The 72,089-nt window shown below is 46.4% G+C and overlaps 1 protein-coding gene across 1 annotated transcript; it reads right to left on the bottom strand.

Annotated features, from left to right (window-relative positions):
* Positions 1-13,863: 13,863 nt before the first annotated feature.
* LOC146782713 (extracellular calcium-sensing receptor-like) lies at positions 13,864-58,788 on the bottom strand. Its single transcript, XM_085637201.1, has 6 exons — positions 58,588-58,788; positions 44,808-45,107; positions 34,371-35,198; positions 15,416-15,643; positions 14,894-15,017; positions 13,864-14,789 (listed from the first exon to the last, which is right to left on the bottom strand). Exons 1-6 carry the CDS (start codon positions 58,786-58,788, stop codon positions 13,864-13,866), a joined length of 2,607 nt encoding a protein of 868 aa, XP_085493327.1.
* Positions 58,789-72,089: the final 13,301 nt, after the last annotated feature.

Raw genomic sequence — 72,089 nt, forward strand, 5'->3', positions numbered from 1 at the left:
ATTCTCCTATGCCTTCATGTTCTTTGTTGGACAGCCAGGTCCACAAGCTCCACCTTGAAAGAATTTCGATTTCCCACAACAGTTATCCATAGCAGCTGGCTATTTGCCATCTGCTTTGAAACATCAGTGATAACCACAAAACAAGACCTTTTACTCAAGATTGCCAACCCACTCTCCAAAATACATGTATCAGGGTTACATGAACCGTTCAGAACTCAAAAGCCCAAGTAGCAATTCTAAAAAGATGATATGGATGTTTGCAAATGATTCCTTAAATATAAACAGCCAATCCGTTACCAGGCCTTTAGTACTCCCACAAATGGAGGATTCATTAAGGAGACAAGAAAATACCTATTCAAGGATGCAGCCACATTACCAAATATCCTTTGTATCTGCATATGTGGCAGGATCTCTGGTTTCTCTTCAGTTCATCCATGTGCAGGCATGGCTCCAATTTGATGTCACAAAAAAGGAATGTGCTTCTTGTCCTCAAGCACAAAATCAAAACTCTTCCCACATGGACCACACAAAAAGGCCATGCTACACCAACAAATGAAAGGGGAAGCCTTCTACCTATCAATGGAGAATAAATTCAAGCCTCCCCTGACGATTCAAGCAGATTTGCAAATGCTTCTACATAACAAAGTACAACTGTTCCGGCTCAGGCTTTGAAAGAAGATTGCAAAACATTTCCTAGGAAGAATCTCATGGTGTTGCTTACATGAAAATATGACAAATCTAATCAAAAGTATTCCCCACTTTCACAACCAAAGTCTACACATATAGAGACTGTACTCAAGCTCTGACAGTGGATTTTGCAAGCAACATGCTGAGAGACTAGCTCCAACGAACCACGGGGCAGATTTACAATAACTGGCGCATCCCTGCATATCAGCAGGGATGCGCCAGTCATTGTGCGTCACGGCTCCGCCACCATAGATGCGCCGCATTTAGAATGCAGCGTACTATGGGGTAAAAGCGGACAGATGCGTGACGCATCTGTGCTGTAAAGGCGGCGCATTGCTGGAGTTGCGTCGCAAGCGTGACGCAGCTCCAGCAAGGCTCTGGGGTGCCCTATCATTTCAATGCTGCGTCAATCCTTACGCCTGATTCAAGCAGGCGCAGGGTTTTGACGCAGCATGGGCTCAAAAGTGACTGAGTGAAATCTTGTAGATTTCACTCAGCCACTTTTAGGTGGCGTTCCTGCGACGGAACTCCCCCCCCCCTGCACAGGAATGCCTAATTCTGGCGCAGGGCTTTACAACGTGACGCATCTCCCAGATGTGTCACGTTGTAAATACCCCGCAGCATGGCGCTGGTTTTGCGCCGCCACTGCGTCACAGAAGTGACGCAACGGCGGCGTAAAAGAGGCGCAAGGGGCTTGTAAATCTGCCCCATGTAAGTGCAGAAGTTGAAACATTTGAAGCAAAATTAGCCTATGGAAATGCAGAAATGTGCCTTTATATTAACACACAAAATGCATGCTAATGTAGAGGTTTGGAAATTGTGATTTTATTAAATGTACAAGAAATGAAAATGCTGCTTAATTTTTTAATTTAGTAGACTCCCATTACAAGCATTCTCCTACCACTAGGCCTCAATTTTATTTTAGTCCTTGTCGCATTAATAAAATAAATGTTTTTAGTAAAATGGTGATTTGATGTTGGAATTGAGCTGCAGAATTTGAACTTCAGACAAAAGTGTTGTTTGCTGTAAAATGTACTTCTTCTTTCCTCACACCTTATGACTTCATTTTATTTAGACAGTCTCCACTGCAACATGAATATAATGAACTGGTATATTAGTGAAAGAAAACTTTTGCCATCCTCATGTTTTAACCATCTACGCTTTTTGAGAAGTTCAACTTTTTATAGGTTGAGCTATTGCTCCAAGTTTCTCTAACTCTTTTCCAAAGGAACTCTTCACGGGTGTTCACTAGGTTAGATCATTTTAGTTAGAATACACACTATTTGCTCCATGGAACATGCTGTTATTTTTATGTATGCGGTTCCTAACCGATATTTTACTTGATATTTCTGTAAACAGTTATATCTGACTAACCTGATAAAAGACCAGAAATATTGACTAATCTCTCAATAAGGAAAATGAAATTTTTAAAATTACATAAAACCTCTCATCATTGACTGAACATTAAATGCTAACAGTTGACGATTTATTTGAAAATGTGCTTGAGTTGTGCTCCATTCAGTGGCATGGATTCTTCCTTGAGAAGAAATTTGGCAAATAAACTAGAAATCTCTTTAGTAATAATGTACACAGGGATGAGTATAAATGTTCCTGGGATTTCCGCTTTGCTTGTTTTGGTATACAAATGCTTTACTGACGTCAAGCAATTGGAGAAAGACATTGCTTGAAGTCCAAATATACATATTAATTAAGAACCTTTACCAATTCTCTAATTCCAACTGACAACATTATGATTTTCAGGCCATATTATCATCTCCTGTATTGGAGTTGTCATTATATACCACCTCTCAAAGACCGATGACGAGGTGCTGAATCACTTTGTAGGATGGTTAGAATGCTACACAGTAGTATTTTGTTAGTAGAATTATTCCTGATTATGACTATTAGATTTCTCTTAACCCTCGGGTAATGCAGGTAGAGCAATGTACTAGCTTGAGTTGGGAAAAGAGAAAGGTTATGACTGACAAATCTCTCTCAAACTTACCTGGACAGAATGTGTTAGGCAAGTAACAAACTTGACAGTGAATATGCAGGTATTTTACTTATCTGTTGAATTTTATTTGTACCATCTCCCCCAAAATAAACACACACAGAAACCCACACTTTTATTTTTAAGGCTTTTATGAAGACAAGTTTATTGTAGAGTAGACATAGAACTATTACAGCAGAGATGAAAATATTATTAACAATTATACATGAACACAATGAAAACAGTATAAAAGCAGGCAACATATTACATTGCGAAAACTATCTTTGTATCTACTCCTAGCTCATAAAATTATTAACAAAAGAAGTTTTGTATTCTCTGTGGGGTTTAGTATTTATATATTTATTGTGGCCTACCTAAACTTCATTTCTATTTTTGGGATCCAAACCATGTCAGCAGGACAAGGCAGGATTATGTCTATACAACCACATCTACTTATCGACAGAGGTGTTGGTGCACGTACATTGAGAACTACTCTGTTGCCCTTATCTTAAATTATTACTCTGCAAATTTGTGATAAAGGTATCCACTTGATGCCTGATATAAGTTGATAAGAAAGGCTTCAGAATACACTTGCAGATTCACTTTAAACCCACTATCTGTTTCTTTAATATTACCCTTTACATAAAAGAAATTACAAAGAATTTCAAAATAGATAATACATTACATATATAAAACATAATTTTTTGTATGATCATAACGATAAATCCACGTGAACTAATCAGCAATCACAAAGTAATAGTAACCTTTAAGTCCTCCAAGAGTCATGATGAGCTGGTAAAGAAAATGATGGGTACCTATGCTAATAAGACATACATAGAAAACCACATTTCAGTAGCTTGTGCTCTGTTGGAAGAATGTTGGGGTTTGGTGTGGCTCATGTGTCAAATGTTTTGATGTCATGCATGGTGTCTAGAGTGGTACTCTTATCCTTTTATCTGTCAATGCACTTATGTGTGTAATGGGATGAGGCGCAGTGATGGATAGAATGCTTGAACTTTATATGATTGTTCAGTCAGGTTTTAAGGTGGTGAGCTGTAAGTGTGGGTTATGTGTGAAATGTTTTGGTATTGCATATGATGAATAGCTCATTCATTTTCTTGTTTCATTGTTCTTATGCCTGAAATTAAAAAATAAGTGGTGAAAAAATAATAGTGCATGTGGTACAGAATTGGTTCTGGCTCTTGGGATGGCATCAACTTGAATCATCTCATGTACATATTCTACTTTTTTGGAGGTCGTTCAAATACTGCACTATTTTATGGGAACAGCCATTTCTTAATCCTCCTGACTCTTATGGCGCTGATTAGAAGTTCGATGGTGCAGTGACAAAACCGCCCCGGCACCGCACCGCCAAACCTGTATGACAAACGCCCACCGTATAATTAACTTTTTTGTCATTGGCGGGCGATTCCTTTGGCTTTCCCACAGCAACCCCTATAAAATAGGCCCTGCAATGAGAACGTCAAAAACAGTACCCAGTACCGCATTGTCACAAAAAGCCATGCTGCGCTGGAACATCTGTGCATGCACACAGTGGGGCAGATGTGGTGCCTCCCTGTTTGAATTCACAGGGTGTGAGGCACAAGGGGCCTCTGTAGGGCCCCCTTTGTTTCCTCTCCACAAAGTTTTCATGGAGGAAGGACCACCATGAAAACCCTGGCAGAAAGGAACCTCATGAAATGCTTGGCAGGACTACAGCGATCCCACCAAGCATATGGAATCCCCTGGACCGCTGTGCGACCGCTAGGTAATGGTGGTTCCCGCTAAGTTCATAATGTTGCCTTCGTAAGACAGCCAGTGCAGCTCCACCATGAGTCTGGCGGTAAGAGGGCCACTAGACTCGGAATTAGACCCTAAGTATCTTGAATAATTCTTTGCCAAAAATTAATTCAATCATGTTGTTGCTTGCCTGGTGCATGTCTGCCTGGATTAGAACAAATCAACTGACGTGTCAGTTTTGGGCAGAGGGTTCTGTAAGTATTTTTGGAACTTTACATGGATGAATCATCAGGTCTTGCAATGGGTAACTCTTTGAGAAATACAATGTGCCTTGAAGGGAGTGTGTAGGCAATTGGGTAACTGGTTGAGGGGGCTAAAACCCTACACAAAGAGCAACTGTAATTCTTGTCAAGGTGCAATACCAGTAAACTCCAATTTAACATGTGCTTAAACTTCTGGTAGCTTGGCATAAAAGCAGTCAGGCTTAACTTAGAGGCAATATGTAAATAATTTATGCAGCAAACAAACAGTAATAACACAAAAAGAGCCCTACTCCACTTTAGAAAAAATATAGCAAAATTAATTACTTATTTGACAGCAAAACAAGAAAAATCCAACCAATAGAACCAGAGATATGCATTTTTAAATGTTTTGTGAAAATCAAGAACTAAGAAGCAAAAAAGGGACAACCGCAGTTATCTGCCCATGGTAGACCAGGTCCAACTCACATCTTCAGGGTGACCGCTTTCAAACATGGAGCGGATACTTTGTGGGCCTCGCATCAAGATGTGAATTCTTTACATTGAGATGCACAGACTGGCATCAAGGAGCCATGGACCAGGAGCTGTGATGGGAAGTCCAGCATTGAGCAGCATTGCACAGCAGTACAGTCAATGACCATCACAAGGATCTGGGATGTGCGGTCCTGTTTCGTTATCAAGGAAGCCCGTGGGCCTTGAGGAGGCTAGGGTTGTGATGTGTTTACAAGGGGCAAGGTGTGTCCTGCTAAGCCAGTTTCAATGTCAGGATACATCAGCATCAAAGCAGTCACCAGTACTTGCAAGGACTTGCTCTAAGATGCATCCGCATTGGGAACGCGCTGAGTAGCGCTGGGCCGACATAGATGGCAGGCTGCATCATGCTACTTTGCGCTGCATCAAGATGCGTGGAGCTGTGCAGATGTCAAAGAAGCCTGTTTTGCACTGCAGCTTTAAACAGGGAGCCAGCCAATTGACCCTTGAAGATTTAATGGATGTTAGCGTCCAATCAGGCAGGTTGGATTCAACAGGGCAGTTCACAGCAGAAGAGGAGTCCTGAAGCAGCAACAATAGGCCTAGGGCAGCAAAGAAATGCTTGGTCAGCAAGCTGTTCAGCAAGCAGATGTCACAGATTGCAATGCTTCTTCCTGGCAGGGTCCACAGGCCCAGAAGCAAGCTGAAGAGTTGGGTTTGAGGGTCAACTATTTATGCCTTCTTGAGTCCTCCTCTACAGAGGTGTCTAGAATTTTCTGCCTTCCTGTCCTTGTCCCTGCTTGTCCTGGGGCACAAATGACGACTGTGAAACCCGTTGTGAGTGTGTTGAGGTAGAGTCTTTGTGATGTGCAAGTATGACAGATGAGAGATCCACACCCCAATCAAGTCAGAGATGTCTTATTCTGCCAACACATATTCACACTTTGTCTCACTGCCTGGGAGCAATACAAAAAGACCAACTGCCAGCACCCGCAATGTGGCCAAGAATACAGACTGCAAGAATTCAATGGGTAGGACAAACAAATGCCCATTATATGAAAGTGGCATTTTCGGTATTGTGACTAAAGATCCACGCCACACATTATGACTATTTTCTGCTGCAGCACTATCTCGGTCCTCTTCCCGGAGCCTGGGTGCATTTTACTCCTATTTGGAGGGTTGGAGCTTGATAACCTTATCACTGGTGAACTGATTAATAGGTGCCTATGTGCCCTACCTCCACTACAGTTTTATTATGTGGTATCAGTGAATACCACACAATATGAAATCCCCCCACATAACCCTGACTAAGGGTAGGGATTGTCATTTTCTATGGTCCTGATGAAATGCCATTGATCCCTCCTGGACCACTGAGGCGTGAAACATGTCAACCCATATACACTGGTGGATTCCCTTTCTCCATTAAGAAAACACATAATCTACATACAAGTTTTCCCCTACCATGGGGACATCAGACAAAATGCAACATTGTGTTACTCTCACGTAGTATTGATTCACTTTTTCACCTATTTTCCCACACATCCGCACTCACCATCATGGCTTTTTAAAAAAAGATCTCTGCTAAAGAAGCCTCTTGTGGGGCCCGTGGGGTACTGCAGCACCGACCCCACGAGGATCTAAGCCCGCTGATGAAGCATGACACCTTCACGGGTGTGTGAGGGCACCACTTCCTAATAAGGAAGAATCCCCCTTACCACATACCCAACCTGAGACTAAGCACTACAGGAACAGTTACCCCCTATTACTATCTTAAATTCTGACATAACCATTAAAGAACATTTTAAAATATGATTCTTTTGGTACCAAACCCGCTATTTCTACCTGCTCCCAATTGAACATTATCAGTAGTTTTTTATAAATAATTTTTATTGATTTCAGATGCAACAGATAACAGAACCAAGGGAACCAAACACATGCTTAGCAGGCAAATGAAATAAGAGCATAATTAGTGACAGAGCAAAACCAATAATAGCATTAATTAAAAGGAAACCTGATTAGCTCAGCAGAATATTTTTCCGCAAACATTGAAACAAAAAACAGACAAACACAAACAAATCCATGTAATAAATAATAGTAGAAATGTGGAGGAGAGCACCGTGGGGTGGAACCTAAAAAAATAAAGATAATGCAACTAGGTGGTCAGGTCCTTTGTCGCAGCCACTTCGGCCAAACAGCCCCAGATAGGGTGCCATATCTGACCCAGCTTTCTCCACTGAGGATAAGTCTCGATTGGAACAATTTTCAGTCTACTTGGATCCATGGATCCAGAAACTCACCAGTGCTTAATTTGATCCAGGGTTTTCCGGGGCTATGCACAGGCACTTAATTGGTTTCCGGTGATCTTCACCGGCACCTAATTGTCAACACCATACCTAGAACAGTCTACCACATGGTGGTTCTGCTAATCTAATTTAGAGATGATCAGAACAACAGTTGTTTGGGAATACAATATACATTAAAATTACAAATACCTGCCTCCCCAGCCATTCCTTTAGCTTTGAGGACCTGGAGTAATCTGAATTGTCGGATTAGTAGTTATTTTGATAGCAATGACAAGGGAGAGGGGTGGGGCATGCAGCAGTGGCCTCCTGGTCAGAGCCCTGTGACTTAATATTTTATAAATTAAGCACTGAGACTCTCTAGAAAGCCAGAATCATGCCAGAACCACTTTCCTAGCTAAATGGAACAAAAGTATATGCCCGATAGATAGGGAGGAATAACTGGTGTATGTCCCAACACAGTCAACGTTCGGTCAACCCCGACCTCTAAGTTTGAGATAACATAGAGCTTTCCAAAGACAAATTGTCAACACAAATGCAGTGCAGAACAAGAGGCAAAAACATGAGCCGGAATAGCTCCCACCAAACCACAGCAGAGACAGTGGTCCTCCAGTCGTCACTTCATAACAAAAAGAGGATGCAAGTGTAATACCAATTGTTGAAACATTTCATATTATGTACCTTAGTACAAGACACATTTAGGGTTGATTGAAACAGCAAGTTACTGCGCCGGAGGTCTACGAGCGGTTACTATGGTGTTGAGCAAAGAAGTTCACTTATCTGCCCTTAACTGGATTGGATGAATCACGTTGTCATCGTCTGACAGATAAATTGCCTTATAGACCAGCCTGCAGTTTTCACAATGTTCAGACTAGGCCTGGGTGGAGCTCATGGAGCTTCACTCCATGGAAATTCACGGAGTTGCAGGAAACCCCTGCAGAATTCCCCGGAGTACCACGTGTGGGCAGAGTATGCAATGTTCAGCCATCTGAGTCTTCTTAGCCTCTTTCTTTTCAATGATGCTCTCTCTAGAAATGGCCTTTTTCCATCTACAATCTGTTGGAGATGGTTTACTCTACAGTCAATCTGGCCTGGTTCTGAAACAAGCAGCAGGACGACCCCCGGCTTGAACAAGTGCTTTCCTTTGAGTTGCATATTGTGTCATGTGATGCATTACATCAGATGCATATTTTGATCTCTGCCTCTGGCTCTCAAAAGGGACACGGCAGCACACCAACTTACCATAAGTCTCCTTTGAAAACTGCTCCTGCGAGCCCTTAGTCCCATACCAAATTCCAGATATCAGCCACAGCGGAAATATAGGTGCTTGACGAGGAATGCAACAAAGGATGGCAGGCAGACCACTGACAACGCTGTTTACGCCTTTCTCCTTGCAGCGGTCTATGTTCTAACTGATGTCACCAGGTTCATCCATGTCACTTCCTGTACAATTCATATCTCTCAATTAGGACAATATGCAGCGGGTGTGGGAAGAGGACATGCACCCTGGTGTTGTGATTCAATAGGGCTGAGGAGCAAGCGATCTGTGTGAAATAATTAATTTATGGACATGAGAGAGACTAAGAGGTGTGTCATGGGGATCAGCCTCTCCCAGCTAAAGCATGTAAGTATTTTTGTTTTCTAAAAATGGCCACTAGAGGACAGCAGAACATTTTTTTTGCAAGTAGAATGAAGTAGAGCCACAAGCAAATTCATTGGGTGAGAGAACGTTTTTGAAAAGATGTATCTCTATTTACTTAGTAGTTAGCACTGTCTCATATGATAAACAATAACACTTGGCTGTGAATAGGAAATAGAAATGTATAAAGGGTACACATTGGTTCCTCTTATCCCTTGATGTAACCAGGCTCCAAGTCCAGGGGTCCTGCCAATGAACACCTAGCGTGTTGTATCTGGCAGAAGTGGAATCCAGCTGATAATGGTTTAAAACAAATACAAGCCTTCACTAATTGCCCCTACAAACATCATGATCACAGGACCTCTGCAGTAGAAGATTCTTGAAAAAGAGTCCCAAAAGTCAACAAAAACGGGTTCAGTAAACAGGAGGGTGAAGGCAAAAAGTTTGGGTATGACTCTGCAGAAAGGGCCCAGTCCAACAAAGTGCATCTGGCCCTAGAAGACCACTGAAGCAATAGGAGTACAGAAATGATTTGCATCCATTTAAAAGTTGTAGGGTTTGTCTTGCTGCAAAGTTTGGTCCACATTTCGCACATTACAGTCCACGCTTAGCAGCTACATCTGGAACAATGGGAGGCAGCGGGTGGTGCTACGAAAACTACAGTTATCAGCAGATAGAGGGGCACTAGGAGTCCTGAACTTTGAGCACTATTACCTAGCAACACAGCTGCAGTGGTCTGCATGTTGGTTAGCTGGATGAATTCCTGAGTAACTGGGACTCCCCACTGCCACACAAGCACTGAGTATAGGTCACAAGACCTTTATCACTCATGCAAAGCCCCCATGTGACTTTAATATGTTAACGAAGATGGCTTATGCCACTTCCAACGCAGTCTGTGGCTAATGCTGCAGATCCCCTTAAATCATCATGAAATACCCATAAGTTCCATTACCTACTACATGAACATGATAGGGAGAGAAGGAATGGTGGCGTGGGAGGCCGCAGGTATGGATAGCTTAGGTACCCTATTTCAGGACGGGGCACTCACACCCATTGATACGCTGCAAAATAGGAATGGGTTGCTAGTGGATCAATTTCTGGCCCATGGCCGACTGGTGGCTGAGCTACACTGTTTATGGCACATTACAGACATGGAACCTGATCAACATCCATTAGTACATGCACTCCACGTTATGGGTGGAGGTCGCAGACTCAACACATGATTCGTCTGAGCCCTTACATTTACTACATGGGACCCATTAGCTGCAACTCTCAGGAGCTGGGATGATGATATAAGAAGAGAGCTCACACATAAGGAATGGGACAGAGCGCTTTTATACAATAGCAAGCTTTCACAGAACACTAATTTCCAATGCATACAGCACAACATCTTGTACAGAGCCAATCACACCCAAAGAACTTCACCAGATGTTTGAATCATCTACCAATTGTCCACTCTGCTGCCAAGTTGGGCCAGAAATGACACACATATTTTGGAGTTGCCCCGCAGCTTCTACATTATGGGACGATTTCTCTAAGGCACTGATGGCGGTAACTGGCCGTACAGATGATTATACGATGGAGGTCTCATTGATAGAACTGTTGAAGTGCTCACCAACTGTAAAAGCAGCACACCACTTCATTGATCTGGCACTACCAAAGGTCCGTAGGCTCATTTCCATACACTGGAAAGCTCAGACATTACCCACTGGTGTGTAGCAAGTGCAGAGGCAGTAGAACTGAAGTGTGAGGAGGTCCACGGATTGTGCAAGGTCCCCATAGTAGCATATAGGGAGACCACTACAGGACCTTAAGATGTGCAAAAAAGACCTCAAGCACTGAGCCCTAATTTCAGCCGGTACCTAACCCAGTTCTCTAAAACACCTTGGATGGTGACCCTGTCTCTTCTTCCTATTTTATGGTGATTGCATGCCTCCCCGTAAGAGCGCGCAATGCCTTTTCCCAATATGTACATCATCTAGTACATCATAAATTGCCTCCACATCAAGTGGCTCCACTATTCAAGTGGACACAACACTCAGAATTAAATGGACATGTACACTCTTCAAGTATGTTTTGTAATGATACTGCTATGATACCTTTGTATCTGTCACTGTGTGAAAGTTAATAAAATTGGTTTAGAAAAACATAGCATACTTTCTGGAATTACACGTAACAAGCATAACGTGAAATTCTTTAAATTACGCAAATTATACTGCCATAATTTATGTTTCTCTCATGTCGAATATTAAAATGATTTCAGTACTCAGAGATGGGAACGTAGAGGGTCAGAGAGTAGGTCATTACTTTCTTTGAGTCAGGCATCTGAAGAAAAGGCAGATTTTTCAATCACTTTTGCTAACTCAGTGCCATTGGAAATTGGTCAGTAGCTTGCTGGATCATTTAGGTTCTGGTCTTTTTTCTTGCTGTATGATTGACTATAAGAGGTCTTGATGATGAAGGGTATAGTTTCTGAAATTAGTGAGATGTTGGGGATGGCTCTAGACTAGGATGTCCTTAGGTATTTGTGCTGGACATGTGTTAAGATGGATCGACAAGTCCACCTGCCTTTACTAGTTACTTGAACTGGGTCTCAGAAAGATATTTGAAGTTGGCCAGAGACTGTAGTCTGCTTGTCCCATTGTATTCGTTAGTTGTGGTGTCAGTAGTCTGGGTGTTGCTGCCTTGCTTAAGGGGTACCTACTTAGGTTCTTTGATTTAGAGCCAGATTCGTCTGCAATGCCATTGCAGAAGGCTTAGCAGTGTGGGATTCTGGCAAAAGTGCCCTATGGGTTGCAGAGTTCTAAGTGGATACTACATAGTCACTTGAAGGGGGATTTGGCTTTGCAAACCACTGGAAAAAATAGAGCAACTTTACATTCTTTATTGATGATTTTTAGATCGATCATGTGTAGTGCTGGAAGTATATTTTGCCATTTGTATTGTTTGATTTCTTCTACTGTTTTTTTAAACTTTCAAATTCTGTCATCAGTTTCATTGTCTTTTTTTTGATCCATGAATCTTTTATGGAGGGATACAATAATATGAATTTACTGGAGTATTTGAAGAGCCAACATTTTATTTGAGGGTAAAGATGGTAGAGAGATGAGAGTCAAGTGATGAGAGGCTGATATTTTCCCACTGTCTGTAGAAAGTGCAGTTGTTTACTAATACTAAAAATAGTTGTTCTTGTGAGGAGTTGGCCAAAGAAGGATATGATATAGTGATAGACTCGATTATCAGGAGGTTTCCTGTTATTATGATGAGCCCTGGGGAGCACATGTTGAGTTTAAGTATACTGCTGAGTGCATTAGTCAAGAGACAAGTTGAGATAGATTGAGGTGCTTCAGGTTCATAGTGAGAGATTTTGGTTGGGTGAGATAGTTAAACTAGATGTTCTGGTATACCAGGATGCAGTAATTGCTTTTCTTTACAAAAACAGGTACCCTCAAAGTTTAATTGTTCAGCAGATATTTATATAGTAGCAGAGGGAGCAGGCACATGTAGGGGAGAGAGAGAATGTATGAGAAATTATTTGTGTTAAGCCCATATAATGTTCTTGAAAGTTTGTGGATTGTAAGCTGTCCTGGAAAATAATTGCTTATGATCCTCTGGTCTTCTTTTGAAGAGTTTTGATGATTCTATTCCTTGGATCAATGGACTTGTGTAGACTTGATAGCTGCATCATGTCCTAGCAGCAAGATTTTATTGACAAACAAGCAGTCCCTCGTTGTGTCATAAATAAAGTTACAGATGTTTACGTATTGTTCATTGATTGTGTGTTGATGACAAGACAGCTCCATAAGGTAGAGGTGGGGGCTAGTGGAATGGAACCATTGATCTTGAGAAGTAAGATGGAGAAGACAAATTAGAGTTGTGGTAGAGATAGAAGATGTATCTCTTGGACTTTGGAAGTGAATACATGCTTTGACAGTGTTACGGTGTGTAGGAGGAGGAGTGAATGTGGTGTGAATTTGGGTATTGGGAAAATGTAGGCCTGTGTAATTAGAAGATGTGGAAGGAATACAGCTTTGAGACAAAGAGCAGAAAGGTAAAACGTTCAAGCAATGCAGTAGGGTAATGAAGCATTTAGTGCAAAGAAGAAGGTTCCCAGTGAGGTATGGAAAGAGAGGACATGGTAGAATCAAGTGAATAGGTTATTTGTGGCAGAGAGAGGTTGACGGAGGGAGAAGGGCCTCAGGAGTAAAGATTTCCCTAGATCCAGTAGTCAATTCCCATCAATGAGCCAGGAAAGTGTTACAATTGGGAGCGAAAGGTGGAAGATACAAATTATAACAATCACAAAGTACTTAAGAGTCTGAGGGTTTGTTTGACTTATCACAACTAGTAACATAGACTGTTTCACAATAATATCATTCAGTCAATAAAGAGATATGAGCTTCTCTTGCGTACTAAGGTCTTTTAACCCCACAAAGTCTATAGCCTTTTTCAGTCTAGTACGTATGACAACTTCCTTATATATTTCAATGTATTGATTATAATAAATGACATGCATTTGACAGAAAAGAAACAAACAAGCCGAACAGTCTATGAAGTGCATTGAAAATTGTGACAATTTAAATTCCTCCAAAAGAAGCTGCTTAAATTCCCCCATTCTCCTGGAAATTAATTCCCATGCACATAATGACAGTGATACTCATGAATCCAAAGTCATTACCACTGCTTTGCAAAGCAGTATCTGCTACTATCCTTCTATAAATCAAACCCATGTTGTTAATAATATGGAGAAACACCTGCACGCCAATCAACGAGATATCATACAACTTTAATGTAATTTTTGGCTACTTTCCTTCCCATTAAATGTTCCTTTGTGTTCAAATCTGGCCTTATCAGTATGATGTAGCACTTTGGAAAAAATATGCACAAAAGCATGACTAAAGTGGAGGACTGAATAGCAAAAACCTCCATGGCCACCATGTACTTCCCCTTTGTGCTCAGATAGGCTGGAATGAATGAGACCCAGACGCTGAGGAAGGCGAGCATGCTGAAAGTGATGAACTGAGCCTCATTGAAGCTGTCAGGCAGTTTTCTAGCAAGAAAGGCCACGATGAAACTGATGAATGCCAATACAAAAAGGTATCCCAGCATGCCCCATAGAGCAAAAGAAGATCCCTCATTACATTCAATGGTTATCTTTCCAGGCTCAGAGTGGAAGTTATAATCTGAGAAAGGTGGTGACAGAATTAACCAGCAGACACATAGAAGAACCTGGATGAGGGTGCAAACACTGATGGCCATGTAGGACAATTTGTGTCCCGACACTTTTCTTAGGTTACTATTGGGATTAATGGCGCTGAAGGCAACAACCACTGTGATAGTTTTGGCTAAAATACAAGAGATGCAAAGAGCAAAAGTGATTCCAAAGGTTGCCTGGCGAGTTAAGCATTTCTCTGGAGTGGGATAACCAATAAAAAACAATGAGCACAGGAAGCAAAGTGATAGGGACAAGAGCAAAAGATAGCTGAGGACGCAGTTGTTTGCTTTGATGATTGGAGTGTTTCTGTGCTGGATGAAAAGTCCAAAGATGCTTATAGGTACCACTGAGAAAAAAGTGCCGGTGACCAGCAATGCACTCCCCAATGGGTCGTTGTGAGATAAGAACTCTATAGCCTTTGGGACACAGTGATTTTTGATCCAATTAGGCCAAAGATCCAATGGGCACCTGATGCATTCAGTGGAATCTGAAAGAATAAATCGACCAGGCTATTTAGGAAACGTATTGACAACTGTTATACAAATGTTAAAGACTGAAGCACTTTGACATTTTTCGTTGTTCTTACTTAACCTGTTTGGTTGGAAATCTCCCCTGCTGAACATGGGACACACTGGAAACAGCAGACAGGTTTTTCAGGCCAGGTAACTTTCCGAAAACCAGGAAAGCAGCTGGGACTGCAGATAGATTCAGGAACCTGAACACAGAAAGCAAAATATATTAGTTTAGAAAGCCTGTTGAGGCAATAAACATTTTTTACATCATGATTTTTTTTAAAATGAGGCAACAGCTTTTATGTGGGTATTGAGGATCTCAGAGAATAATAATATAAGCTGTTTTGTATAATGCCAGAATTTTATAAGTATAGTATTCCAACATGAACTGACAAGCCTAAGTTCATACAATATGTCATAAACCAACCTCCCTTTGCCAACCCAACATGAACTTGGAGTATTACCCTTCTCCATGTTGCACCAACTTAGCTCTACCCATTGTCTAAAGTCAAGGGTAGACAATGTAACCCAATGCTTGGCGGTCCAGCTGTTCACAACTATAGCTCGCAAAAGAGATCCTGCCGGCTTCAGTTAACTGCACCTGAATGTTTCCTGCAGCCCAAAGGATGGCACTTCTATTGATGTTTAGGTTCATTCCTGATGGTGCCTCAGAGTCATAACTTCCCACCTTCGCATAGGAAATGGTGCCTGCAGCATTCCTTTGCCAGTTCACAACATCGTACTGAGCATGGGGGTTGCCATTCTTGTCAAAATTCAATTTGCCACCAGCATTTGTCCAAACTTGTACATTCCTTATGTAGTGGAGAACCTGCACCAGAGAAGCAATGGAATGGAAGATCATAGTTACACATCCAAGAGTGTCTTCAGGTTTTAGTGTTTTGAGATAGTGAGGAATATGTCAGAATTATTTTCTATTTTGATCTTATGATCTAGAAGACAAATTCTACTAGGATGGCTCTAAACCTTCTGCAATTCCCCCCAAAAAATAAAGGCCAATCTTCTCAGACAATGACCTCTCTACACAATGGATCATGGATCACCTGCATCTTATAATCAATCATGAATTGCAGGAAACCTATCTGTTGTCCTCTGCTTACTTACATTGCAATAGAGTTGCATTCTTTATTTCACCATCTCACTACATATGTGCTATAGGGCATGAAATAAGTTGTAAGAAGGAGGGATCCTCTTCCATAATTTTTTGCATTTCAACCATCTTCAAAGCTGCTTAGACTAATATAGCTATTCAGAGAAGCTATCTCCAAATAATAAATCAGCTGAGCAAGTCAAAAGTAGAATTAAAAAGCTACACACATCTACTTTTTTAAAAGCTGTATTTCATTACTTGAAACACATTTTAAAGCAGTCCTTTCTTTTAGAAAATCAAAACACTTTTTTTCTCAATGCCATTCCCTACTCTGGCCTAATAGCAGTGAGGTTTTGATGGCCAGGCAGACAATGGTCCCACCACCAAGGTCGTAGCTGCCATTGGTGCAGCAGATACATTGGCACCGGGGCCCAGAGCCCTAATGGTTCCATTGAATCCTGATAATGTTTGTATCTATTACCACAAAACCAGTCAAAGGGACCATTTCCATTGCTTGCATCAGGTCCAGGGCCAGGGTTGGATTGAGAAGGTGGGTGTGAGAAGTTGGCCTGATATGTAGTGCTCACTATTCTAGTGATCACTGTGTATCATTCCAAACGACCCTTATTGATGATTGGTTGTAAGTCAACCTTTTAGACCAGCTATCCTAGTAGCGTGGATACGAGCAGTCTTTAGGCTAAACTCTAGAGGGCGTGTTAAGCCAGCTGTTTACCATCACATATACCCCTTGAACGTCAAGTGAAAGGACACCACACAAGTTGTTATGAAAATAAAGGATATTTATTTATAACAAGACTACCCTGGCTCTTTATGAGTCAGGGAGCTAAGCACACTACAAAACTCTTAGAAAATACTTCAGTTGCACAATTTACACAAATGCCCGAAGGGCACGAGAAACCATCTACGCTAACAGTGAAATGCGAGTGGTTAGAGTCTGGAGTTACTGATTCCGGAGTGATCCGATCAGTGGGACTAAACGAAAAAGGAACTGGAAACTTGTAGAGCGAACCTGCGATGGAGCACCGAAATGCTCGAGTTACCTAGCCCAGAGGCTGCGGCTGCGTGAGGTCCGGCAAGATGTCGGGAGTCCTCGTTGTAGTCTCAGGAGCCTGAAAGAAGAAGTTGCTGGCAGGCGACCAGTGTCGATCTTTCAGCGAGATCCAAGCCTGGATCGGTGTTGAAGGAAACCTGAAAGCAGAGGGGACTCAGTTCTCAACCGCTAGCCAGCGATCGTGGGGGTACCAGGAAGGTACCGGCTGAAGTCACCTCGACCAGGTGAGTGGATGAAGTCGGACTCGGCTGTTCCTCGGACCAGGAGGCGCGGCGGCGACCAGGATGGAGGGCGAGCTGTCCCACGAAGGTGTCTGCTGTCGATGATGCTGGGCCCAGGAGTGGGGCAGCAGGTCTTGGCAGTGGCAAACCCACGCGGGGGAGTCAAGATGGCGTCTGGAGTGGACCAGGAGGGTCTGAGGTACTCCTCTGTTGAAGGGGAGCAAGGGCCAGTCTGGAGCAACCAGACCAGTGATGAAAAACAAACTATCGTGGTGCGTCGTGAAAAGGGCCACAAGCCGGTCGGCGAGTGGTCGGACAACGCGGTGAACAGCAAGGAGCAGAAGGGCCCCCACGCAGATCTCGTGGATGCTGGGGAGGCGGACTTCAGTGCTGGAGCCGCTCAGGGTTAGGGCTTCTCAAACCCTAGGTACACTCACTCGAGGGTCCCTCGGTGGGCATGTTAGATAAGCGTTGTGCAGGTTCTGAAGATGGCCGGGCCCGCAGGTCTCGTCACACCTACGGATCTCAGCTGGGCTGACGATGTAGGTAGAGGTCAGAGATGGCAGGGAACCCGGGTCTCGTCGAGCTGGGCAGTCTTGATCCGTGGGAGAGACGTACAGCAAACCGCAAGCGCTTAGTTGGTGCCTGCTGGTGCAGGGTGGCTACTCCTTAGCCACAAGGGAGAGTCTTCAGAAAAGTCAAGAGTTCCTTTCGTGGAAAGTAGTTCAAGGTTCAGAATTATCCAATTTGGGAAGGGGACCCGCTCCCACCTTTATTCTAGGAAAAAGGGGCTGGCCTGTGACTAGGTCCTACCTATGGGTGGGACCAGGAGGGGGGTGGTTACACCCCTATCCTTTGTCCGGCTTCGCCCCAGCTCAGGGGCTGGTGTGCCCCCGAAACTGGTTTGAGCCGGGCTATGCACAGTGAGCACCGGGGTGCCACTTGCAATCACCTTCCTTTCAGCCCTGCCTACCTGGGATACACAAACCCTGTCTGGGATGGTGCTAACACCGCCCTCGACAGGAAACCCTTTGTCCAAGCCCCCTTCGCTGGAAGGTCTCCCAGCAGCAGGAGGCCAGACTTGTGTCTGGTGGCAGCATCCATTTTGTGATGCTGAGGCTTGAGTCAACTTTAACCGGGGTTCAAGGTTACTTCCATGTCGTGCCTCCCTAAAAGGGGGGAATGCTAACCCCGTCGCCAGAATTGGCGAGGGGTTCGTATTCCAATTCGTATGACACCTTACTCGACATGTGTAGGTGATGCGATGCCAAAGTTAGCAAATAACCGCAAGGATTATAATGCATTTTAAGGTAGTTGGCCCGCGTCACCATGGAACGGCTATTTAGGACTTGGTTCCGCAAGCCGTCGACGGGCTCAGCTCGCGCCAGAGCACCGTCCCACATGATCCCCAGCACTCTGCCTTCAGGATTGATAAGGCCTGCCATAGGAGTGACTGATAGGGATCCATGTGTCCATTCTAGGGTTAGGTATAGGAATACTACACCTACAGCAACGGGTGATTACACCACCTTGCCCCAGCTGTCGTGCAGCCAGTTGTGTCAAATTTGGGCGACCATCCAGGGGTGGCATAATACATGCTGCAGCCCCTGGTAGGCCCTGGGTACACCGATGCCCTGGATACCTGTGGTATGCTGAGACAGGGACTGACAAGGCGGCCCAGTTCCAATTAGTGGATGCACCTAATGTACATGTGTGTTAATTTCGAGAGAGAACAGCTAGGCTGTGGGTCTGATTGGCAGGCCCACAGCCAGGGAAAGTCGTAAACCAATGAAGCAAAAGCAAAAAATCTGGGTGATCATAGGATTGCAGACCCTACTCTCCTACATGACCCCCCCCCCAAACTTTGGGACAATAAGCTAACCTTGACCAGGTGAGTCTTCTTGCTCTAAGTGGAAATACCTGGAGAGCCCATCTGCATTGCCATGATCAGTGCCAGGTCTATGCTCCACTGTGAAGTCCATCCCCTGTAGGGAAATGGACCACCTAAGTAGTTTGGGGTTTTCACCCTTCATTTGATTTAGCCACAAGAGGGGCTTATGGTCGGTCTGAATCTTGAAGTGAGTGCCAAACAAGTATGGCCTCAACTTCTTCTGGGCCCAAACCACAGCAAAGGCCTCCCTCTCAATAGCTGACCAATTCTTCTCTCTGGGGGTCAGCCTCCTGCTAATAAAAGCTATGGGCTGGTCATGACCATCAAAATTCAGCTGAGATAGAACAGCTCCCACACCCAACTCCGAAGCGTCTGTTTGGACAATGAATGGTTTGGAGTAGTCTGGACTCTTTAGGATAGGTGCCGTGCACATGGCCTGCTTTAGGTCATCGAATGCCTTCTGACAGCTTGCTGTCCACTGAACTTTTTTTCGCATCTTTTTACTTGTCAGATCGTTTAGCGGGGTCACAATGGATCCATAATTTCTGACAAATTTCCGGTAATAACCAGTCAGGCCCAAGAAAGCTCGAACCTGAGTCTGGGTGGTTGGAGGAGCCCAGTCCTGGATGGCCTGTATTTTGCTCTCCAATGGCTGAACCTGGCCTCCACCTACAAGGTGGCCCAGGTATACAACCTGTGTCTGCCCTATCTTGCACTTAGTGGCCTTGATAGTGAGGGCTGCCTTTTGCAGGGCTCTAACACTTTCCTCAGGTGGACCAGGTGATCCTCCCAGGTGGAGCTAAAGACAGCGATATCGTCCAGATACGCCGCACAGAAGTCGTCCAACCCAGTGAGAACTCGATTCACCAGCCTTTGGAAGGTGGCAGGTGCATTTTTCAAACCAAAGGGCATTACCACGAACTGATAATGCCCACCCGGGGTAGAAAATGCTGTTTTGGGTTTGGCCTCCTCAGCTAACCTGATTTGCCAATACCCAGCTGTCAGATCAAACGTACTTAAGTAGTTGGCCGAAGCCAACCGGTCTATAAGTTCGTCTGCTCTTGGTATTGGGTGGGCGTCAGTCTTAGTGACTGCATTGAGACCTCTGTAGTCCACGCAAAACCTTATCTCTTTCTTACCGCCCTGGGTGTGAGGTTTCGGCACGAGAACTACGGGACTAGCCCAGGGGCTGTCTGAGGGCTCAATGACTCCCAGCTCCAACATTTTCTGCACCTCTGTCTTGATGCAGTCTCTGACATGATCAGGCTGTCGATAGATTTTACTCTTTACGGGCAGACTGTCCCCAGTGTCGACCTCATGGGTACACCAATTGGTCTGACTGGGTGTCAGAGAGAACATATGTCGAAAGGATTGAAGAACCTGTTTACAATCCTTTTGTTGATGTCCAGAGAGGCTGCCGCAAAAGACAACACCATCTACTGACCCATCGTCAGGGTTCTGAGAGAGCAGGTCCGGGAGAGGGTCACTCTCCTCCTCCTGTCCCTCATCTGTGGCCATGAGCAAGCCCATGCCCTCCCTGTCGACATATGCCTTGAGCCTGTTTACATGGAGCACCCGGTGGGGGCTCCGGGGAGTTCCCAGCTCTACCAAGTAGGTGACCTCTCCCTTTTGCTCAATGATCGTGTGGGGCCCAGACCATTTGTCTTTGAGTGCTGCTGGGGCCACTGGCTCCAGCACCCACACCTCCTGTCCAGGCTGGTACACAGTCAGGACAGCCTTTTGGTCGTGCCAAGCTTTCTGTAATTCTTGGCTCGCCTCAAGGTTTTTAGATGCCTTTTCCATGTACTCCGCCATCCGCGAGCGGAGGCCGAGCACATAGTCCATAATGTTTGATGCCGGCTTTCTGAGAGGTCTCTCCCATCCTTCCTTTACCAAACAAAGGGGTCCCCTTACAGGATGTCCGAACAGAAGCTCAAAAGGGCTGTAGCCAACCCCCTTCTGCGGGACCTCTCTGTAGGCGAACAAGAGGCAGGGTATCAGGACATCCCATCTCCGCCGAAGCTTTTCAGGTAGTCCGTGAATCATCCCTTTTAGGGTCCTGTTGAATCTCTCAACAAGCCCATTGCATTGCGGGTGATAGGGTGTGGTGAACTTGTAGTTGACACCGCACTCCTTCCACATTGCAGTCAGATATCCCGACATGAAGTTTGCACCTCTGTCTGAGACAACCTCCTTAGGGAAGCCCACTCTGGAGAACACTCCAACTAGGGCCCGTGCCACCACAGGGGCTGTAGTGGTCCTAAGGGGAATAGCTTCAGGATACCTGGTGGCGTGGTCCACCACCACCAGTATAAACTTGTGCCCTGATGCTGTCTGGGGTTCCATTGGTCCGACAATGTCGATCCCCACTCGTTCAAAGGGCACCCCCACCACCGGTAGTGGTATGAGGGGGGCCTTTGTCGTGCCACCTGACTTACCACTGGCTTGGCAAGTGACACAGGAGCGGCAAAACTCCTTCGTATCTTCGGACATGTGGGGCCAGTGAAAGTGTGGAACAATTCTGTCCCAAGTCTTATTCTGGCCTAAGTGACCTGCAAGGGGAATCTCGTGGGCCAAGGTAAGAAGGAAACCTCTCAGAGACAAGGGGATGACCAGCCTCCTGGTCACGCCAGGTTTGGGGTCTCTTGCCTCGGAGTACAGGAGTCCATTGTCCCAGTACACTTTGTGGGTACCTGTGGCGTTCCCTGCAGCCTCAGCAGCAGCCTGCTGTCTGAGGGGTTCAAGTGAGGGGCAGTCTAACTGTGCCTTCCCCAGGTCTTCCCTGGAGGGTCCCCCTGAGCTCAGAAACTCAACCTGACCAGGTTCAAGCTCTTTCGGCTCAGTTTCCCTCAGTTCTTTAAGGTCAGCCTCCTCAGAGACTTGATCCACGACCTGGGGCAAGGGGGAAGGCAAAGCCTTACCCTTACTGCTCCTTTTCTTGGAAGGTGTCTGGTCCGTTCTTCCAGGATCCAGCACCTGTTCAGTGGGGCATCTTTTGGCCTGTGACCTGGTCACAGCAAGGACATGTGCTGGCAAGCCTAACATTTCCATGTGAGTCCTCTGCTCCACTTCTGACCATTGTGACGTTTCCAAATCATTGCCCAACAGACATTCTACGGGGAGGTCTGAACTAACCACAACCTTTTTCGGGCCACTTACCCCTCCGCAGGAGAAATCAACAACTGCCATACTGTGATTGGTAGTGACGTTGCTGGCATTGGTCACTAGGTAATCGGTACCTAGCATGATCTGTCCAGGGTCCACAAAGTTAGGCGTCACCATGGTGACACTGGAACAAGTGTCCCTGTAGGCCTGAGCCACTTTTCCATTGATCAAAGGTGTCTGTCTGTATTTGCCCAAAGTATTGGGACTGGCATCAGGGGACATATCCATATCCCCTGTACAGACAAGGACGGCCTGAGTGAGCGTGCTGACTAAGTCGTCACTCCCCTCGGTTCCCAAGGTTAACCCAACTAATGCCTTGGGAGGCGCACTACCACTGCTGACTGTACTAGGGGGTGCAGGTGCCTTAGGGGCTGCAGTGGCAGGAGTTTGCCCTCCTTTCTTGGTGCACTCACTAAACCAGTGAGTCTTACTTTTACAGTATTGGCACCACCTTTTTGACTGGCCTTCTTGAGTCTTCTTCTTCTGTGAAGCCTGACCCCCACCCTCTTTGGTTTGTTGGGGGCCTGTCGAAGACTTCTGGTCATTTTGTCCGTTCTTGTTACTACCCTTTTGGTCTGCTTTCTTCTGACCACCCTGGTTCTGAGTCTGGTTCTGCTTGACCCTTGTTCTGACCCATCTGTCTGCCTTCTTTCCCAACTCTTGGGGAGAGGTCAGATCCGAGTCGACAAGGTGCTGATGCAACAATTGGTTCTGACAGTTGTTTAAAATCTGTTCTCTCATGATAAGATTGTACAATCCTGTGTAATCAGTAACCTTGCTACCCAGCAACCAGCCCTCCAAAGCCTTAGTGGCACAATCGACAAAATCAGTCCAATCCTGAGACTGGATTTTCTGGGTGTCCCTGAACAGCAACCTGTACTGTTCCGTGGTTAAGCCAAACCCATCAATCAGTGTATTCTTCAGGACTTGGTAGTTGTTTGCATCCTCAGCTCTAGTAGTGAGGAGCTTGTCTCGACCTTTACCTTCAAAGGAGAGCCACAGTATAGCTGCCCACTGACTTTGGGGGACGCACTGGACAGTGCAGGCCCTCTCCAAAGCAGTTATCCACTTGTGGATGTCGTCCCCTTGCTTAAAGGGGGGCACTATTTTACTCAGGTGTCTAGTGTCTATACCCCTGTCTTTCTCTCTAAGGAGAATGCTGCCACCAGTGGGATCTGACCCACTTAATTTCTGCTCTCGGGCTAAGGCAAGTTTTTCTTTGGCGAGGGCAAGTTCTTCCCGCTCGATCCTCAGATTGACTTCCCTCATCTTCGCTTCATGCTCCCTTCTCTGAGGGGACGTCATTCCTCTCTGAGAAGATGCCTGAGAGACATGTGTTCGAACAGATCTGTTAGAGCCTCTGGAGAGAGACCTAGCTCGTCCGTTCCCAATGTTAGGCCTGCTTGAGCGTGGGCCCGGGGCTCCCCCAGTTCCACTCTCATGCCTGCTTAAGTTGGTCCTCGTAAGCCTACCGACTACCACTGGACCTTTGTTTGCCTCGTCTCCTGATAACTCCTCCTCGTCTTCCTCCTCTGTATGGAGGTCGAGGTCTGGGTCACCAAGGGTTCCCTCTAAGGGAGGCATGTTCCCATCAGCATTGGGGGGACCTGTGTTAGAGGACCTCCTGGCATCGTACGTCTCTAAGAGACCTATCAGAAATGCGATGGTAGGGTTAGAACCCTGGTTTAGCTTCCTGGAGGCACACAGTTGTCTCATCTCCTTGAAGCTAAGAGCTGCATATCGTGACATGACCTGTGGAGGGTCACTGACCACTAAGGGAGTCTCTGCAGACTCTCCGTGGACCGACATGCTTCTAGTGAGGTGTAAGTGATGCACCTACCTACACTATTTGTTTACCTACTGATCCCTTGCTAAGAGTTGTAGTCAGGGTGTGCTAAGCCCTGTTACGCTACAACAGCTGGTTCAGTAGAACTCAGAGTATTCTAAGTTAAGTTATATGTACCTGGGTACTTATGTGATCTTTCACTTTGATATTCTTAGGATACGTGTGTGGTAAAACAACAGCAAGCTCAAATCCCAACCACTGCTCACCAATGTGAGAAGTTGGCCTGATATGTAGTGCTCACTATTCTAGTGATCACTGTGTATCATTCCAAACGACCCTTATTGATGATTGGTTGTAAGTCAACCTTTTAGACCAGCTATCCTAGTAGCGTGGATACGAGCAGTCTTTAGGCTAAACTCTAGAGGGCGTGTTAAGCCAGCTGTTTACCATCACATATACCCCTTGAACGTCAAGTGAAAGGACACCACACAAGTTGTTATGAAAATAAAGGATATTTATTTATAACAAGACTACCCTGGCTCTTTATGAGTCAGGGAGCTAAGCACACTACAAAACTCTTAGAAAATACTTCAGTTGCACAATTTACACAAATGCCCGAAGGGCGCGAGAAACCATCTACGCTAACAGTGAAATGCGAGTGGTTAGAGTCTGGAGTTACTGATTCCGGAGTGATCCGATCAGTGGGACTAAACGAAAAAGGAACTGGACACTTGTAGAGCGAACCTGCGATGGAGCACCGAAATGCTCGAGTTACCTAGCCCAGAGGCTGCGGCTGTGTGAGGTTCGGCAAGATGTCGGGAGTCCTCGTTGTAGTCTCAGGAGCCTGAAAGAAGAAGTTGCTGGCAGGCGACCAGTGTCGATGTTTCAGCGAGATCCAAGCCTGGATCGGTGTTGAAGGAAACCTGAAAGCAGAGGGGACTCAGTTCTCAACCGCTAGCCAGCGATCGTGGGGGTACCAGGAAGGTACCGGCTGAAGTCACCTCGACCAGGTGAGTGGATGACGTCGGACTCGGCTGTTCCTCGGACCAGGAGGCGCGGCGGCGACCAGGATGGAGGGCGAGCTGTCCCACGAAGGTGTCTGCTGTCGATGATGCTGGGCCCAGGAGTGGGGCAGCAGGTCTTGGCAGTGGCAAACCCACGCGGGGGAGTCAAGATGGCATCTGGAGTGGACCAGGAGGGTCCGAGGTACTCCTCTGTTGAAGGGGAGCAAGGGCCAGTCTGGAGCAACCAGACCAGTGATGAAAAACAAACTATCGCAGTGCGTCGTGAAGAGAGCCACAAGCCGGTCGGCGAGTGGTCGGACAACGCGGTGAACAGCAAGGAGCAGAAGGGCCCCCACGCAGATCTCGTGGATGCTGGGGAGGCGGACTTCGGTGCTGGAGCCGCTCAGGGTTAGGGCTTCTCAAACCCTAGGTACACTCACTCGAGGGTCCCTCGGTGGGCGTGTTAGATAAGCGTCGTGCAGGTTCTGAAGATGGCCGGTCCCGCAGGTCTCGTCACACCTACGGATCTCAGCTGGGCTGACGATGTAGGTAGAGGTCAGAGATGGCAGGGAACCCGGGTCTCGTCGAGCTGGGCAGTCTTGATCCGTGGGAGAGACGTACAGCAAACCGCAAGCGCTTAGTTGGTGCCTGCTGGTGCAGGGTGGCTACTCCTTAGCCACAAGGGAAAGTCTTCAGAAGAGTCAAGAGTTCCTTTCGTGGAAAGTAGTTCAAGGTTCAGAATTATCCAATTTGGGAAGGGGACCCGCTCCCACCTTTATTCTAGGAAAAAGGGGCTGGCCTGTGACTAGGTCCTACCTATGGGTGGGACCAGGAGGGGGGTGGTTACACCCCTATCCTTTGTCCGGCTTTGCCCCAGCTCAGGGGCTGGTGTGCCCCCGAAACTGGTTTGAGCCGGGCTATGCACAGTGAGCACCGGGGTGCCACTTGCAATCACCTTCCTTTCAGCCCTGCCTACCTGGGATACACAAACCCTGTCTGGGATGGTGCTAACACCGCCCTCGACAGGAAACCCTTTGTCCAAGCCCCCTTCGCTGGAAGGTCTCCCAGCAGCAGGAGGCCAGACTTGTGTCTGGTGGCAGCATCCATTTTGTGATGCTGAGGCTTGAGTCAACTTTAACCGGGGTTCAAGGTTACTTCCATGTCGTGCCCCTCTAAAAGGGGGGAATGCTAACCCCGTCGCCAGAATTGGCGAGGGGTTCGTATTCCAATTCGTATGACACCTTACTCGACATGTGTAGGTGATGCGATGCCAAAGTTAGCAAATAACCGCAAGGATTATAATGCATTTTAAGGTAGTTGGCCCGCGTCACCATGGAACGGCTATTTAGGACTTGGTTCCGCAAGCCGTCGACGGGCTCAGCTCGCGCCAGAGCACCGTCCCACATGATCCCCAGCACTCTGCCTTCAGGATTGATAAGGCCTGCCATAGGAGTGACTGATAGGGATCCATGTGTCCATTCTAGGGTTAGGTATAGGAATACTACACCTACAGCAACGGGTGATTACACCACCTTGCCCCAGCTGTCGTGCAGCCAGTTGTGTCAAATTTGGGCGGCCATCCAGGGGTGGCATAATACATGCTGCAGCCCCTGGTAGGCCCTGGGTACACCGATGCCCTGGATACCTGTGGTATGCTGAGACAGGGACTGACAAGGAGGCCCAGTTCCAATTAGTGGATGCACCTAATGTACATGTGTGTTAATTTCGAGAGAGAACAGCTAGGCTGTGGGTCTGATTGGCAGGCCCACAGCCAGGGAAAGTTGTAAACCAATGAAGCAAAAGCAAAAAATCTGGGTGATCATAGGATTGCAGACCCTACTCTCCTACAGTGGGCATTTCGAAAGTGCCCGAGGCTCACTGCTTGAGACCAGATTGGGGCCATTTTATTCATCCTCAGCCGCAGCAGCCTCTTCACATCCTAGCACAGACTGTTGAATTGGCTCATTGTCATTCGGCCTGCTTGCCCATTGCCAAATACAGACTGACAATGGCCCAGCCCCAGCAGGCACAGCATGTGCTGCACGTCCCCTTGACCCAGCCTTGAGGCATAGCAGGGAGGCTTTGCTTCAGGAGAAGCTGCTTTTGAGCAGCAAAGTTCATGTTAACCTCACAACCAACACGCTCCTACCACTATGACAGGCAAAATAAAATCACAAGGTTTCTAAGGGAGCTGGATGAAAAAAGAATACGTATCAATGTTTGGTGGCTGAGGGACCTGGCCCTCTCTGCAGTGTCACCTCCAAACGTTTTGCCTTCACCCCTCCTAACTTTGCTGGATTTATTTTTGTTGGCCTTGGGACTTTACTGCTGCTAACCAGTGCTAAAGTGCTCATCCCTAGGATAGGCCCTGAACAGCTGAGAGGACAGGGTGCAGCGTATTTGCAAAAGCTGGGCATGCACCTTTAAGTTTTATATGGCCTGGTAGTGAAAAACTACATTTGATTTTCACTATTGAAAGGCCTACCTTTCCCATATGGTAACATTGGGTTACTTTTTTACATTTAATAATTGATAGCTTTTATTGGGATCAGGGGAGCAGGTAGACTGGTTGATTTTGCTGTCCAAAGAATTGTAATTAAATCCCTCTTTAATGGTAAGTCGGATTTTTTGTTACATTTCTGAAAATGCCACTTTTAGAAAGCTACTTCCAAGAGGGAAACACTAGGTTTTGTCCCCTGCTGCTGCACTGCTGAAATGAAGAAACTTTCCTCTGAAGTGAACCGTATTCCTCTCAGTGATCCATAGTACTCCATAGTAATCCAATAAAGTAATCCATGTACTCCCAACTTATTGAATCACTCTAGAGACAGCCTGATGGTGCTAGAATGTTTATTGTGCATTTTCATTAAAAACCCAATGCATTTCGAACTCTCATGAGTTCTTCCTCAGGGGTACCGTAATAAATCAAAAACGACTGTATGAACAATGAGTCCAGAGCACAAAGCATATACTGACTATAAATATTAACATTAACGAAAACCTCTCAAAATCTTTACCCATAACCCACCCTCTGCTGAATGCCCAGTAAACCCTAGCGTTAAATTAATCAAAGTGATCTGGAGTCCTCTCCTAACCCCTTATTCCTATAAACATCCTAAAATCAGAAAGTATTTTACTATAATTCATTCTACTTAATTCCCAAGTGATCATAACTATAAAGCAAAGGCACGATATCGTAAAAATGCTCTCCCCTTTCCCCATGCTGTTCTGTCATCTGTAAAAATACAGCGATGACCTCTTTACCTCGCTACTGATGCCGGTAGCTCCAAATATACGTGTCTTATTGCGTGTGCAACAAAAAAAGAAAGAATCAACCTTCCGCCCACCAGAATCTTCTTTAAATCCTACTCGCGCATGTGTGCCAAATAAACCCTTGATTAAACCCATAACCCCGTGACCTCCTCAATTCTCAGTGCTGGATCGTGCAAAAACTCACATTCCCATCAAACACTACTACGGTGCTCAAAAGCTATGAACCAAACTGAAAATAACTGCTTTCCAACTTTTCATAATCAGCAATGAATAAATGAATCTAAAACAATATTACAAATACTTGCTGCATAGGCAACCTTTTAGAAAGTTGGCATTTTCTTATTCTAACCATTCAGTGCCTGAAGCCTGTTTCTGGGCACATGATTAGATGTAGCTGGCAGGTGGTCTTTGTGTATTGCTCCCAGACAGTGAGACAAAGGGAAGCCAGGTGTTGAGAGGATGGGCAACTTTGACATAATTAGGGGGAGCAGCTGTCACCTACCACCTATCGCAAAGGCTCTGCCTGAGCACTCTCACAAAGAGTTTGTCACTAGTCTTTTGTGACCCCAGACAAACTGGGCCCAGAGCAAGGAGAATGGGAAGCCTAGCACCTCAGTTGGGTTGAATCCTTTAGAAACTTCTCCTACTTCAGAGTGGGCACCAAGTATAAATATTAGACCTTGGACCCCAACTCTTCAGCATACATCTGTGCCTGTGGGAGACTCAGAAGAAGGACTGCTGTGCTGCAAGATGTTACAATGCTGCCCTGCTTTGCTGCCCTTCTTCCCTCCTGCCTGAATGAGAGGGACTGGACCTGCATCTTGGACCCATGCCCACCATAGTGACTCCAAGGGCTAGGTGGCTGGCCTCCTGATCAGACCCTTAGTGACATAAGAGGCTCCAATAACCATAAACCCAGCATCTGGACACTGCCAGCTGTGAGTTTTGCCCTCCAAAGTGGTGCCACCCCAGTCCTTGACCCTTGGAAGTGGACCTGAAGGTGCTCTGCCATCCCAGCTGTGGCCCCAGCAGAACCTACAGAGAGCAACACATCGCCTCACAAGACTTAGCATTGGAACCCCTGCGCAATTCATCTCAGCACAGGACTTCAGTTTACAGACCTGAAACTCATCAGAACTGCTGATGCGTGATGCAGCTCAATGCAAGGTCCTTGCATAGTCCACCAGCTCACTGGAACCACTGCAGCATGATGCATCTCTACACAAGGACCTCGTATCGCCCAATGCACGTCCTCCACGCAAAGATCTCTCATAGATTCCCAGATCTGCCACTGCTTGATGCATCTCCACGCAAGGAACTCACATCACCTCTGCAGTGCAACGTATCCTTGACATAGGACTCCATATCACTCCACAACAAGCCTTTAAGGTACTTTGTTCAGTGTGCCTAACTGTGTTCCTGCAGCCAGTCCATAATCCATCGTGGTCAGCCTGAAATTGTGACTTTATCCTGGTTTAGCATGACCAGACAAACACAATTGATGCTTTGTGCTAGTTTTACTTAAATCTTTAAAATTGCATATCCATGAGTCTGTTGATTGAAGTTTTTGAGTTTAGGTCTTAAATTATTTATTATATTTGACTCTATGTTTCTATATTGATGTGGGATTTTCCTTGTGCTGTATTTAAGTGTATTACTCTGCAAATTGATGCACACATACTTTACACATTGCTTCTAAATCTGTGTCAAGCTATGAGAGGGTTAAGGACAGGTTAATTTGTAATTTACATTTGACTTCACTCTGACAAGGAACGTGGTTGCTGCTTGAGTAGGGTTCCACCCGCCTCAATCAGTAACCCAATGTCTTACATTAGTGTTCAGCAGTGAGGATTAGGACTTGTGATTGTGCAGTGATCAAACAGTGATATTATGTTACTAAAAAGTAATCTGAGACCAATTTGAGCCATTTAAAATTCTCTCTGGTTCTCCTTTTTCTAAATTTGTGTTCCCTACCTATTTGTCTTATGCACCCAAGTATACAACGAATTAATGGTTGAACTGCTTGAATTTTTCTCAGCTATTGGTAATTGATCAAGCAGTATTATAATCCAATTATTATTTTACACACCATGCAACCTCAGTTTGGACCCAGCCAAATGAAACTCAGTCCTTACCAAGCTCCAATAATGACAGTCCCGACTGAACTGCAAGACGAGGTCCTACTTAAACGAAACCACACATAACCCAAGACCGGTTTCACCCTAATTAGGGCTCATCAGTTGGGTATAGATCGGTTCCAGTGATGCAGTGTCCACAAGACCCATGGATGGGCATACCCGTCCAACTTAGGGTGTCACATTGCAGTATACAAAAAAGTGATGGATGGAATGCTTGAATTAATCTGAGCAACTGGTAATTACTCAGGGCAAAATTCCAGTCCATCATTATTTTGCACACCATGCCTCCTCAGTTGGGTCCCAGCCATACGCAAATCAGTCTTCACTCTGCTCCAATAGGAACAATCAAGAACAAACTTCCAGGCCAGGTCCTCCCTGAACCAGAATACAAGCATCTCAATACTGGTTTTGCCATAATTAGGGCTCATCAGTGGGGAATACCTTGGTTCCAGTCACATCAATTGCACTGGACCCACAACTGGGCATACTATTTTTTCGCTGAACGCTTTTCAAGGCAGGCTACCGTGACAAAAACATAAGACAGATTTCTATACTATTCCGTTTAGCTTCTTTTTGGGGTTTTGGCTGTGGATTTACTGTATTTCAATATGAGTTCTTTGATGCGTAAAACTAACTTAGAAACATACCTTTTCCCTGTCTGAAACTCCTAAAGACTACTTTACATGAATTTTCCAATGTCACTCAGCCTGGAGACCCTGAATGAGATCTGAAAACTGCTCACCGAACAGAGGTCTTGGTGTGGGAGGCATTTTTGTTCATTTGGCAGGACAATTTGGGCTGTTCCCAGGAAATTAATTCATTGGGAAGTGTCAGATCACACCAGAACAGGCCTCTTAATTTGCTCTCCGAGTCAGGCCGGTATCAATCCCAGTGGGAGGGTAGCTGGCCAAGATCTAGTTTAGAGTGGCCACAGAGGAGGGTCTGATCTTTATCCTGGCCTCATCTCTGGTTGGGAAGACAGGTTCTGCACATGGAGGGAAGTGTTTCATAACTTTGGATTTTAGGAGTGAGGTGAACTGTGGGTTTGTGTGCAGTAGAGCAGACAGGAACTGCTGCAAGAGTGAATAGGTTTTTCATAGGTAACATCTGTCCCATTAGTTAGAAAGGGTGAGGAGTCACCCTTACCTACATTCTAGCGTCAGGCATAAATGTGGCATCCCCCTGGCACCCTCTTGAGAATATATTATAGACCTTATGATGGGCTGAGGATTAAACAACCTGCTGGTTACAACCTAAGTAACCCTGAAGGCCTGGACCTGCTCCCTCTTGTACCTGGGGCAAAGAAATAGCTCAAAGGGTCATAAATCTGACCCACTGTACAAGCTACAGAGACAGCTACAAGAGACCTTTTCCTGCAAATGCAAGTTGAGTAGTTTTCACTGGGCCCACCCTGCACGGTGCAGTTGGCCACTGCTGGAGTGAGCACTGACCCCCAAGTTTCTGAGGTCCTGGAACCCTTGGCTATGTCAGCGCGGACTTCTACTACCAATCCTGAAACCCTAGAATTTAAAAACCTTTCCAAATTCAAAACCTGCCAAGATGATCTGCCAAGGTGGATTGTCGCTCGGCAGATTGAGGCTTCTCTCACTCTGAGCTTCTCCACAGCACCAAATCTGATTTAGCGGGACCCCACAGTGAAATGATATGCTCTTGTGGTGCCTCTTTGGCTACAGACTGCAACCAGACCCCACTAAAGGATTCTGAATTATGAAAAAGTGACTAAGTACGAACATAAAAATCTTGACTGGGTGAGACACCAAAAGTATGCCTGGCTAGATTTATTCCTGGATGAAAAATGTTAACTTCTGCCACTCAGAGCTTTCCATCCAAAAGCCACTAGGTTCACTGGGAACATGTCCAACAGCTTTCTGTTCTGTGGAGCACCTTCAGATACAGCATGCTGCATAGCCTCGCTGAAGATTTTAGGGTTCCATTTTTAAGACTAAATTCCAAGGTAAAACTCCATCTGGTCCGAACCATGTTTCTGTATCTGACCAGTGCTCTATTGTGGTTTCCTCTAATCCCATCTGGGTCATGGTCTACCACGACCAGTCGACTGCAATTGGTGTTCAACTCTTTTTGGCTCTATTTTTATTTAAAAATTCATATCGCTGGTTCCTTCTCTTTGGGTTTTTGGTGTTTTCATGTAATTTTATTTATTAAAACGTTCTCTTTCTTTCAAGTTTGATTTGGGATGTTCATTGTTTTTTGTTTTGACTTTATTACTGTTTTGGTACTGCATAAATGCTTTACACATTACCATATGTATGGCATGTCTGAACATTTTTGTTGTTGAGCCCAAGTTAATTTACTGACTTTGAGAGTTCACCATGACAAGAAGTGTAATTGTTACTCAAGGTGGCTAGTCACTCTTCTTGACAAATTACCCAATTTCTGATGGTATCTTTCCACACATATATCTCATTACTTGATCTCTCCATACAACATTCACTTTAATTTCTATCTCAAACAATTATTACAAAGTACCTATTGCAAATATATAAAAGGGTTTGCACTTCAAATATTCCAGTTGCACCCATTCTTTTCATCCTGTCTCAAACTGTGCTCAACCTCTCTGTCCGCTCTTATGCCACTTCTTCCTCTGTGTGCCTCTACAATTATCAGTTGGTTCTCTTAATGCTCCTAAACCACACCACAATCTTCAATTACATTACTGATTATTCTCACATTATTAATTACTTGATGTCTTATAGTTTACCCAGAAAGCACACATTTGTTCATGAACCATTTTCCCTACTTACACTAGACTTCTGTGTTCCAAAGAGTTTTATCCCATACAGAAATGTGTGAATGCATGCCTTTCATTTTTTAAATATGTATAGGATTTTATTGACATAGCGGTTCATTCATACTACATTATTCTCCGGGTGGATAACTGCCCACCATAATTAGCGATGCCCATCTGCCTTGCTAGGATCTCCCTGCATTGAATACAGAGCAATTTGCTGATATATTTGTTGGAGCACTTTCCAAAAATGTTGCTTCACTGGTACAAAATCCCATAGCTGGCGTTTTAAAGTAAAACAACAAATCTGTGGCTCTGATGTTCAAAGATATTCTTCCCTGGCTATTTGACAATTGTTTATTTTCCACGTCCTGCATGATAGTCCAAGGCAGGAAACCCTGGTGCTGGGTGTCCCACCCTAAACAAGGGGGACTAGCATTCACTATGATCTAGCAGCCCACTGGTGGACAGGCTTCCAGGTCAGAGGTTTCCAATGCCTGTAGGAACCATGCACTTCCCCATATATATATCCCATGCGGTAGCAGCAGGTTGGGTGATGGACCTTTCATTATTATTTGACAATATGCCCACATTTTGCCAGGCTTCAACGGAGACCCATTATTTTGCAAATTGTGAATACATTAAACATTAAAGGACAATTTGTTTCCAAGGAAGAATGAGTTTAAAAGGAATTGATTCAAGAAATTAAGCAATAAGTAATTTGGCTTCCCAACTCAGTGTAGTGAAGAGGGCCGAAAGAGAGTGGGTTAATAAATAAAGCTCACACCCCTTTCTTAGAGTGAATTCTACTATAGGATTTAACCTTGCACACATCAGACAAGCCAAACAGCGACTTGGGGTCTGATTTAGAGTTTGATGGACCCAGAAACACAAATGAGGCAGATATCTTGTCCACCTTGTTACAAATGCATTACATCCTAATGCACTTGTAGACAAGTGGGCAGGAGATCTGTTATACAAATAATACAATACATTTTGCGCAGTAATAATGTTTAGTGTGGTGCATAACAAGTCAAAGTGTAGTGAACAATAACATCAACGTAAAATGGTACAGTAAGAGATAAATGTACAAATAAATATCCTTGCATGTGCTGGGGTAAAATGTCTTACTTGCCATGGTTCCAAATTACTTAAGTTTGCACAGGTCCCCCGAATGAAAGGACTGGTATCTTTTTCACAGGACATTACATTTTGTAAAGCTGTAGCGATGGCATAAACTGCCATGTAAGTATTGTAAGTAATCCCCTGGTGGGAGGCATTGTAATAATTAGGCAGGTTCCTCAGCTTCTCATCTCCTGTGCATAGATTCTTGGAGCTAGCCTGGGAACCCAATTGATTGTGCTTGTCTGGCCATTCACAGGCAAAAGCGTCTTCCCAAAACTCATGAATGAAAATGTCATCTTGATACGTTGATGGGTGGATACTTCTGAGATATAGGTCAAATCCTGGCATTGCACCACCATGGATGGAAAACCCAATAGTGCCCGTGACTATGTCTGAGTACTTTGTTATAGACAGGAGGGCAGATGTGGACCAAGCCTCACTGGCTATCAAAACCTTTCCCTTCACATTCTGTCTTACCATCTCATCCAGAATGATGGCAAGGTCTGCATCAGGACAAAAGACAACAATGGCTGTGACAGTTGAGGCCCTGATCACTTGTGTGATGTGAAAGGCATTTCTATCAGTTTTTCCCAGGATAATGTTCAAAGAGAAAGCAATACAAACACCAGCTGTCATGAGTTCTTGCTTCACGATTTGAATGCCCTGTTGACCGTAATCACTGTCATCAGCCAGGAGGCCCACCCAGGTCCACCCAAAATGCAGTACCAACTGGGCGAGCCCAAGAGACTGGAAGTCATCGCTAGGGATGGTCCGGAAAAAGGAAGGGAACTGGTTCCTGTCACTCAGGAGTGGATTTGTTGAGAAATAACTTATCTGTGGCATAAATTAAGAAAGATGTATTTCAAAAAATTGCATTTGGTCCACAAAAAACAGAATAAAAAAGGCAGAATATTGGTACAAAATGCATTTTATAAATCTTAGTTCCTATTCTGTAGAGGTATGCAAACTACAGTAGGTATCTACTCAACATGATTCATATTGACAATGGGTCAACATGCCTTTTCAAGAAGAAAAGTGAAATAATGAAACATGATTTTTAAATATACATCCATCCAATTGGTAATTTTATTATGCATAATTAATTAAAATCATTGCATATGGTAGTCGTACAAAACAAAACACAATTTCTTAGTAATATAACATCTGTACATTTAAATTAAAAGAAATACTTTTTTAAAAATCAGAGGATATTATACAATTTTAAAAAGAGGAAAGGTTAATATTCTTAAAACGTGAAAGTAAGAGGAATTTGCAAATCATCCGAAGACTAATCACTGTTTCATTAGACTAATAGCAAATCTAATTGGATGTTTATTCTTTTCTCTGTAATATCCAAGAATTTTGTAAGGCGACAGTTTAGTTGAGTAACAGTTGGATTAAAACATAGAAGTATTGCTTATCTGCAAGTCCTCACACCATGCTGTATAAAAAAAGGTTTTAATAAGGATATCCTTATGTCTTTCAGTTTTTCGCATATACAGATGATGTGGGGAATATTCTCTTCACCTAGTCCACATAATCTACATTCACTGTTTTGTCCGGTTCGTTTCCATGGCGGTAGTAATGCTTTTATGGGTCCAACCCCCAATCTTAACTTCAAGAGTTTTTGTTTTGTATGTATCTTTATTCCTAAATTTAGATAGGATTGAGGGTTGCCATTTTTATAATTGTTTATAACTGTCCATCCATGAGTACGTTTTGACAATATTTCCTTATCCAGTGCGAGGGAGATGCTTTTTGTTGCTTTTGTCGCCAATTTTTTAAAAACATTGTGGGATACTGAAGTGTTCCAAAGATTCTCTAAGCCCAGTTTCTCAATTGAATCTTTAAGATATTTATTAGATGGGGATTTGTTCCGAGTTAATTCTATCCATAAAAGGTCATTTAAGGTGCCTTTTTCCGCTAGTCTGATTTTGTGCCAGCTTTTTGCGTAGGCTCCCATTCGCGCCACTGTTTGGTTTTGTACACCAAATTCCAGTCGGAGTTGGGCTGGAGAGACATATCTTGGAAGCTGGAATATCACACGATATGCTGTTGTTATAATATTATTTAGCGCTAGAGCGTCTCTCCCTCTCATTTGTTCACTCCCGTATAAGATTGTAGGCTGAAATTTAGCTCTCAATATTTTTAAGAAAGGTTCCAGGGAGAGGTCTGGTAGTTGGTTCTTCAGTGGTTTGAGTGCTAGGCAGGATGTCATACCTTTTTTCTATAAGGACTCCAGCTGTGGTTTGCACAAGTTGTTGTGGTCCAGGAGGATCCCCAGATATTTATAAGTAGTGGCTTGTTGTATTCTGTGCCCATCCAGGTACCATTTTGGCGAGGATTTTTTTGTGGTAATTCACTACCATAATTTTGGTTTTTGAATTATTTATGTTTAAGATGTTTCTCTTTGAAAATCTATTAGTTGTATCCAAAAGGCGCTGTAGGCCAGAGGAGCCCGGAGGGGGCCCTGACTGTTCTGAGACCAACCCTCGAGGTATCGTAGCCGGGCACTGGCGGGAGACTCCTCAGGGGAGGAACCTCGTATCTAGGATCGTACACTCGGCACCACACGACAAAGAGACACCACACCGGGAGTTCTTAAGAAAAAATCTTTATCAGATCGGAGTTGTCGGATCTTTATGATCAGCAAGGCAAATATATACAAGTGGAGCGTGGGCTCACCGAGTCTTTGAGGGGGGTAGGAGGTAGCGGGACAGTCTTTGGGGGATAGGGATCAAATGCAGGAGCGTACCCGGTGCGCAGCTCACAATCCTCGAGCTGGGGGATACACTTGTCGTCGTGGGGTCAGGCGGGACCAAGAGAGTCTGTGGGAGCCGCGAGTCACTCAGCAGGGCTCAAGTACAAGTTCGGAGGTCTTACGATCTTCAGGGAGCCGCGAGTCACTCAGCAGGGCTCAGGCACGAGTTCGGAGGTCTTACGATCTTCAGGGAGCCGCGAGTCACTCAGCAGGGCTCAAGCACAAGTTCGGAGGTCTTACGATCTTCAGGGAGCAGCGAGTCACTCAGCAGGGCTCAGGTGTTTCCAAAGGCGAATCTGCCGGACAGCCCCAGAGCACCCCTTGTTATAGGGCGACTCCTCTTTGATGTCCGGAGTCTGTGCAGGCAGGGGTCTTGTCACCTGGGGGTCGCTTGTCGGGGTTTCCCTGCCATTGTCTTTTGATCCTTTCAGAGCCGGGTTGGGAGGAGTCTCAGACACCCAGCAGGCATGGAGCCAGCCCTCGGGGAGGCCGGCGGGCCGATCGAAACCCACCTTCCCAGGGAAGCTCAGAGGTGTGATAGAAACTGCTCCTCCCTCTCTCATCCCAAGGGGGGTGCGATGTCCTCCAGCCGGAGTGGCGCCTCTAGGCCAGGGTCGCGCTGGGGCCGGGCGGCCATCTTGGTGCATGAAGTGGGCACGCGGTCCCGGTGTGGCCGAAAGGAGGCTATGTCACGAGGGCCGGGTCTAACACGCGTCCCCCCCAGCTGAAAGCTGGAGAGAACTACCCATCCTCTTGGGGGTTCTCTTCGCTGAGGCGGAAGAACCGGGAGAGGCCATCGGCGTTGGCGTGGTCAGTCCCAGGGCGATGTTCCACTGTGAAATCCATCCCCTGGAGGGAGATTGACCACCGCAGTAGCTTGGGGTTTTCTCCTCGCATCTGCATGAGCCATCGCAAGGGGAGATGGTCGGTTTGGACCTTGAAATGGGTGCCGAACAGGTACGAGCGTAACTTCTTGAGGGCCCAGACTACGGCGAACGCCTCGCGCTCGATGGTGCTCCATCTTTGTTCTCTGGGCAACAGCCTTCGGATGAGGAAGGCCACGGGTTGGTCTAGGCCTTGGTTATTCACCTGGGACAGGACGGCCCCAATTCCATGCTCGGAGGCGTCCGTTTGGACCACAAATTCCTTGGAATAGTCGGGGCCTGGAGGACTGGGGCAGTGCACATGGCCGCTTTCAGGGCATCGAACGCCTCTTGGCAGGCAGGGGTCCACTGCACTTTCTTGGGCTGTTTCTTAGGTGTGAGTCCCGTGAGGGGACCGACCAGGCTGCCGTAATTCCGGATGAATCTCCGATAGTAGCCCATGAGGCCCAGAAAGGCTCGGACCTCTGTCTGGGTAGTGGGGGTTTCCCAGGCTAGGATGGCGTCGATTTTGGGCTGGAGAGGGGCGACCTAACCGCTTCCGACCTGGTGCCCTAGGTAGGTTACCGACCCTTGCCCAATCTGGCACTTGCTGGCTTTCACGGTGAGGCCTGCCTGGCGCAGGGCGGTTAGCACCCTCCGGAGGTGCTGGAGGTGCTCACTCCATTCGGAACTAAAAACTGCAATATCGTCGAGATATGCAGCGCTGAATTTTTCCAGCCCGGCCAGGACTCTATTTACCAGTCGCTGGAAGGTGGCCGGGGCATTTTTCATCCCGAAGGGCATCACGCGAAAGCGATAGTGCCCATCCGGGGTGGAGAAGGCGGACCGCTCCTTGGCTCCTTCTGTGAGCGCAATTTGCCGGTAGCCGCAGGTGAGATCAAAGGTGCTGAGGAACCGAGCAGCCCCGAGTCGGTCAATGAGCTCGTCGGCTCGGGGAATGGGGTGGGCATCGGCTCGGGTGACTTCATTGAGTCCTCGGTAGTCCACGCAGAAGCGGAGCTCTGGGGCGACACCGGGGGCAGCTGCTTTCGGGACCAGGACCACGGGGCTGGCCCAGGGACTGTCTGAGGGTTCGATCACTCCCAAGGTCAACATCTTCGAGACCTCGGCCTGAATGCAGGACCGGACTCGATCAGGGACTCTGTAGGCTCGGTGTTTCACCGGTGGGCTGTCTCCGGTGTCCACGTCATGGACACACCAGTCGGTGACTTTGGGGACCAGGGAGAAGAGGTCGGAAAACTGCCCTAGGAGCTGGCGACAATCCTCACGTTGCTGGGAAGTGAGGGAGGGGGAGAGGTTCACTTCTTCTACGGAGCCGTCTTTGGTGCACAGGAGATCCGGGAGAGGATCCGACTCCTCCTCGGACCTGTCATCAGTGGCCAGTAGGAGGCTCAGCTCCGTCCGCACAAAGTGGGGCTTGAGGCGGTTCACGTGGAGGACCCGGAGGGGGTCCCGTGGTGACTGGACGTCCACCAAGTACGTGACCTGGCTCTTCCGCTCAACCACTTTGAAGGGCCCGGTCCATTTATCCTGGAGGGCGCAGGGTTTCACAGGGGCCATGACCCATACCTGCTGGCCCGGCTGAAACTCGACCAGAGTGGCATTCTGGTCGTACCAGCGCTTCATCTCCTCCTGGCTCGCCTCCAGGTTGGCCTCGGCCATCTCTCGGAACTTCCTAGTCTGGTTCCGGAGGGTCAGGACGTATCGGAACACATCTCGGGGGGGGCCTCGGGGCGCCGCCTCCCACCCTTCCTTGACCAGGCTGAGGGGCCCCCTGATGGGGTGCCCATAGAGCAACTCAAAAGGACTGAACCCCAAGGATTTCTGGGGAACTTCTCGGTAGGCGAATAGGAGGCAGGGGAGCAGGACGTCCCACTTACGTCGGAGGGGCTCTTCGAAGCCCGCGATCATCCCCTTCAGAGTCCGGTTAAACCGCTCTGCCAGGCCGTTCCCTTGGGGGTGGTACGGGGTGGTGAATTTATAGGACACCCCGCATTGTTGCCACAAGGACGTCATGTATCTGGAGATGAAGTTGGTACCGCGATCGCTCACGACCTCGCGGGGAAAACCCATGCGGGAGAAGATTCCCATCAACGCCCGGCCCACCACGGGGGCTGTGACGGTGCGCAGGGGGATGGCTTCAGGGTATCGGGTGGCATGGTCTACCAGGACGAGGATAAAGCGGTGTCCTTGGGAGGTTGGGGGGTCCAGAGGCCCCACGATGTCGATCCCGACCCGCTCAAAAGGGGTACTGACGACACTGAAGGGTTGGAGGGGAGCCTTGCGCTTTCCTCCACTCTTCCCACTGGCCTGGCACGTGGGACAGGACATGCAGTGGGCTTCTACATCGGCCTTCATTCTGGGCCAGTAGAAGTGAGTCACGAGGCGACTGTAGGTTTTGTCCTGGCCCAAGTGGCCTGCGAGGGGAACGTCGTGGGCCAAGCCCAGGAGGAGGTTTCGGAAGCGTAGGGGTACTACCAGCACCCGGCCGGATCCCAGCTCCACCGACTTCTGCTCGCTGTACAAAAGGTCATCCTCCCAGTACACCCGGTGCATCCCAGTCTGGTCGCCCGCAGCCTGGGCCTCTGCCTGTTGCCGGGGCCCGACCAGGGACGGACAGGTAGCCTGCTCACGGCAGAACTCCTCTCGGGAGGGGCACCCCTTGTGGCGCCACAGGGCCAGTTCGGGCAGATCGCTTAACTCGGTGACCTGGGCGGAGTCGGAAGGTGGGGGTTCATCACTGGCGATCGACCTATCTTGTGGGGGGATGTGGGGACCCTCGGCGGGGACCATCCTATCTTCCGTGGTCGGGCGTCGTCGACTTCCCCCAGGGGGGTCAGTCGGGCCGCCATGGATCGGGTGGTGGCGCACACCCACTCCGGGAGGCCCATCATCCCTAGGTGGGTCTTGCGCTCGACTTGTTTCCAGGGGGAACTTTGCAGGTCGTTCCCCAGGAGACAGTCGACTGGCTGGGAGGTCCTAACTGCGACTTTCAGTTTACCGACCACCCCTCCCCACTCAAAAGGCACCAGGGCTACTTTACACAGACTTTCCGTGTTGTCTGCTGAAATGACCGGGCAAAAGACATTGGGGAGGACCTGGTCTTCGTGGACTAAATGACTGAGGACCCCGGTGATGCTGGCCCCGGTGTCATGGAGGGCTTCTACTTGGTGGCCATTGATTGTTACGAGTTGCCCATATTTCTTCGTGTTGGAGGGCAGGAGGCTGCCAGGGACCATTTCTCTATCTCCTAAGGATACTAGGGCCATGGCTGCGGGTTCCCACTCTACGGTCTCCTCAACCTCCTCCCCCAGTGCTACATTGGCTATCTGTCTAGCGGGGGGTGCTGCCTGGGTGGTGTGTGGGGCCATGGGGCATTCAGGGTCGTTGGCGTAATGCCCGGGCTTCTGACAACGGAAACAAGTGATGGTCACCCGGTGCCCCCGTCTCAGGGGGGAGCCGGATACAGCTGGTGGGGGTGCCAGGAAAGGCGGAGGTTGGGTCTTCGGGGGACTAGACTGGGACTCTCTCTGCCCTCCCTGGTTTCCCCCCCCTCTCTGGCGGGGTGGTCCCTGACTGGCTCGGGGGTACTCTCCTACAGGGCCCCGGGTGTTGGTCCAGCGATCCGCCTCGACAGCCAGCTTTCTCGGATCCGTGAGCTTGCTGTCGAGCAGATGCTGGCGTAGTTCCACAAAGCAGTTTGCAGCCAGGTGTTCCCACAACATAAGGTCTGTTAGTTCTTCCAGGGTGGTTACCTTGCTGCCCTTGATCCACCCATCGAACGCGCGGCTGAAAAAGTTCACATATTCCACCCAGGTGGTACCCGGGATCTTCCTGCAGTCCCGGAACCGCTGGCGGTACATCTCCGGGGTGAGGCCATACCTTGTGAGGAGGGCCTCCTTCATGTGGTCATAGGAGGTCTGCATGGAGGTTGGCAGGTCGAGCAGGGTGTCTCTCCCTTCGCTCAGGAATCGTCCCCACAACCCGGCCCCCCAATCCTTCTGCGGGACCCGATGGGAGGCCATGGCGACCTCGTAGGCCCGGAACCACTGTTGAATGTCATCGTTTTTGTAATATTCTTTGACCACATCCTTGGGGATGTGGACCTTCTGCTCTGCCGGGGATGCCGCCTCTCGGTTCCCCGGGGGCCGCGCTCCGTCGCTTTTTGCTTTCAGCTCCATTTCCTTCAAGCTGCGTTCATGTTCCAGTTGAAGTCTCCTTCCTTCGTGTTCCCGTTGGAGTTTCTTCTCTTCTAGTTCTCCCTGCACTCGCAGCTGTTCTACCGCTAGCTTTTTCTCGGCTAATTTCAACTCGCCCTCAATTTTGAGTTTGGCTAATTCGAGTTCGTGATGGCGACTTCTTTCTCTGTCTGCGAGTTCCTCCGGGGATAGGCCCCCGTCTGGTACGAAGCCTCACACCTGATTGCTGCTGCGTTCTCCTTGGGAGGGTCCAGCTTCGTCGTGGGGCTCCCCCGCTTCGTCTGGGCGGGAGGCTCCAGAATCCACCCAAGCTTTCAGTGCCTTTTGCATATCTTCTTTGGTGTTGAGACCAGTGGTAGCGATTCTGAGTTCCTTACAGAATTGCTTCAGTTCTTTGTGTGTATACTCTTCCAGCTATTCCACCTGGAACACGGTACTGGTGTCGTTTTCTGTGAGAACCACGGCGTTTGCTTCTGCCATCTTTGTCGGTAGTGCGTCAGCCGTTCATGGTACGATCTCTAGATTATGGGCCCGAATCCCGTCGCTTGCCACCAATGTCAGAAGGCGACCACAGAGGGGGCCCTGACTGTCCTGAGACCCACCCTCGGGGTATCGTAACCGGGCACTGGCGGGAGATTCCTCAGGTGAGCAATCTCGTATCTAGGATCGTACACTCGGCACCACACGACAAAGAAACACCACACCGGGAGTTCTTAAGAATAAATCTTTATCAGATCGGAGTTGTCGGATCTTTATGATCAGCAAGGCAAATATATACAAGTGGAGCGTGGGCTCATCGAGTCTTTGAGGGGGGTAGGAGGTAGCGGGACAGTCTTTGGGGGATAGGGATCAAATGCAGGAGCGTACCCGGCGCGCAGCTCACAATCCTCGAGCTGGGGGATACACTTGTCGTCGTGGGGTCCGGCGGGACCAAGAGAGTCTGTGGGAGCCGCGAGTCACTCAGCAGGGCTCAAGTACAAGTTCGGAGGTCTTACGATCTTCAGGGAGCCGCGAGTCACTCAGCAGGGCTCAGGCACCAGTTCGGAGGTCTTACGATCTTCAGGGAGCCGCGAGTCACTCAGCAGGGCTCAAGCACAAGTTCGGAGGTCTTACGATCTTCAGGGAGCCGCGAGTCACTCAGCAGGGCTCAGGTGTTTCCAAAGGCGAATCTGCCGGACAGCCCCAGAGCACCCCTTGTTATAGGGCGACTCCTCTTTGATGTCCGGAGTCTGTGCAGGCAGGGGTCTTGTCACCTGGGGGTCGCTTGTCGGGATTTCCCTGCCATTGTCTTTTTATCCTTTCAGGGCCGTGTTGGGAGGAGTCCCAGACACCCAGCAGGCATGGAGCCAGCCCTCGGGGAGGCCGGCGGGCCGATCGAAACCCACCTTCCCAGGGAAGCTCAGAGGTGTGATAGAAACTGCTCCTCCCTCTCTCATCCCAAGGGGGGCGCGATGTCCTCCAGCCGGAGTGGCGCCTCTAGGCCAGGGTCGCGCTGGGGCCGGGCGGCCATCTTGGTGCATGAAGTGGGCACGCGGACCCGGTGTGGCCGAAAGGAGGCTATGTCACGAGGGCCGGGTCTAACACCACTAACCTTATCATTTTCTGTTGCTGTCTCTCACACAGGTACAACATTGCTCAGTTGAACTCGCTCAACAATCACTGTCTCATATGCTCCTGGCTCCTCACTCCATTAGTGCACAGACTCGCTCACACTCTTAGATCAGGAATAGGCATGTGATGCAGATCTCACAAAGAACAGATACACTTGGGAGTAAAATTCCTGGAATGTCATCTTGATCAATCGGTGGGACATACCAGCCAGCCATCAATCCTAAGATGGTGGATGTTCAGGCCGAGATTTACTAAGATTTTGAGTCTGGGTTGCATCAATTTTTGGTGCAGCACCGATGCAAAATCTATTTTGGGATTTGCAAGGACTGGCAATGCCCAATTTGCATGGCTTTTCATGGGTTTGAAAAAAAAACTTTTGCATTATCCTGCGTTTGTGTAGCCTTAGATGGGTGGAAGATGGGTGTTGCATACATCCACCCATGTATTTTAATGGAAACCAATATTGACAAAGTCTTGTAAACATGGGTTTGTGCAAAAATAGTGCACCTACCAGTGGCTGGTGTAGTAGGAAGAAATGTCTTTCTTTTTTTTCTGTGCATATGTGCTGAAATTTGCAGCACACATACATAGAGGAATTATCCTCAATTTATAGTTTTTGTGCAGGATGATATCCCTTACTGTACAAAAACAATCCTGACCACAATGCTTGCACTCTTGCTACATGACACAAGGGTGTCTGCATTGGTGCTAGGCAGCCACAAGTCCACCAGCACTAGGACAGACCAGAACTGTACCATATTTTTGTAAATATGCAGGGTTCTGCTATCTCCCTTTCATTTAATGCAGTGACACAACTTCTCTTGCTGTGCGAATTTGAGTAAATCTTAGTAAATCCAGGCCGTCGTGTGTGCCTAAGCTAAGCTTTGAAATAACTGGTAGTAGGATTCAGAGGTTTCTACAAGTGTTTGCATTTTATTGAAAGAGAGGTTTCTATTAGTATCAGTGGTCAATATTTTAGTAGACTCACCTGGGGGATCCTGTAGAGTCCCAGCACTTGTGCCATAAGTATTGAGCGCGTGGACCCAGAGTCACCCACAATGGCCACGAGCGGTGGTTTCTCAATGCACCGGTAGTTTGCAATGGTCTCCTCTTGACCTGTCAGCATCCACATTGTTCCCTCGAGCACCCTCTGCAGTGACCTGCAGGAGTCATAAATCCAGAATCCCAAGGTCATGTTGGGCAGCAGGTCAGGATTATTGTTGATCTCCTCAATGGCAAAGGTCATGCCTTGTAGCCACTGATAATCCAGGGATCCAAACCTAGGGCACTCAAAAGGTCAAACATGTCATCAGGAGGGCCAAGCACAAAAGTTGGACAAATGAGCGAAAGACATGCTATATTGGTATGGGGTATGGTGATATAAAGGTATATGGACATGTATTCTAAGAAAGAGCTCAATAGTGAAACATATACATTGAGGGTTATGTGTTGAGACAAACACAAAGCTTTACCAATGTACCTAATTTCAGACAGAGACCTCATCAAGCCTCTACCAATTATCCTCAATAATGTCCTGGAATAATCTAGCTATTCTCGCATTAGGAGCCAAAAACAGGTCAGCCGGTGCACCTCATTCCAGCCAGCCGCTTCACTCTACTTTAGATGTGAAACCATCTGGCAAAATCCAGCCACTGCTCTGCCTGTGCATCTCAATCTTGCCAGCAGATCAATTGATATTCCAGAACAGTAGGTTCTGACAATGAACCGTAATCATACCGTACAGTACCACTGCTATTGCTGTCTTGAGCACCTCATCTAGGCCTCTTAATGTTCATGGACTGCAGCAGCCACTGTATTTTGGTACATGGTTCATGCCAACAAAATGTAGAACTTCACTCATTTATGAGTCAGACACAGATTGGTGGAAATACCTGCAGCTGAACGTCACCTCTCAATCACATCTGAGCTCCTGTTAGAACCCTCACAACCTCCATTTAAACACCTAAACTCCCCTCAAACAGCTGCAGGCCTCTACAATGTCAATCGGAAATAAAGTAGCATCAAATTCAACTGATTTTAATCATTCAGGGCCAGAAGACAAGTGTTTTTCTGACGTGGGCCAATCAGTCAAAAGCAAAAATTGTCTCAAAAACCAAAACTTCAAGCCTAGGTGCTCATTCAACTCTGCAGACAACCACCATTGGTAACCGCAGCTGACCTACCAAGAGGACTTGCTGTGCGAAAGACTGCTGGGTAAATTTATTGCATCTGTTACAATGCTTTTCTCAGCAATTGAGCAGGGGCTAAAAGCCTTGAAAAACTATGCGTGCAACCGTTTCATACGCCATCAACACTCACCTCCCTTGAAGTTTCACGAGGCAACCAACCCATAGCATTAAGCAGGCTGGTAGGGCATCACTTTGCAACAACGGCACTGCTGGTGGTATCAGCCCCTCTAAAAGAAAGCTACCATCTGCCCTCCACCAGTCTCCAAGCATGTACATCAGGATAGAAAAGAGACTTCTAGTTCTGGGTGGGTTCAGGAGTTTGGAAGTGCTACATCCATAGTCAACTTGTCTCAACACCATGCACACGTCAGGCCACTGGAGAGGGCAGTTAAATGTATAAGGAATCTAAGTGTGACTTCTCAGGCTCCAAATAGCGATGTCATTGGTTTAACCCCAGCTGCCCATATGTAGTGGTAATGACTCACATTCCTCCCCTGCCTCAGCATGCAGTTGAATACATTTTGCAGTTTATGAATAAGGTTTTGCACTGCCTTCATCTCAAAATGGATTTTGCCTTCTGAAAAGTTAATGATATTTTGATGGTTCGCAGACCCATTACAGAAAAACCAAGAGGGATATTGATAATTAACTTTAGGCATTTTAGGCTACTGCACAACCTGGGGCCTTATTACACAAAATATGCATTTTCATTTTTTGCACCGGGTGCACCTTTTTTTAAAGGTCCACTCAGCACAAACAATGAAAATGCACCACGTTTTGACGAATGTGCTGCTTTCAAGGTAGCTGTAAACTCATGCTGCCCTGGGGGCAGCGCATACAGGTGAAAATGGAGCGGATGCTTTAAAGCCGCTCTGTGTTTTCACAGGGCAGGCGACAACCTGCCTGCACTTTGAAGGGGGATTAGAGATCACCTTGCAGGCAGATGCAGTGAGTGACTGCACCTGCCTGTTAGGGAATGTCTGAGGGGGTCCATAGGAACCATTTTACCTCTGCAGAGTGCTGCCATCAGGGGTGCACTGACAGTGCACCACCTTTTAGATGGCACACTGTCACTTGAACTCCTTAGAGATTATTTTGCTCTGCACCTTTGTCTGTAACACAGCAAGGGAGCAGAGGCAAGGGGATTCCTCATTTGCATGGGGCACACCCCAATGCAAATGAAGGAATGCCCTCTGAAGATAGCACTGGCGATTGATGTGTGCCAGCGCTATCAGTATTACAGAAGGGGCAGCTCAAGTGTCTGCGCCTGTTGTGCCCCTGGGGCATTTGTATAATACGGCCCCAGTTCAACAAATGCATTCTCATGCACTGGGAAGCATGTAAATGCTTACCCTGAGCACAGAGGTGTTTCAGTGAGAAGACATACCGCGAATAGATGCCTTCTTTCTTCTCAATCATCTATGACGTGAAACTTATCTATTCTAGCTTTTGTGTTGGCATGGACTCTCTACAGTGTCTGAATTGCCACTCACTGTGCCACTTGCTCAACGTTCTGCATATGCCAGCCCAGCATGACCTTGTTCTGCTCTTATTACTTATGATGTTGGTTGTTTGTTCACTCCCACATCATCATTGCCTTAGATCACAGTTTACCAGTTCCTATTATTACACAGTTTAAGGCCAAAGGGATTGCATGCAACACCTTAAGAAGTACTGTGTTTATTAATAAAACCGTGCCCTACAGATCCCACAAAAACTGTGGTGCCAGAATATTCTTGTCAGCATATATTGTCTAAACATTATGTAGCCTAGTTGGAGTTAAAATAAGATCTACACCCAATGGGACAATGTTTTTGTGAATGATATTTAGGACACAATATTTATGGCAGAAGATATTTCTGTAAACTATATGTCGCCATAGAACCTGCAGCACCTTAGAGGGCCCGCTACAGATAGCAACACCTGTTTATTGCACCCAGAATTATATGCAATACTCCAACGAGTCAGTCGTTGCTCAAGATACAATGCATTTTTTTGTCAGTCTTACTCAGTTGACCTGGTCTTATTGGTAGCGTTCTTCCAGACCTTTTCAGTTCAGTATCGTTAAACTTGTCCCTTTAACCAGCTTTTTATCTTTAATGGTCAAAGATTAGTTCCAAACCCTCTTCAAATAATACATGGTGTGAAACTAGTGCAGATTACTTTGTAAAGCTGTTTGAAACCAGCTTCAATATGTGATATATATCATGCGATGTATATCATGGCGATAATAAGCCATCATAATGATATATCATATATCATGGCTGTATTTTTCAGTAGGAGAGGACCAAATTATGCGGAAAGTTTCACTAAACTATATGGCACGAAAATAACTATGCAACAAAAGCGGCACATTGTGAGATAGTACTCATTATTTTGGCATTTATACCCAGGTTACCACTCTCCTGGCAAAGGTTTTAACTCCTCATTAGGACCGGTTTAGCACATAAACATAACAATAAGCAACGGGAAAGTGACCTCGCAACCTTTGCAAAGAGTCTTTCACTGCAGGGCAACACTCGTGCCTTGTTTTAATTAATTGTGCATCTGTTTGAGCTAGAAACAAACATTTTTTGCTTAAAATCTGAATATTGCGCAGCGGATGAAGGATTGAGAGACAAATCCATAATTATGCAGAAAAGGTCACGGCTGAAAAGGTGCCAGCAAATTAACGGGGAGAGCCAAGCAGCAGCCGAGTCAGGGGTCTGGCTCAGATGCTAGAGCCCATACGCGAGCCCAGCCCTGAAAATATCTTCTATGTAAATTACACAACAATCAATGCATAAAACATGGTAAAGTCTCTTCAAAATTCAAAAAAGTGTTTTTATTTAATATGTGAAAACGTTACCATTAATAAGGTACATTATAGCACTGGGCTTTGAAGTGCTTATTGGAAGTAAATGTTTTGTACAACTTGTAGGTTGAACTTGGTTTGCTGACATGGTTTGCAAAGGAAATCATCGCGCACATCAGGCATCAACAAAGAGGTTTCATATTGATGGATGAAATGCAGGAGAAAATGTTGATGGTGCCATCAGTTTCGTTCAATGCAAATATTTTCTATATTCTCCTGCCTTTCTCATCTCTGTAGGATCAATAGCACTTTTGAGAGAAACCTTCTGCACGTGTTGCGGATCACACCTCCCCCTTATATGTTAGAAAAGTGCACCAACGAATAAGTAAGATTCTTTGACTTACCTTAGTTAAGGGTGCCCTGATACGTCTGCATCACGGCAATGACAGCGCTCTGGTACTCACGCCCTTTAGCACGCAGTCTTAACAAAGACCTGCCTTTACAATGCAGTCACTCCCCTGACTGCAACGTTACCACACAACCCTTTACCACGAGAGCCATTACAACAACTTGCTTTAGGGGGAACATTGTTGGACTGGAGTTTGGATTTTAAGGCCAACACCTTCCCTACTGATACAATGACTGGAGTTGGAATAGTAACTTATACTATTCCAAAGTCCAGCGCCCCCTAAGGCAAGTCTTTGTAACAACTTGCTTGGTAAAGAAGCATGTGGTAATATCGCAGTCGGGGTAGTGACTGTATTGTAAAGGCATGGATGGTAAAGTTGCAGTTGTGAGTGCGTTAAAAAGGCATGCGTGGTAAAAGCGTGCATGAATACATCACACATCCTCCCGTTGTTTGTATGGACTTTTGTTGATTGACCTGAAGCGCTGTAAGAGAGACGACATCAACAATACATTTCTGACTCATGAAGCCAATGTGACTCCCCAATAGATGTTTTGCTTCATTGCCTTTCGCTTGACTACACACTTTGTATCCCCTGGTTTAAATATAACCAGGCAACATTGCAGAGTCTATGAAGAGGCAAGTATAACTGGCATCCATCCTTCCCCTCCTGAAGAAAGCAAACCTTGATGGGTCAGATCCTAGTAACTACCGCCCTAGCTCAAGACTCCCTCTGCCTGCAAAAATGGTTGAAAAATCCATGAATGGTGTTTTATCTGATTATATTGAAAAGCATTCCTTTCTGGATACCACTCAGTTTGGCTTTAGGAAGCATCATAGTACTGAGTTGGCATTAATTTCAGCGTCCGAATTCATCAGGCAGACAGTTGATGCGGGAGGCAGTGCGGCACTAGTGCTGCTTGACCTCTCAGCCGCTTCTGATACTGTGAATCATCAAAAGTTGTTGGAAGTCTTAGATAGGATTGGGATTAAAGGGAAAGCATTTGCTTTGCTCAAGTCTTTCCTGGCGGAGCAGGAACAGTTTGTGGCTCTTTCAGATTTTAAGTCACCTAACTTCACATTGCCCTGTGGAGTACCCCAGGGCTCTTCGTTGAGCCCCACTCTTTTTAATATGTATGTTGCTCCGCTGGCAAGACTTATTCGATCTTTGGGCTTCTCTGCTATCTCCTATGCCGATGACACCCAGATCATGGTGTCTGTGACAGGTACACCATCAGACACGGCGGCACAGTTCCACACCTGTCTCCATCAAGTGGGGGACTGAATGGCAGCGAACTGTCTAAAATAAGTTCCGGGAAGACCGTGGTTCTACTTTTTGGTGGCCACATACATTTTTGGTCTCCTGCACTGTGGCCCGCTGAGCTGGGCTCTTTACCTAATCCAGTGAATAAAGTAAAGAACTTAAGAATCATGTTTGACTCTACGCTCTCTTTTGAGGGTCATGCGAACCAGGTTATCTCAACATCCTTCTACACTCTAAAATTTCTTAGAAGGATTCTTCCTTTTATTCCGGCCAATCTACGGAAATTAGTGGTTTCGGCTCTTGTTTTTTCCAAGGCCGACTACTATAATGGCCTTTTTTTTTCAGTTCAAAATATTTTATTGAAATTTTATAATGAACAGCAACAACATAGACATACAAAAATTATCAAATTCATTCCAATAGAAAAGAAAGTGGTCATATTCTTATAAACTTAAAAGGAGGGGGGAAGGGAAACATCTAATAACAAATTATTGAGTAAGCAATAAATAGAGCTACTATGACATATTAACTAGTATAAAAATCGTAAAAAGCATTACAATACATAAACATACCCCTAAGATGCAAAATAGAAATCAACAGGAATCCAAAAAGAGTGATAGGAAATAGGATTATGATTAACCCCAGACAAAGATAATTGAGCACCTCTTCTTGTAAAGATAACCCAAGACCACCAAGCATGAACTGATAACTTAGAAACATCTTTCCAACAAAAGGTAATAGATTTTAACGCAGCAGAAATCAAAAAATCAAAAAGCCTACATTCAAGAGAACTTAGAGATTGTGATAATGTAACTGATTTGCAAATTAACATTTTATATGATAAGTCTTCATGTATATTTAACAATTTCTTAATAAAATCCCAAACTTCTGTCCAGAATTTTGCAATTAAAGGGCAATCAAAAAGCGTATGTCGTAACGAACCAGGATGCAATTTACAATGCCAACAAGTGTCAGACTGAAGGAGTTTAGCCTGGAATAAACGTATTGGAGTCCATAAAGAATTAAATAAAATATAGGAATTGGTTTGATAAAGTGAGACAGGTAACCAACCAGAAATACTTCTAATCCATATAATTTCCCATGAATCATTAGACAATGTAAGTGAAAGTTCATTATTCCAGAAGGTTGCAATCATCGTTATGTTACTTCCTAACGTATTAGATAATTTTTTATATAAAATGGAAACACCATTAGCTTTCAGCGATATAGTTTGGATATACACGGATAGATCAGCTGTAACACTAGTCGGAATAGCTTGCGGAAAGGAATCTAAAATTGAATTAATTAAATATTCATATTTAATACGATCAGATTGGGTTAAACCAAACCTTGTTTGTAGATCCTCAAACGGTATAAAGGTATTGTTGGAATTAATGTCTTGAAGATAAAAAATACCCGCTTTGATCCACGAAAACCAAAATCTAATGTTCCTATTTAGTTTAATGATATTGCTATACCATAATGATAATTCAACAGTGTTATACATGGGGTATAGAAAAATAGAATCTAAATCATTAAAAACCAATTTAGTGGATTTGAGAACGATAGATTTATGAAAAACTGAGGAGGTGTTAGACATAGTTAACAGCGTTGGTAATGGGAACGGCTTCACCATAGATTTTTCAATTAGGAGCCAAGAAGGTGGAATATGTAAAGGGAAATGACTAAACCATATGGCACTTTGTTTTAAAATAAAAGCTTTGTGATAAAGAAAAAAATCTGGGATACCAAATCCAGCATTACATTTAGACATTTTTAATTTTTTATAACTAATGCGAGGTGATTTGTTATTCCAGAGAAATTTGGAGAGAAGTTTATCATTATCTTTATAAAATTTTAATGGGAACTGAGTGGGAATCATGGAAAGAGTATAACATATTTTTGGAGCAATATTCATTTTAATAGATTCCAGTCTACCCCACCATGAAAGATGCAGCAATGCCCATTTAGACGTTTTATCTTTAATATAATCTAAGACAAAATTACAGTTTAAAGTCATTGTAGATTTTATAGATGAGGAAAATAAAATACCAAGATATTTTAATTTAGTCTTTTGCCAAACAATTTCATTCATAGGTATCATATCAGGAGTACAATAAATGTTTAAAGGGAAAAATTCAGTTTTATTAGTGTTTAATTTATAGCCAGACACCATAGAATATTTTGTTATAATCTCTAATAAAGAAGGAAATGAGGATAAGGGGTCACTAATAAATAAAAGTACATCATCAGCATACGCTAAAGTTTTAATAATAATCTCATTAATAATAATTCCTTTAATGTTATCACATTTTCTTATAGATGTAAGGAAAGGTTCAATGCCAATTAAAAACAGTAGCGGGGAAAGGGGACATCCTTGTCTAGTACCTCTAAAAAGGGAAAATTGATTTGAAATTTGGCCATTAATAAATAGACGAGCAGTAGGAGCACAATATAGAGCTGAAATCATACGAATAAAATTATCGCCAAAGTTAAAAGATGATAAAGCATGGAATAAAAATTGCCAATGCAATTTATCAAAGGCTTTTTCAGCATCCAGAGCCATAATTCCTGAAGGAGTAGTTAACGTAAGACCCTGTTCAATGACATGTAATAAAGTTCTTGTATTATTTGCAGAGTGTCTATTCTTTTTTTTTTTTTGTTGAAAAACCTTTATTGACATTTCAATCAATAACAAGTATGGGCCTACAACCCCCCGGGGCCGGCCGCTAAGCAGTCAGAGCAACAGAGATCAAATGTTAACACAGGCAGCACCTCGGGGAGCAGAATCTCCATGCTGATATATTCTCGGCCAGTGAACAGCGCAAGTTGGTCACCAGGATAAAAAAGGTTTTCATTTTATAATAGGGAAAGACGGAAGGATCAGGTGCCGAACAATTTCCCAGCAGCGATAAAAGGCAGGCAAAATAATAAACGTAAGCAATAAACAGCAATCTATCGGATCAATGGCGCAGATACAGGAAATTCAGGATGTGGAAGAATATCATGACCAGTTGCGCCTGCAGTCCCCTGCCCTAAAGCCCAGATAACACCCCAGAAATTGTGTCACACATGAAAAGGCAATGATTCACAACAAAGGAGGTGTACCACGCTGATCCCAGAGAAGAAAAAACAAAGAAGAATCAGAGAAGAAAAAGGAGGCCATGGAAAAAAAAGGGATTAAAGACTAAAGAATCCCCTCCCCCAACCCCCCACCCTGCACCTCTGCAGATGAGTACGGCCCCCCCCCCCAGCAGTGTGCCTGTCGCCCTGGAACCAGACCCGAAATATAAAGAAACAGGGAAAAAGGAGTAAGAAAAGAACCCCACCAGACGGGGGGGTAAAGAGAGTATTAATAAACTGGAGGAGGGCCTTCAAAACATGCCCCCGGCTTCTCCCTCCCGCACAGTATGTTTTCCCCAAAGCAAACAGTAAGCAACACAAAATCGACCATGTCAAAGAAAGATGGGGAGCATTATGCACCTACTATACTGACAGTTATGCCATGAGAGCACGCAACCCCGAGCCCGCCCGCCTATTAGATGACCACCTCTGAAAGATCAGTCTTATCCTTGGCCACTCTTTGCAAATCTGCCCATGCATACCCCTCGACCCGGCGCCGTGTCCAATGTTACACGGTAAAGGAGCGTCCAAAAACGACCAGGAAGCGACGCACACAGGTGGGGTGGAAGTCTCTGAGTACCAACACTGTCAGCATTATGGAGGAGCGTCTTTCCCAGTGCTGCCCCAGGATCTGCACTGCACACAAGGTCCAGGAAGGCAGAATCGGCCAGAGTAGACAACCGTTGCTTGAATTTTCCCCGGATCGCCGGAGGCCGCACACAGGACAAGGCCACCCCCCCCCATTCAGGTCCAATACCTCCGGGACAGCTCAGACCCACAGCCAGCCGATCACACGGTAGTATACTGTCCGGAGTTTCCAGCTGTTCATTAGTCACAGGGGTGGCCATGACATTGTCTTCCTGAGTGCAGTGCAGGAAGTCCCTGTGTACCTGAGGACAGGCAGGCCGCAACTGTCCCAACGCTGATGCCACACCATCAAGCCTACTCCCCAATACCCAGACGCCATGAAGCAAGGTGGAATGAAGGGCACCAAGAGCCTCGAGAAGGTCACAGTACCCCAGCACAGCTCTCTGCGATCGCTCCGCTACGCTCCCCAGAGTCGCACACTCCCAATCCTGCTGTGACCCGGTGGACAGGATGGTAGACTTCATCGTGACAAGATGGCCGCCGAATAGGTCCGACCCGTATTGGGACCGGGACCCAGGGACAAGCGCATCAAGGTCCATGTCGCTGGAAAACAGGGTTTCGGAGGCAGGCAAAAAAAAAAATATATCCTTTATGTGGTCACAGGCAACAGTCGTCCCCACCACGGACCAGCGCCCGCGAAAATCCGGGAGCAGCCCGCAGGAATCAGGGCGAGTTACGGGCGGCGTCCGGGCAGCTCACCGTCGAAGGCAGAGGCAATCACCGGAGAGTCGTGGAACTGCCACCCCGGGCATGCACTTGTTCCGCTACGCTTAGTGGTAGGAACGACCACGGCGAAATGTAAGCCGATAGTCGCACCGCTCCGGTAGTCCGACTCCACCCAGTCACCAAAGGCCGCTGTTGTTAAACTGCCACCCGGCCAAGGTGTCCACTCGAGGTCCCGGCTCCAGGGCTGCACAGGCCGCAAATTGCCAATGCACGTTTCTCCGGCGGTACCGCCGCCAGAAACTTCAGAGTCACTCGATCGGTTGCCGCTTTCATTCACAAACACGGGCGCATAGCACAGGCTGAGGATCTCATGCAGGATATCCGTGCGGGATGCGGAGGTTCACGGAGCCGGGAGTCTACGCTGCCGTCCCGGTCGCCATCTTGGCTCCTCCCCGCAGAGTGTCTATTCTTCATAAAACCAGATTGATCCGAATGTATAATAGAGTCTAGTACAGGGGATAATCGTGTGGCTAATATTTTGGCATATAATTTACAGTCTTGATTAATTAAAGAGATAGGGCGATAATTAGATACAAGGGTGGGGTCTTTATCAGGTTTGGGAAGAACGATAATTAAAGCTTCCGTAAAGGATCCTGAAGTAATTCCCGTAGAGCCAAATGTTGTGAAAAGTTGAAATAATAAGGGTAAAAGATGGGATTGAAACTCTTTATAAAACTCCGCCGGGATACCATCAGGACCCGGAGATTTATTTTTTTTAAGAGATTTTATAGCGGTTAAAATTTCCTCCTTAGTAATTGGAGAGTCAAGCCCCATTTTATCTGATGGAGAAATTTTAGGTAGACCACATGAAGATAAAAAAGAATCAACTAAAGATTCATTATGAAACTCAGGTTTATCATATAACTTAGAGTAAAAATCCAAAAATTCATTCACAATATCTTTATGAGATAAAGCAATTTTACCATTGGATCCATGAATAGAAGTCATTTGAGTTTTATCCTTTTTGATACGTAAGTAATTCGCTAACAATCTTCCAGATCTGTTTGCATTAAAACTAAATTTAGCTTTGGCCTTAGAAATCTGAACACCAGCTCTATTACTAAGAATTGTATTAAATTCATATTGAAGCTTTTACTTCTATATTGAGGGTCATTAGACGAAATAAAAAGTCGTTCATATTCCGCTATTTGCTTTTCTAGCTTTTTAATATTTGCATTAAAGGTCTTATTTTCATGAGCCATAATAGAAATAGTAACCCCTCTAATATAAGCTTTAGAAGCATCCCATCTATTAACCAATGAAGTAGTACCTTCAGGGTTAAATTGAAAAAAACCATGAATGGCAGAGAGGAGCTTTGGTTTATTAAGTTCATTGAGAGCTATACCAGAATTCATTCTCCATCTAGGCTGGTTAGTAAAGGTTGAATTTAAATTTAAAATACAAGAAACCATAGCATGGTCAGAGACATCAATGTTGCCAATCCTGGGGTTACTAACACCGTTGATCAGCTGTTTCGAAACTAATATATAATCGATCCTAGAATGAGAATTATGTGGGTTAGAAAAAAAAGTAAAACATTTTTCTGTAGGGAAGTGTAACCGCCAAATATCAACTAACTTAGTGGTTTGAAGAAATAATGTAAAAGCAAAATAAACCTTAGGGGGTTGGAATTTAGTACGAGATATTCTATCTAATAAAGGATCAGATATGACATTAAAATCACCTGCAACAATTAAAGGTACATTACCAATTTTTACAACCTCCGTTGAAAGAGTAGCCCAAAAAACAGGGTCATCTGCAGTAGGGCCATAAACATTTAATAAAAATAAGATAGAACCATGAACTTTAACCTTAACAATTAAATATCTCCCATCCGTATCTGTAATTTTGCTCAAAACTTGGCAATGTGCTTTTTTCGCACATAATATAGCTACACCATTTTTCTTGCCATTAGCAGGAGAAGAAACAATATTATCAACCCATTTTTTCTTCATATAGTTTAAAATGTTATCATCTATATGAGTTTCTTGTAAAAAACAAAAATCAGCTTTGCAACTACCCAAATAATCCCAAATTTTTGTACGTTTCACAGGATGGCGTAAACCTTTAACATTCAGTGACACTACTTTAATATTAGCCATGACAAAATAAAAAGAGAGAAGGGTTAGAAAGAAGAAGGTCAGAAAAAGACACAAATGTTAAGAAGAAAGTAGCTCCAAAACACACAAAAGGGAATGGAAGAAATAAAACATAGCAAAAAAGACAAACAAAACACATAAATATGAAGATTGGGACGCACACACGCTCTACAAGCATAGCCAGAAACCGCTGGAGCCCAGAATATTATGAGTTATATAAATCTGTCAAAGAAGATCATACATGAAAGAATCAAGTGATAGGACCCTGAGTGTCCATAGTTTGCTGTACTTGCTGATCCAGAAATTGTCGTAGATCTTCAGGACGCTGAAAGGATTTTGAAAAATTATCTTTCCAAATGCGCATAGTTGCAGGGTCAAAAAGGCCATATTGGTATCCAAGGCTTCTCAATCGTGGGCGAAGATCAGTAAATCCCTTACGTGTTGCAACAGTTTCCTTGGCAAAATCTTGATGAATAAAGATTTTGTGACCATTGACCAACAATGAAGGAATTTCTCTAGCTGCTTTTCTGATCAGAACCAAATGATGGTGACGGAGAACTTTAAATATCATTTGTCTAGGCTTGCTATGTTGAGGATTGCGACGTGAAGGAATTCTATGAGCCTTATCGATTTCAAATTTTTCTGGAAATTTGACATTTAAAAGACCAGGAAGTAAGTTCTCTAAGTATAGTCGACAGTTAGATCCCTCAACCTCTTCTGGTGAATTAAATATGCGAAGGTTGTATTGTCTATTGCGATTTTCCATGTCCAAAAGTTGTGAGCACAGAGGTGATATTTTCGCCACAAGTGGAGTAAAAGCGTCGACTTTAACTTTATTGTCTTGTATTTTAATTGAGTTGTCTGAGATTTTCATCGACATACTCGCCATTTCCTTTCGTACATTTTTTATTTCAGTCGCAATAGTTTCTGTATTAGCACGAAGAGCCTGAATTTCCTCCAAAATTAAAGAAAGCGAGGGTTCAGATGACTCCACCACCTTTGATTTTATTGGGGGCGGTGAAATCTGCTGTTTTCTTTTATTTTTATTATCCATTTTTGAGAAAAGATAATAAAATTTGAATAAAAATGAATAGATTATGAGTAAAAAAAAGTGAAAAGAAGCAAAGCAATCCTCCAAAATACTGGTGCAGCAGCTAAACTGGACTAGGGGTGTGGCTAGGCCCAAGCCAGGCCCTTTCCTGAAGTATGCTCCGCCCCCCTGACAGACTAACCAGGCAGTCCCTCAATGCAGAGCTCGGAGCAGGAACCAGGGAGCCAGAAACACGACTTCCCACGATGAAAACAGCCTGAAACCGCTTCACAATGCTGGTAAGCCTGTGATGTTAGCAGCGACCTCCTTTAAAACAAAATTTTGACAGACATTCGGCGTTTTATGTAGAAAAACGGGCGAAAACGCGGAGGAGCTCACCGGGTGGCGGCCATCTTGATTCGCGCGCTCGCGCGTCTCCCTATAATGGCCTTTTTATCAACCTCTGGAAAAAATGTCTGACAAAGTTACAGATTGTGCAAAACGCAGCAGCTCATCTACTGTTGAACGTCCAAAAACCAATCTGTCTGCATGACAGTTAAAGAGCTTCATTAGCTGCCGGTGAAAAGGCGGATTGAATTTAAGACCCTCTGCATAGCTTTCAAAGCCATTCATGACATAGGACCTGCCTTTCTTAAACAGAATTTGCAGCTCTACATCCCAGCCTGTCATCTCCACTCAGCCTATGCTCATAACCTGGTAGCTCCCAGGTTCAAAAAACGTTCTTGGGGAGGAAGAAGCTTCCTGGTCGGTACTACCCGACTTTGGAACTCGCTTCCATTAAGGCTAAAGAAAGAAAACCCTTTCGGTTGGCCTTTAGAAAGGCACTAAAAACGTGGCATTTTATTCTCTGATGTGGTAAAATCTGTCTGGTATCTTTTGGTCTGATGAGCTAGCGCCTTGACACCCTCGGGTGAATGTTTGCACTTTATACATTTCTTTTTCATTTCATTTCAAGTTGTTTGCTAACCCAAGGGGGATTGCCAAGGCAGATCACACCTTGGTTGAAAATAACTTTTTGCAACAGAGATTAATAAACAAAGAGCATGTGGCTCAGCACTATGGTCAGGGATGCGTGCTGTCAAAATCTACATAATTTATAGAGCCTTACCTTACTATGGTAACCTTGAATTACGATTGGCATCTGTTGACTAGTTTTAGGTTCAATCTGCTACCCCAGCTGCTAGCTTTCCTTGGGGCTGGCAGGATGTACCCTCACTAGCCGCTGCGACTAAGAGTCTCCATAGTATACCATGCATTTTGCTTTGTTTTGCAGATACTTTGATATTCCTAGGGAAACTTACATTGTTCCTGTCTTAAAGCCTCACCATTTTAACCAAGCTTTACCTGCCCTGTTGTTTCTACAACTGCTTTCTGCAATATTATTTTTAATGTTGCTAGTATTTTAAAAGCTGCTTTGAGATCATGAAACTCAATGGGCGATTGAATGAATTCTGTACAGCTGGATAGTTTCATGGTACTGTATAAATCTGCTGTTTTTATTTATTATTTGTTTCTATATACTTATTTATTTAAAGTATTACTGTATATATTGTGATGCTTTTATGGTTTTTATGCTAACCGCATAAAACTATCTTTGATTAATTGATTGACTTCATAATAAGGACTAGAAATGTAGGTAAATGGATTTTTTTTAGGATACTAAACAGTTCAGTATACAAACGTAACAAAAATAAGTTCAAGAGACACAACAGTATGGCAGATAGGCTCAAATATCTCAGTAGATAGAGCCAGAATGAGATAAGATACAAAATAGTGGCAGCCACAATAATAATGAAACAAATGAAAGTAAACAGGTGTTCCATAATGAAACTTTCCTTCTATCTTCTAAACATAGACCGACTACAGGACCATCTACCCAGTATTTCTATTGAGGGAGCTTAGGAGGTGTCAGCATGACATCGACTTTAGTAGAAGTCTTAGAAAAGAAATACATGTTTAGCCTAATGCTTCAAACTTGCAAAAAAGTGTGAACTGATAGGTCTGTCTCTATCCAAATCTAAAAGAAATTAGAATCGCTCTAACTGTCGGAACACCAATTAATGTAACTGGAGATTTAGAAAAATCATTCTCTCCTTTCACACCACCAGGAACCAATCAAATTGTTACTCGATAGGAGCGTATGCAACTTCCCTTAAGTTTTCTATTCAATCGAAACTTGAACTGTAATCAGCAACCTTGAACATCCCTGTTTCGTGGTACTGATGAAGGCCTCTTTTGATCATAAATTGTCCATGTTCACTGTCAAGTTCTTCCCCCTAGGCCTTACTATCTATAGTCCGTGTTAGAAATGGGATTTCTGGTTGGCTGAGGCTTGCGCCAAAGCCAGACAGAAACCACCACTCTAGTCAGGGCTGGGGAGTTACACGCCAAAGATAACCCCTGCTCACCCCCTTGGTAGCTTGGCACGAACAGACAGGCTTATCCCTGAGGCAATGTGTAAAGCGTTTGCGCGCGCACCCAGCAACAACACCCAAGGCCCACCACAAAGGAAACTCCACATAAGGTATTATATAAAAATAACCTTTGTATTATACACAACACATCAGATAAAAACACACACTTTACAATGTGCCAACAGGCACAGGCAAAATTTACAAGGGATTATATGTACAGGGGACAGGGCCACATGGACCACTGTCCGAAATTAGCACTCTTAGAAATTAGCACATAGGATATAAAATACTGTAGTACAAAATAACATATATAGCACACAACCAGTAACTACTGGTCACAGGTAAATACCACCTACGCAACCCTAACCACCTTAGGAAAATACTGCGCAGGGAATCAGGACCTCACTAGTACCACCTGTACTAGGAGAAAACAAACAACCACCTAAGTATCACAATACCTGTAGGGGTCTAAGCACATAAACACATGATGCATAACATTCAGAGGTGTAAAACAAAGGAAAACACAGGATGCATAAAATAACACATTCAGGAGGTGTAAGAACAAGGCACATGACGCATAAAAACACATTCAGAGGTGCAGGTTAGGAACAATAGCGCAAAACTCACATGAGCCACCACTGTGACAGTCCCTAGGCCAACTGGCCTTGTCGGGGCTAGGACGCCCGGCGTCCAACAAAGTCAGGGGCAAGACTGCGCAGGAGGCAGTCCAAAACTCAGAGTCAGGGCAAGACTGCGCACGCAGTCAGGGCAAAGCGCAAAGTCACTGCGCACAACCTACACGTTGCAGCTGCCCACGAAGTGCTGGGCAGCTGTGGCACTGAACTTGGGCACCACTGTGCCTGTACATCAATTGTGGCATACGCTGGAGCCCCTCTGGGCTCTGAACTACTATGGCCCCTGGGAGCCTCGTGGGCTCGAGAAAAAGGATGTGCCCAAAAACGTTGGAGCGGCCCGCTGCCTTCCGGGGCCGCTCTGATCGCAAAGAAAGGTGCCCCCAGACGTTGGAGTCCCTCGGGACTCTAAGCAACACTGTCCCCAACTTGGGAGCGACCTCGCGCTTCCAAACAAATATGCCCCCGCAATGGATTGGAGCCCATCAACGTTGGGACGGCCCGCTGCCTTCCGGGGCCGCCTGACACTTGGAATGCCTTGGTGCCTTGCTCCGGCACAACAGAAATGCCCCCGCAGGTGGAGCCTCACTCGGGCTCTAGAACCAATGGAGCCGCCGAATAGGGGAACCTTACAGGGCTTTGGGCCGGGCTAATGCCCTCGTACGTCTACAACTATCACTGCCCCCACCGGAGAACGGGGGCAGAGTCAGCCACCACGAGGAGTCCCACTCACCTGGGACTCCCGCGCTGTCTTCCGCTCGGTCTTCTCTGGCGCCGGCTTTCACCGGGTCGGGCAGCCACGTCGCGCTGCCTCGCTCCCTTTGCTGGCGGCTTGTAGGGCGTCTACCAGAGCGGGGTAGGCTCCCGCCTGGCTTCTCTGGGGCTGCGGGACTTCCTTCGTCGCCGGGGAAGCGCGGGGTGGCCTCCCGTCCTCTTCCCTTCCTTACACCGGCTTCTTCCGGGAGGCCCTGATCACGTGGGCCACACCCCCTCCCGCTGGACCAATCCCAGTGCGGCAGGGGGATGACGTGGCCGGGACTCCGGCGGTGATTTTCTCTACGGCGGTAATGAGGGGTGGGCTTCCTCAATCAAAACGGCAATAAGCGGGGTGGGCACCCGCGCCAGAAATAATGAATTATGCGGGGTGGGCACCCGCCGATGTCCACGGCAATGTCCCTGGCAGGGTGGGCACCTGCCAGGGGACTTTCAGGATCGGGAAAGACGGGGCAAACGCTGGGTGGGCACCGGCTTTCAAAAATGAAGCGCTCCTGAGCGCTAAAGGCAAGAGTAAAAGCGCTCTAGAAGTGCTGGGGTCCAGAATAAAGCGCTCCTAGCGCTATGAAGCAAATGAAAGCGCTCCCAGGCGCTTAGGGATAAAAACCAGGTCCAGAACAAAGTCTTCAGATGTGGGGGTCAGGACTGGGCCCAGGGGCCAGCTTACAGGGCCCTCCAGCAGGGAGGCAGTCCCCAGTGGCGGTCTCTCCTGGCGCCCAGCAGCAGCAGCCCCCCTCAGGTAAGATCCTGGCAGAGAACAAATTGTAAGGGGACACAGCCCCATTTTATACAGTAAAAGTCTTTGTTCTTGGTTCAGGGTGAGGGGGAAAACCAGTCGCAGCTGGTTGGGGAGCACCCTTGATGTGCTCAGCCCCTCACTCTATTCACTGGCAGGGCTAGGGTCGTCAGTCGCACCACAGGGGGCGGAGCCAGCATTGTGTGGGGAAAACCCTGCCCTATTCAGGACCCAGGTGTACTCCTCCCACCCATCTAGCTGCTGATCTCCCCATTCACCACTGGGTGACTCATCCTGACTCTGGGTAATCCCTAGCCCGTCACATGACCTCCACCAGCCAATCGCCAGACAAGCCACACATTTTACACTGCACACCGAAGTGCCCACTTCTAGAAGTGGCACTTCCACACTAGGTACATGAACGCCGCACACATCATCGCGCAGCATTCAATCACACGAGTCCGCACATACCAAACTCGGGCCTGCACACCCCACGCATCAGGAACTACTAGGGACACATACATTCCCCATGCATTCCTATGGGAGGACAGGCCTATCTCACCACATGCACTCAGAATGCGCACGCACTTTCCTCTGGGACACAGGGAAAGTGCGCAGAAACCAAAAATCACCACACCAAGTCACCAATAAAAAGCAAAAAAGTTCAGGGGTGAACCTGCCAGAAGGGCCAAGTCCAACACAACCCCTTTCCAGCCAAAACGCAGGGCAGCCCAATCACCACCGTGATGGACTTCCCTGCTTGGGGCGATAGAACACGGATGCGGGCCCGCAACTGCAGGGACACCCTCCGGTTCTACACCACGGTGAACCCATGGAATTCTTTCTAACACCACTGTCTGGACCAACTGGGCTACCCTACTGGTACTCCCAAGCTGTCCGCGGCCAAGACCAGGCCCTAGGCCACCCAGGTGCCACCGGTCCTTGCCTAACCACAGAGTGGGGGGTAGTAACCCCTGGCACATAGCGGCCATTCTCCACTCTTCCTCTCTGCAAGACAGGACTAGACTGCCACTGGTTCTCCAGCCTAGGGTCTACACCCTCAGGCGGACCAGGAGTCTCAGGGAAGGCTCTCCTCCCCCCACCTCTTCTCCTAGGGTTCCTCCTCCTCCGGCGAGGGGTACACCTAGAACGCCATTCCAACCCAGGGTTTAACCCCTCAGGTTGTACCGGGGCCAGAGGTGGGCTCTCCCACCCTCTGCACCCCCTTCCAGATCCCTGCTCCCTACCAACTGGGGCGGTACCTCTGGAAGAAGAACCGGTCGGGACGCTGATTACAGACGTCCCACCCTTCAGGTCAGGCTGATCCCGAACCTGGCCTTCCAACCTCCGGCCTAGAACCTTTGGTGGAATAATCGCCTGGCACTCCAGGACTTTGGGGGATTTACACTCCATCCCCCTGAGGCTATCAAATGACACATATGTCGAGCGACTGTCTGTCTGGCGCTGATCTCCCGTCCCCTGTCCACCTGACAGTGTGCGGAGATCCCCCAGAACAGAAGTGGTGTCACCCTGGTCACTACACGGGATCCTAGCCCAACTGGGAAGTCCCTGACCCACCGGCTCTTCCACTGGGGAACTCATCCCCCAATCACTCACGCTGGACTCCTGTACCCTCCCTACCGGAGCGGTACTGCCAGACTCCAGAACCACAGGAGCCCTGTTTACAGGCGCTCCAGGTCCTCTACTCACTAAGAGATCTTCCTTAAGTGGACTAACAGGACAGCCTAGGTCCCCAACTTGGTGTTCCCTCATGAAACCATCCAAGTCCTGAGGCAGGGTTTCGGGCATCTGGGGACCCTTGGTCACCCCCTCACTCCTGCTCCACTGAGCCAGGCAGTGAGCCCCTACACCCTCCTCGCTATCCTGGGACCTAGCTGGGCTACACTGAGCCTCCTCCACCACACTGGGCTGGAGGATCTCTGACCCACTATTGTTGGAATCACTCACTAATGACTCTAGAGGACCTCTAGCTCCTTCCCAATGGTCTGCCTTTTCTGCAAGCTCAAATGGCTCAGACAATCCACACCCCAACAGGTGTTGGCGCAACCCCGGCACACAACAACTGAGCAGGTGTTCTTTGAGAACCAGATCATACAGGCCGTTATAAGTACGTTCCGAGTTCTGCTCCACCCAATCGGACAGTGCCTCATTACATCCCTCCAAAAACTCCTCCCAAGACTGGTGAGACAGTTTCCTACTGCCCCTGAATTTCAACCTATACTCCTCCTCTTGGGAAACAGGTACCATACTCGGGGAACTGGGAATGGGACTCTCTGTACTGCACTCTATATCGCTGCCACCAATGGACTCCACCCTCACTGGGGAATCCAGAAAACTACCACTGTGCTCAGGGGACAGGGAAATGGATGAGGCGCTATCTCCTACGCTGGACCCAGCAAGGGACTCCCTACCTACGGGGTCCTCACTCTCTACTGGCGTCCAGGTACTGTCATCTCCTTCTGAATCTTCAGGGCTCCCCACAGACCCACCACCCTCCAGGTGTGAGGCCCGGGCCCTTTCTTCCTCCCTGCGCTCACGTTCCCATTCACCTGTTTGCCATCCAATCATGTGGTTCCTCAGTTCGTACACAGTGTCTGACTCTCTCACCCCTATGTTTCTCTCCCTACAGAACCTTTCCATCTCCTGCATACCGTAATAAACTAGATCACTGGGATCAAAAGCAGGCTCCATTCTGGCAGACGTTCTAGAGAAAAGATCACACAGGGAACCTAGTGGTCTGTGTTTAACACAGGAGTACACAATTCACAAAGGAATCAGCAAGCTCTCTATCCCAGAGAACTCACACTCACTTGCCTAGTGCCACACACCATTCATCCACAAACAACCCTCCCCTCGGACTGGTAAGGCAGTTTCTACCACCCCTGATTCCTCAACCTGACCACCACGTGACACAGGTACCAACTCTGGGCGCAGGGTGGGGGACAAATGTACAGGACACTATTACGCTGCCACCACTGGATCCCACCCTCTGGTGAATCCAGAAAACACAATACACTAAGGGGGATGATCTACCCTCCCGAGCTAGGGACACCTAACTCACAGTGCACAAGAAACACATTTCCAAAGAAATGACATTTAAAAGCAAACTTAAAACAATAATCCCTATACCATGTGATTTATCTAAATGCAGAGTTTTGTAGTGCGGCTAGTTGCCGCTGCGGTACAGCGCAAACACAAGTCCAAATCCCACCGCTGATCACCAATGTTAGAAATGGGATTTCTGGTTGGCTGAGGCTTGCGCCAAAGCCAGACAGAAACCACCACTCTAGTCAGGGCTGGGGAGTTACACGCCAAAGATAACCCCTGCTTACCCCCTTGGTAGCTTGGCACGAACAGACAGGCTTATCCCTGAGGCAATGTGTAAAGCGTTTGCGCGCGCACCCAGCAACAACACCCAAGGCCCACCACAAAGGAAACTCCACACAAGGTATTATATAAAAATAACCTTTGTATTATACACAACACATCAGATAAAAACACACACTTTACAATGTGCCAACAGGCACGGGCAGAATTTACAAGGGATTATATGTACAGGGGACAGGGCCACATGGACCACTGTCCGAAATTAGCACTCTTAGAAATTAGCACATAGGATATAAAATACTGTAGTACAAAATAACATATATAGCACACAACCAGTAACTACTGGTCACAGGTACGTACCACCTACGCAACCCTAACCACCTTAGGAAAATACTGCGCAGGGAATCAGGACCTCACTAGTACCACCTGTACTAGAAGAAAACAAACAACCACCTAAGTATCACAATACCTGTAGGGGTCTAAGCACATAAACACATGATGCATAACATTCAGAGGTGTAAAACAAAGGAAACACAGGATGCATAAAATAACACATTCAGGAGGTGTAAGAACAAGGCACATGACGCATAAAAACACATTCAGAGGTGCAGATTAGGAACAATAGCGCAAAACTCACGTGAGCCACCACTGTGGCAGTCCCTAGGCCAACTGACCTTGTCGGGGCTAGGACGCCCGGCGTCCAACAAAGTCAGGGGCAAGACTGCGCAGGAGGCAGTCCAAAACTCAGAGTCAGGGCAAGACTGCGCACGCAGTCAGGGCAAAGCGCAAAGTCACTGCGCACAACCTACACGTTGCAGCTGCCCACGAAGTGCTGGGCAGCTGTGGCACTGAACTTGGGCACCACTGTGCCTGTACATCAATTGTGGCATACGCTGCAGCCCCTCTGGGCTCTGAACTACTATGCCCCCTGGGAGCCTCGTGGGCTCGAGAAAAAGGATGTGCCCAAATACGTTGGAGCGGCCCGCTGCCTTCCGGGGCCGCTCTGATCGCAAAGAAAGGTGCCCCCAGACGTTGGAGTCCCTCAAGACTCTAAGCAACACTGTCCCCAACTTGGGAGCGACCTCGCGCTTCCAAACAAATATGCCCCCGCAATGGATTGGAGCCCATCAACGTTGGGACGGCCCGCTGCCTTCCGGGGCCGCCCGACACTTGGAATGCCTTGGTGCCTTGCTCCGGCACAACAGAAATGCCCCCGCAGGTGGAGCCTCACTCGGGCTCTAGAACCAATGGAGCCCCCGAACAGGGGAACCTTACAGGGCTTTGGGCCGGGCTAATGCCCTCGTACGTCTACAACTATCACTGCCCCCACCGGAGAACGGGGGCAGAGTCAGCCACCACGAGGAGTCCCACTCACCTGGGACTCCCGCGCTGTCTTCCGCTCGGTCTTCTCTGGCGCCGGCTTTCACCGGGTCGGGCAGCCACGTCGCGCTGCCTCGCTCCCTTTGCTGGCGGCTTGTAGGGCGTCTACCAGAGCGGGGTAGGCTCCCGCCTGGCTTCTCTGGGGCTGCGGGACTTCCTTCGTCGCCGGGGAAGCGCGGGGTGGCCTCCCGTCCGCTTCCCTTCCTTACGACGGCTTCTTCCGGGAGGCCCTGATCACGTGGGCCACACCCCCTCCCGCTGGACCAATCCCAGCGCGGCAGGGGGATGACGCGGCCGGGACTCCGGCGGTGATTTTCTCTACGGCGGTAATGAGGGGTGGGCTCCCTCAATCAAAACGGCAATAAGCGGGGTGGGCACCCGCGCCAGAAATAATGAATTATGCGGGGTGGGCACCCGCCGATGTCCACGGCAATGTCCCTGGCAGGGTGGGTACCTGCCAGGGGACTTTCAGGATCAGGAAAGACGGGGCAAACGCCGGGTGGGCACCGGCTTTCAAAAATGAAGCGCTCCTGAGCGCTAAAGGCAAGAGTAAAAGCGCTCTAGAAGTGCTGGGGTCCAGAATAAAGCGCTCCTAGCGCTATGAAGCAAATGAAAGCGCTCCCAGGCGCTTAGGGATAAAAACCAGGTCCAGAACAAAGTCTTCAGATGTGGGGGTCAGAACTGGGCCCAGGGGCCAGCTCACAGGGCCCTCCAGCAGGGAGGCAGTCCCCAGTGGCGGTCTCTCCTGGCGCCCGCAGCAGCAGCCCCCCTCAGGTAAGATCCTGGCAGAGAACAAATTGTAAGGGGACACAGCCCCTTTTTATACAGTAAAAGTCTTTGTTCTTGGTTCAGGGTGAGGGGGAAAACCAGTCGCAGGTGGTTGGGGAGCACCCTTGATGTGCTCAGCCCCTCACTCTATTCACTGGCAGGGCTAGGGTCGTCAGTCGCACCACAGGGGGCGGAGCCAGCATTGTGTGGGGAAAACCCTGCCCTATTCAGGACCCAGGTGTACTCCTCCCACCCATCTAGCTGCTGATCTCCCCATTCACCACTGGGTGACTCATCCTGACTCTGGGGAATCCCTAGCTCGTCACATGACCTCCACCAGCCAATCGCCAGACAAGCCACACATTTTACACTGCACACCGAAGTGCCCACTTCTAGAAGTGGCACTTCCACGCTAGGTACATGCACGCCGCACACATCATCGCGCAGCATTCAATCGCACGAGTCCGCACATACCAAACTCGGGCCTGCACACCCCACGCATCAGGAACTACTAGGGACACATACATTCCTATGGGAGGACAGGCCTATCTCACCACGTGCACTCAGAATGCGCACGTACTTTCCTCTGGGACACAGGGAAAGTGCGCAGAAACCAAAAATCACCACACCAAGTCACCAATAAAAAGCAAAAAAGTTCAGGGGTGAACCTGCCAGAAGGGCCAAGTCCAACAGTCCGATACAACAATACACCTTTCTCTAACTAACGAGAAGCCTGAGAATGCACCTGCAAAAGGAGAAACAATATACTGACAACGCTAAATGCATTTCACGTGAGGCCCGTAGTCAGGCTAAGTTATCTCAGCAGTTAATATGAATTTAAGAATAGGTGTAAACATTGATAAAAAGGACATGATTATATTTCATTAATACATTTATTTAAATGCTTCAAACATTTTAAAGAAGTTAAGACAGTGAATATAATGCCACTTATGAGTATATAATTGCATAATCGTGACATATAAAGGGTGGAACCTAAATTAAGCTGCTCCAACAATAGCACATCCCAGGTGTTACACAGTGAGCTGCTTTCATTTTAATGTTAGTGACACTGATTGCTGTTTGTTGGGGACAAGCAAAGGCTCTCCCAGCTTGAGGAGACATTACTAATGAGAGGACTATGAAAACATAATGTGCTGTCTACTAGCCATGATGAGGATTTGAGAGTTGCTGTTGATGGATAGGCTGACTAACCATGCCGTGTTTAGCATCTTTGTCCTTGTATTGTGGATTCAATTCTCCTGCCCACACACAGGCCCTGCAGGAAACTCACTGTCCTGCGTTTTGGTTACCCATCACTTTTAAGTCTCTCAAACGATAAGTAACTCTCACTCTTTCAGATTTGTATGACTTGTACAAAGTGTCTGTCTTCAGCTAGAAGGGAGGAGCTTCAGCACCGGAGGGTTCGTGAGCAGTGCAGCTTCAGGAGAAGGGCCAGCTTCTGCTTGCAAATCTAGCCACCAACTGAGAAACAGCCCTGAAAGTGTCACTGAAAACCATGCCGGATACCTATCATGGGAGCTTGCCCTTGGTGTTTGTTTCTTCCATTAGGCATGTTTCAAAGTGTTGACGTATTGCCAGATAAGTAGGCAGAGGAATAGAGACTTTATGTCTTGCCTAAGATCAAAGAGTAAATTTAAAGTAATAGACCCAAGACTGCAGCACATTGCTACTTTCTGCATAGTCTATACATTTACTGCCATATTGCATTTTGGTGAATATAACACGAGCCTGCACACTTCTCCACTCCCACAGGAAATAACTAGTCCATTTATTTAACCAGCCAGTAGCTTTAACATTGACTGTAAATACACCCAATCTTGCCAAAAAAAGGATTCCCATTGGCATTTAAATCCTGATGAGGAAATCCAAGAAGGATGTCTCTTGCTTTCACATTTTTAACTAGGCCACAACAAAGGTGACAGTAATTCTGACTGCAATGGCAAGGAACAACGTTTCCTGGGGAAATATCTCTGTTTTGTTTGCCCTGCCCAGCTTTAGAATACAATGTTTATTTCCAGCACATATAGATTATATTTTAATGTTGAGATTAGCTATCACGTATACTAGTTCCATGGCCAAAGCATATCCACCGGACCAGGTCCTGTGCCAGGAGGTGGTTACTAGGCAGTATGTATGGTAGATGCTAATATTTGTCATTCATGTTTAAAAGTTTGACTATTTCAGTCCACTTGAATATCAAAGTAGCTCTTTTTTCTGAATTTGTCGAGGAGATGGTAAAAGGATTAGTACTCAAATACAGTATGAATAGTAGTCACACTTGATAGGCTGAGTTCCCAGGAGAGTTGTTCCCTTTACGATGGCCTGACTTAGAGGAAATTAATTTACAATACACCCCAAAGATGTACTACACAACTCATATCGCCTCATGTTCAACATGGACAATGTGTCTCAGCATGTACAACATGCCTCTGCCTGAAAAAATTGTCCTGTAAAGAGATAATGGAACGTTTACAACGCTGCTGGTGTGTACAAAAAGGCAAACAGAGAGGAAAAGACCCGAAAAAAGGGTACATCTTACGATAGACCAATGACTTGCTGTGTAGTTGTTGTCAGTACTATTAACAAACCACTACTTATCTTCACACACAAGTGAGATCGAATGGCGTTACCAATGAGTGATAGTAGTTCTCTGTGTCTTTACCTATGCAACAACATCAATCGAAGAGGAGATGCCTCAATCTTCACAGATGCAACAGCAGCGACCAAAGAGGAGATACCTGGATTGCCACAGGTTCAACAACAACAATTACAGTAGAGATACCTTGACTTGCACAAGTAAAATAACAGTGATTGTACAGGAGTTTCTTGACTCTTCACAGTTGTAACAACAGCAATCACGGAGGAGATATCTAAATATTCACAGATGAATACACAGAGATCAAAGAGAAGATAACTGGATTACCACAGATGCTACAACAACAACTGCAGGAGAGATACCTGGATTTTCACAATTAAAAAAACAGTGATCATAAAGGAGTTATCGGGTTGTTCATAGATGCACAAGAGTGATTGCAGAGGAGATATCTGGATCTTCACAGGTGCAACAACATTGATCGCAGAGGAGATATCAAGATCTTCACAGGTAAAACAACAGTGATCGTAAAGGAGTTACCTGGATCTTCACAGGTGCAAGAAAAGTGACCATTGAGGAGCTATCGAGATCCTCACAGATGTAACAGCAGTGATCGAATTTCCCCAGGAAGACGCGGGGACTGACAGAGCTAATGGCTCTTCTAATGTATACGAACCACTGAAAACTAATGCACACATGTCGGAACCCAAGATGACAAGGAAGGAGTAAGTGTCTCGTCGAGCAACACGCTGCAATCCTCACACTCTCTATTTGAAGTCCTGAACGGCTCCGTCGGGATGACGTCCGCCATTTTTGAGCACGTAAACGAAATGGAGGAAGCCGGTTTCATGCACTTTCCTCTCAGCACTATTTGCAAGTTACAGTGCGTTTCCAGACAATTTTGAAGGAGGTTGTCTTCTCGCACTCCCTAACAAATAGAGGAAAAGGAAAGCACATGCTTTTAAAGCATTGTTTTTCTAGCAGCTCCCCTTGGTGAGGAAACAGGTACTTGGAAAACAATTTCTATGAATATAACCTGATTTCTTTAATTCTCCAAATAACTGAATTACATAGCATTTCATCACTGGTATATTTACCATTGGTGCTTTAGAGGTACGCAGCAGTCATCTTCAGCGTGCTCAACCGTTAGCTGTACTCTCACTAATGTCCCTCACATTATTTGAATATATGTAATGTTCTCTGTATAAACCACTACATAAGAGTATTACAAAGAAGTTTCTATGCCTCCTTGTATGGGCACTCTGAAAAAAACAAAAATTCTGCGATCGCCTTCAACTCATCAT

The sequence above is a fragment of the Triturus cristatus genome, chromosome 12 (genome assembly GCF_964204655.1).
Source record: "Triturus cristatus chromosome 12, aTriCri1.1, whole genome shotgun sequence".
Classification (NCBI taxonomy): domain Eukaryota; kingdom Metazoa; phylum Chordata; class Amphibia; order Caudata; family Salamandridae; genus Triturus; species Triturus cristatus.

Excerpts from the sequence above, each read along its gene's own strand:
- LOC146782713 (XM_085637201.1), bottom strand. The coding sequence starts at position 58,788 with ATGACAGGCTGGGATGTAGAGCTGCAAATTCTGTTTAAGAAAGGCAGG. Across the intron at positions 15,018-15,415 it reads GGGCTGCAGGAAACATTCAG|GTTCCTGAATCTATCTGCAG; the intron begins GTGCAGTTAACT and ends TTCTGTGTTCAG. Across the intron at positions 14,790-14,893 it reads GGAGATTTCCAACCAAACAG|ATTCCACTGAATGCATCAGG; the intron begins GTTAAGTAAGAA and ends TTATTCTTTCAG.